This window comes from Triticum urartu, chromosome 1A (genome assembly GCF_056163025.1).
Source record: "Triticum urartu cultivar PI428250 chromosome 1A, HENAU_Tu73, whole genome shotgun sequence".
In the NCBI taxonomy this organism is placed as follows: Eukaryota; Viridiplantae; Streptophyta; class Magnoliopsida; order Poales; family Poaceae; genus Triticum; species Triticum urartu.
Genome location: NC_141873.1, coordinates 79,379,189 through 79,451,277, shown reverse-complemented (window position 1 = coordinate 79,451,277; position 72,089 = coordinate 79,379,189).

The window sequence follows — 72,089 nt, the reverse complement described above, 5'->3', positions numbered from 1 at the left end:
CAAGGAGTTTGATGATGTGTCTCTTCCTAAGGTTATCCCTAGTCACCAATTTGCTTTTGGAGAGAAGCCAGAGAAATACATGAATTTTAGGGGGAACTCTCAATTTCCAGACCACAGGGATAAACACGGGTTGAACCCTCTAAAGTTGATAACATGATAGAGGGAGCTGGAGGAATACTTCCCCTTATTATCCAGCTGCCAAATCAGGGCATCCGGCGTGGCAGTAAAGATAATGCTTTTGGCAATTTCCTCCAACTAGAACCATTGTTCCATGAGACTATCACTAAAGTTGCTTCTAAAAGAGAGTTTTAGGCATTGACCGTCCCAAACTTCATTGGCACTTTTGTTAAGCTCATTGCGGAAAGAGTAAATAGGCCAAAATTCGACTGCTAGGGAGGATGTGCCAAACCAAGTATCTTCCCTGAACCTGGTTCTGCTCTCATCCCCTATGTTACATCTGTAGCCAAATTTCATAGCATACATAATAGATTTTAATCCTTTCCAGAATCTAGAGGTCTTAGGGTTGGGCGAAGGGACAAAAATATTAGGTTTATTTCCTAGGTATTTATGGGCAATAAGAAGCTTCTAGGGTTTCAGGTCTTCCTCATAGATTCTTTTAATCCAAGACCCTAGAAGACAGATGTTAATTTCTTGGAGGTTAGGTATGCCTAGGCCTCCAAAATCTTTTTTCATAGAGACTAGGGCCCAATTAGCAAGGTGTAGCTTCCTATTTCCCTCAAAATCATTCCACAAGCAATGAGACATCTGAGAATTGATGAGGTTCATTGCCCATCTAGGGAACTTGAAGAAGGAGAGGAGATACACTGGAATGCTAGCCAAACAAGCTTGTATGAGGATCAATCTACCTATGTAAGAGAGAAGTTTGCCCTTCACCCAACAATCCTTTTAATGATTTTATCTAGAAGGGTTGGATATCCTCTCTCCTCAGTTTATCATAGTGGAGAGGGATACCTAGGTACTTAATGGGGAAGTTACCTTTATTACAGACTAGAATAGAGAGGAAGTCAGCTAACTCCTAATCATCCATGTTGATAGGGATGAGTTCACTTTTAGAGTAGTTGATTCTCATGCCTGAGACCTGTTCAGACAAGGTTAGAACAGTTTTTAGATTGCTAGCATGTGTGGAGTCATTGTCTAAGAAAAGGATGGTATCATCTACATATTGAAGGCAGATGATGCCACCATGGCAGACCTCAGGACAGAGCCCTGCAGTCAGACTATGATCAGCAGCTTTGCTCAGCATTTTAGTAAGAACGACCACTACTAAATTAAACAAAAGCGGGGAGATGGGGTTACCTTGCCTAAGGCCTTTACCAGCAAGGAAAAAATCACTTTCAGAGTTATTTAACTTGACCCCAACAGACCCCCCATGAGTAAGTTGCTGGAGCTAACTCTCCTCTATGAAAGGCTTGGAAAAGATCTAAGAGATCATTTTTCACCAAGTCCCAAAAATGCTGGTAAAACAAGAAAGGAATCCCATCAGGACCAGGAGCCCCATCAGGATAAGAGCTAAAAATGGCTTCCTTCACCTCTGTCTCTGAAAAAGGGGCTTCTAGCAGCTCATTTTCAGCAGGAGAGACTTTTTCAGAAGCAGAGAAAAAATTGTTTTTTAGAGAGAACCCAGAAGGGTTTTCTTTCTTAAACAGGTCTTTGTAGAAATCACTAGCCACTTTCAGCATCTCATCTACCTTAGTAACAGGGCCATTAGGGCCATCAAGGGAGTGAATGAGGGTTTTCCTCCTCCTCTGGTTAGCTACTGCATGGAAGTAAGCAGTATTTCTATCACCCTCCGTAATGTTCCTATCTCTAGACCTTTGTTTGGCTTTGATTTCTTCTTGAAGCCAAATTTTCTTGAGCTCTTCATGGACAAAGTTTAATCTATTAGTCTCAGCCTCACAGAGGTCAGTGGTTTCTGCCTTAATTAATATCTAGAGAATCAAACTCAAGGAGGAGAAGCCTTTTGTATCTTCTAAGATTAGCTTCCTCATTGGAGTTCCACCCTTTGGTAGTTCTTCTAAATCTCCTGATTTTTATCTACCAATTTTCTAGGGGGCAGCTGCTCCTAGTAGGCTCATTCCAGATTTTCCTGACTAGCTCAGTAAAATCTTCTCTAAGCAACCACCACTTTTCAAATTTAAAAATATTGCTCTTTGGAGTTTGGTTAAGACCAGAATCCCAGAGCAAAGGAGTGTGGTCACTACCACATCTAGGCAGAGCTCTACAACTAGAAAGGGGGAAGAAACTATCTAATTTTGTGTCACCAAAAATTCTGTCAATGGTGGACATAATCCTGGAGCAGCACTTCCAACATATCTAGCAGAACTGTGGGTTTTCCTTCTGACAGGGCAATTCTCAACTTTATGGGTAACCATTTTACAGATAAAACAACTCTTGGGCTTGACACATTTATCGAAATGATGCCCTGGTTCCCCACAGTTGTAGCAGATCACTTCAGAGTATGCCATAAGGCCCGAAGCAGGGGCAGGAGCAGTTTTCTGGATGTCCTATCTCTTTTTTTTGCTGATTCTTGCCTTGAGATTTCCCACTGATCTGAGAGTCAGAACCACCAGCAGATTGATCTTGGGAAATTACAAGAGTCTGCCTAGATTGTGCCCCCATTTGGGGTGGAGGTGGGCCGTAACACTGCCCAACCGGCGCTCCCCCCCATTGTGATAGGGGAAATTCATCGGAGTTCCAGGTTCCTTCTCATCCTCCAGCCAGATGTTGTCTCTCAGGAAGTAGAAATAACCACCAGACAACTCAATTGAAGTAGATTGCAAGCCTAATTTCAATCTTCTGCAGGTTTGGGGGAGAGGTAAGGTAGGGGATCCACCTGCTCCGGCTCCGGTGGTGTACTGGTGGGCAGGAGTCCAGTCAAGCATTCCCATCTCGCAGCACGGCATGGATCTCCTGAATTCACTTCTCCTTTCGCCCATCGAACAAACGCAATAGGCGGCTCACTGGGGTGGGGCATCCTGTGCTTCTCTGAGAAATCTCCTTCGAAGTAGATCCGCAGGGCTAGATTCAGCAGCTCCCAATCCACATGATACTTGCACATCCGAGAATACCTGCGCGAGTGAGAGAACGGATTCGGTCCCTCCTCGGCTTCCTCCCTTGCAGCTTCCTCCTCTGCTTCCCTCCATTCGCGCGTGCACTGGGTCCAGGAGAGAGCGTCGTCGCGGATCCGCATCGCCCTCTCCCTCCATCTCCTCCCTCGAGTCTCCCGTAGCACCGCCGGCGTGACAGAGTCGAGCGGCTGGAGCATCCGCGGGAAGGCTTTGTAGACATGTGGGAGATGCATCTTGTACATCTACCTGTCTTCCAGCCATTCCCCCGTGGATATGGCCAGCGACTCCATGGGGCGCGCGAGCGGACTTGCTGAGGGGGGCAGGCGCGCCCGGAGTCAGGAGGCAAGGGGTGGTGGCGAGATCTATTTGCCAATTACTCCCTCCTTTTTGGTTTATAGGGCTCAATTCAAAAATCTCACCAACCAAGGTAGATGATGAATGGTGGAATACTTTTTGTAGTTTGCAAAATCACCTAATTAATGCACTTGTTTTCCTCAAAAAATTATGTTTATCAATGCATAAATTGCAATGCATGTATGCATAAAGTACATGCATTGGTCAATTTTCTCTTAATACTTGCATGCAATGATTTAACGCACCTTGGAATCTGAACATGTGATGGAAAACAACCAAATTGAGCCTTATAAAATGGGAAAACTAAAATTTTGAGATAAGCCCTATAAACCGAAAAGCAGGGAGTATGTGAACTAAACAGTCAACATATAAAATAATTTAAATATATATAATATAGTTAGAAGGGAAACATAAGTTGGACTTGGCGTTCCTATTCTTATATAGAAAAATAGAACATACCTCTGCGTTTTCTTCAAAAAAAATACATAAATTGGGCTGCCAAAAATAAAACCTTGGATGGGAGGTCCATAGGCCGGTCGATACATGACGGCCCTAAGAAAATACAAACAGGCCTATGGACCTCCCATCCGAGGCCGTGGGCTGCGCATGTTAAAATGAAAGCCTAGACGGGGCAGCCCAAAACCACATCCAATGCTTGCCAAAACTTCGTCCCTCGTTTTCTCTGTGTTTCGCACACTCGACATTGTGTGGGCATTTTGACTGTGCATCATATGAAGATGTGCTATGCATGAATGTTGATCAGCATGATGTTAACTGGCTGGTAGTTCCATTTTCGACCATGAATAAAACTTCCAACATGATGTTAGCCCTGTTTGAAAAGGCCGTGTTAATATAAATGCTCTGCCTCTGAAAGTTGCAGTTTCTTATCTGAAACTGAACTTGCAGTTTCTTATCTGAGAATCACATTGTCTGCACTTTTATACTCCTATGAAACTTAATTTTTTTAAGTGCTAAAAATAGATTTCTAGAATTCATAAAATACTTTATATGCTCAATACTTCAAATCTGAAATTCAAAAGACATTCATATCTGAAAGTACTCTCAAAATACACAACATAAAACACAATTCACAACCTGCAAATACTGACAACCCTAAGCTCCTCCTGATAATTCACAACCTGCCCGACTATTGGGCTGGGGGGGGGGGGGCAGCCCCCTCCTATTCCTCGGCGGCAAACAGCCGCCCCGTGAGACGATGTGAACGGCGAGGGAGACGATGGTGGGGAAGCGTCGTCGGGCCAACTGCTTTTCTCCTCTTGCTGTTGGGTTCGGTCGACGAAGACTCCACCGGCTCGCTCTAGCAGGGCACCCTCACAAACGACACCCTGTAGATGCTCGATCCTTCAATCTCTTGTGGATGCTCCATCTGGGATCGATACTCCCATCACTGCTTACTCACGATTGGATTCGGTGAATCTGTTTGCTCCATGGCCCAGAGGAGCAGCTCTATGTACTTCGGCGCGACTCCCTCCGGGAGTATCGCCCCCTTTTCTCTCTGTTGTAGATATTTGGCCATGGATGTCGCCGTCGCCTCTAGTTGGTCCTTGTTGTCAAACGAAGACTGTATCCAACATCCTAGCTAGCTTCACAGGGTCGCCGTCTGCGATCCTCACATATCGGTTGTACTCCTCCATCGATCTACTTCTCCAAAGCACCTTCACTCGCCAGCGGTGGTTTTTGAATGGAAGAGGAGAGGAGCAGCGCTGGTTTGGATTAGAACGGGAGAGGAGCGATGCTGGTTTTGGACTGGAACAGGAGAGGAGGGTTGGTGGTTTTGAAATGGAAGAGGAGAGGAGCGGCGCTGCATTTAGATTGGAACAGGAGAGGAGCATTGGTGGTTTAAGAGGAGAAGAGCAGAAGAGCGGCACTGGTCTTGGAAGTATTTTTTTGTTGTTTCACGTATTTTGGGTCAAAGTTTGACCACGTACTGTATTTGACAAGCAAAATGTGAATGCATGTCACCAAAAATTGTATCATTTGGTTCGTATCTGAATGTACTTTCAAATTATACTCCCTCCATTTTTGTATACAAGGCCACAAATTCATATTACAGGTACCAAGGTAAAAATCAATGCTATGTTTAAGTCAATGTTGCAAGCTAGCTTGTCACCGTGATTGTCGTGTTATTAATGTGGTTTTTCTCTCCCAAGCACAACAAGCCAACCCTCTTACTCCTCATTGGTTGATTAATGTTGGGAATGCAAGCTAACCTTCTCACTCCCGCATGCACACAAGGTATATTAATGTCCTCGGGTGCTAGTTCGAGGCAAACGCCATCAATTTTTCCTCGATTAATGTTAGTGGCCTTGTATAGTTGCAAATTGTAATTTTGATAGTGGCCTTGTATACAACGTATAACATATATTTTATGTGCGAAAATCATGGTCAATTATGACCCAGAATAAAAGGGAGACTAGTTAATGTGGGGTCGCTTTCTTAATTGAAGGGTAAATTTATTTTGATCCAGTCAGAGCACGCTGGCCCTCTCGTCCAATCCTAAATCGCTGCCGCACGCTCCTCTCCCTCTTCTCCATTATAAAACCACCTCCTCTCCTCTCCATCATCTCCATTCCAAAACCACTGTCTCGCCTCTCCCTCTTCTCTATTGTAAGACCACCGTCTCTCCTCCGTTTTCTAGACGCTTTGCTCCATGGCGCGGGCACAATCCATGGATACAAAATTAGTATACTGTATACTATTTAAAAGTCGAGGGTGGGGCTTTTCCTGCGCGGTAGGCGGCGGGGCAGTTCCGCCTAGTCGGTTCGATAGAGAAGCGAGAAGACAAGGGAGTAGGCTGCTGCAAACGTAGGGCTGTGTGATTTGACAGCGAGTTACTGTTGGACAGGTGGGGCCCCGTGATTTGACTTGCCATTATCATTTTAACTGAGGCGCTACGACCGGTGTGAGTCTCCCAGATTCCTGACCACCTCCATACAGGTGCCTCTCCCAATGCTCCACCATGTAGTAGAGGCTGGCTCTTGCATGAGAGCCCACTTCTCCACTTTTTCCTTGCCTCTCGTTCCTTCACATATGCAAAAATGCCATGTAAAGCGCACTATTGTAGTTACTTTTACTTGCTCCTACAGATGCTTAAGCTTGCCACATAGGCATAAAGTCTGATGTGGCAAGTTGATCAAGAAGAGAGAGACTAGTTTGGTGAACCAAGGAAGAAACGGTGCTAAGCGCGTGTACCTAGGTGAAAAGACAATTTTGAGTCTATAGCTAATTAAATGAAGCAAACTTAGCAACACCATTTCATTGGAAGAGGTCACTCCTTGGCAAATGCAATAAATACACGCTCTTAGCACCGTTTCTTCCTTGATTACGAAGAAAGAGATAGAGAGGAGTAACAAAAATACACTTATAGCCAACCTTGTTGTAGTATGAGTGACTAAGTGATGACTATGTATGACATGCCAACATCAGATAGCTTAACACACCGTGTTAAATCTCCAAGGGTGTGACCGCGCGAGCGACGTGATGGTCGTGGTAGGCGCGACCATGATACGGGCTGCTGGCAGCCCTTGGATCTGAGATCAAACGGTCGCATGCTAAGTTGCTGAAAATTTGCAGAATAACCCTCCAGGATAGGATATTCACCCATAGGTCTAGAATCACGCCATGCAACCGTTCGATCTCAGATCCAAGGGCTCTCGGAAGCCCGTATCATGGGAGAATGGAAAGCCACTACCCTGCCGTTCGCATGCTGGCAGTTCGCTCCTACTCGTCCCCGCACATCCTTCAATACTATGGCGGTTTGCTCCTAGTCGTCCCGTCCATTCACATTACGGCAGTTCCACTAATCCTAACCCTCCTCCCAAATCCATGGTGTCCCAAATCTCCACGGTCGGCGGTGAGTACAAGGTTAGAACCATCACCGGTGATGAGTTCGACGTCATCTACACCCGTTCTTCCGCGACGGTGAAAGGATGCCTTTCTCGCTTCAGACGCATGTTCAAAAACTCAGATGATGAGTGGGTCGCTGGGCTAGATGTTGAGTACACCACAGTCCTGGGACGAGAGATGGATCAAAAGGACGAAGAGAGGAAGAAGCCCGCCGTGATCTAGGTTTGCATACATAACATTCGCTTGGTCCACCACATATGCCATACTGACGTTGAGTGACAGGATTTTAAGAACTTCCTCAAGGACAAAACAGTGAAATTCGTTACTGTAGACTTTGGTAACGACAAAGAAGTCCTCCGTCGGATAGGCCTCGTTGTAGGCAACACCTTCGACCTCCAGAAGAATCGGCTAGTGTCCTCTTGTCAGCCTTCAATGCTGACCCTGGCAGGAGCCATGGTTCATCCTTCGTACGGTAAACTGGAGAAACCTCATTACACGTTTCATCGTCATGCATGGCAGCGGAATATACAAGATATAGACCACATCCACTATGATGCAATGGATGGCTACCTTTGCTTCAATATCTACAAGGATTGGATGAAGAGCAACACCCAAGTGTGCGGTTCAAGCAAAGAAGTATCAGCCAAGAGGAAGAGGTGTTGGGGAACGTTGCAGAAATCAAAAATTTTCCTACGGTTTCACCAAGATCCATCTATGAGTTCATCTAGAAACAAGTGATTGGATTGCATCTACATACCTTTGTAGATCACGCGCGGAAGCGTTCAAAGAACGGGGATGAGGAAGGCGTACTCGACGTGATCCAAATCACCGGAGATCCTAGCGCCGAATGGACGGCACCTCCGTGTTCAACACACGTACGGTCAGCGTGACGTCTCCTCCTACTTGATCCAGCAAGGGGGGAGGAGAGGTTGATGAAGATCCAGCAGCACGACGGCGTGGTGGTGGACGCAGGGCGTCACAGCAGCAGGGCTTCGCCATATACTGCAAGAGAGAGAGGTGTAGCAGGGGAGAGGGAGGCGCCAAGACTCAAGGTATTGCTGCACCCTCCCTAACCCCCCTTTATATAGGCTCCCCTAGGGGGGGCGCCGGCCCTAGGAGATGGGATCTCCTAGGGGGGGGCGGCGGCCAAGGGTGGAGTAGCCCCCGAGGCAAGGTGGGGCGCCCCCCCACCCCTAGGATTCCAACCCTAAGCGCATGGGGTGGGCCTAGGGGAGCGGACCAGCCCACTATGGGCTGGTTCCCCTCCCCACTTTGGACCATGGGGCCCTCCGGGATGGGTGGCCCCACCCGGTGGACCCCCGGGACCCATCTGGTGGTCCCGATACAATACCGGTGACCCCGAAACTCTCCCGATGGCCGAAACTGCACTTCCTATATATAATTCTTCACCTCCGGACCATTCCGGAACTCCTCGTGACGTCCAGGATCTCATCCGGGACTCCTAACAACTTTCGGGTTACTGCATATTCATATCTCTACAACCCTAGCGTCACCGAACCTTAAGTGTGTAGACCCTACGGGTTCGGGAGACATGTAGACATGACCGAGACGGCTCTCCGGTCAATAACCAACAGCGGGATCTGGATACCCATGTTGGCTCCCACATGCTCCTCGATGATCTCATCGGATGACCATGATGTCGAGGATTCAAGCAACCCCGTATACAATTCCCTTTGTCAATCGATACATTACTTGCCCAAGATTCGATCGTCGGTATCCCAATACCTCGTTCAATCTCATTACCAGCAAGTCACTTTACTCATACCGTAATGCATGATCCCGTGACCAGACACTTGGTCACTTTGAGCTCATTATGATGATGCATTACCGAGTGGGCCCAGAGATACCTCTCCGTTATACGGAGTGACAAATCCCAGTCTTGATCCGTGTCAACCCAACAGACACTTTCAAAGATACCCGTAGTATACCTTTATAGTCACCCAGTTACGTTGTGACGTTTGGTATACCCAGAGCACTCCTATGGTATCCGGGAGTTACACGATCTCATGGTCTAAGGAAAAGATACTTGACATTGGAAAAACTCTAGCAAACAAACTATACGATCTTGTGCTATGTTTAGGATTGGGTCTTGTCCATCACATCATTCTCGTAATGATGTGATCCCGTTATCAATGACATCTCCATGTCCATAGTCAGGAAACCATGACTATCTGTTGATCAACGAGCTAGTCAACTAGAGGCTTACAAGGGACATGTTGGTGTCTGTGTATTCACACATGTATTACGATTTCTAGATAACACAATTATAGCATGAATAAAAGACAATTATCATGAACAAGGAAATATAATAATAATCCTTTTATTATTGCCTCTAGGGCATATTTCCAACAGTCTCCCACTTGCACTAGAGTCAATAATCTAGTTACATTGTGATGAATCAAACACCCATGGAATGCTGGTGTTGATCATGTTTTGCTCTAGGGAGAGGTTTAGTAAATGGATCTGCTACATTCAGGTCCGTATGCACTTTACAAATATCTATGTCTCCATCTTGAACATTTTCACGAATGGAGTTGAAGCGACGCTTGATGTGCCTGGTCTTCTTGTGAAACCTGGGCTCCTTGGCAAGTGCAATAGCTCCAGTGTTGTCACAGAAGAGTTTGATTGGCCCCGACGCATTGGGTATGACTCCTAGGTCGGTGATGAACTCCTTCACCCAAATTGCTTCATGCGCTGCCTCCGAGGCTGCCATGTACTCCGCTTCACATGTAGATCCCGCCACGACGCTCTGCTTGCAACTACACCAGCTTACTGCCCCACCATTCAAAATATACACGTATCCGGTTTGTGACTTACAGTAATCCAGATCTGTGTCGAAGCTAGCGTCGACGTAACCCTTTACGACGAGCTCTTCGTCACCTCCACAAACGAGAAACATTTCCTTAGTCCTTTTTAGGTACTTCAGGATATTCTTGACCGCTGTCCAGTGTTCCTTGCCGGGATTACGTTGGTACCTTCCTACCAAACTTACGGCAAGGTTTACATCAGGTCTGGTACACAGCATGGCATACATAATAGAACCTATGGCTGAGGCATAGGGGATGACACTCATCTCTTCTATATCTTCTGCCGTGGTCGGACATTGAGCTGAGCTCAATTTCACACCTTGCAACACAGGCAAGAACCCCTTCTTAGACTGATCCATATTGAACTTCTTCAATATCTTATCAAGGTATGTGCTTTGTGAAAGACCTATGAGGCGTCTTGATCTATCTCTATAGATCTTGATGCCTAATATATAAGCAGCTTCTCCAAGGTCCTTCATTGAAAAACTCTTATTCAAGTAGGCCTTAATGCTGTCCAAAAGCTCTATATCATTTCCCATCAAAAGTATGTCATCTACATATAATATGAGAAATGCTACAGAGCTCCCACTCACTTTGTTGTAAACGCAGGCTTCTCCATAAGTCTGCATAAACCCAAACGCTTTGATCATCTCATCAAAGCGAATGTTCCAACTCCGAGATGCTTGCACCAGCCCATAAATCGAGCATTGGAGCTTGCACACCTTGTCAGCATTCTTAGGATCGACAAAACCTTCCGGCTGCATCATATACAGTTCTTCCTTAAGATAACCGTTAAGGAATGCCGTTTTGACGTCCATTTGCCATATCTCATAATCATAGTATGCGGCAATTGCTAACATGATTCGTACGGACTTCAGCTTTGCTACGGGAGAGAATGTCTCATCATAGTCAACCCCTTGAACTTGTTGATAACCCTTAGCGACAAGCCTAGCTTTATAGATGGTCACATTACCATCCGCGTCTGTCTTCTTCTTAAAGATCCATTTATTTTCTATGGCTCGCCGATCATCGGGCAAGTCAGTCAAAGTCCATACTTCGTTTTCGTACATGGATCCTATCTCGGATTTCATGGCTTCCAGCCATTTGTCGGAATCCGGGCCCGCCATCGCTTCTTCATAGTTCGAAGGTTCACCGTTGTCTAACAACATGATTTCCAAGACAGGGTTGTCGTACCACTCTGGTGCAGAACGTGTCCTTGTGGACCTTCGAAGTTCAGTAGGAGCTTGATCAGAAGTATCTTGATCATCATCATTAACTTCCTCTCTAATTGGTGCAGGCGCCACAGGAACATTTTCCTGAGTTGCGCCACTTTCCGGTTCAAGAGGCAATACTTCATCAAGTTCCACTTTCCTCCCACTTACTTCTTTCGAGAGAAACTCCTTCTCTAGAAAGGATCCATTCTTGGCAACAAAGATCTTGCCTTCGGATCTGAGGTAGAAGGTATACCCAATAGTTTCTTTAGGGTATCCTATGAAGACGCATTTTTCCGACTTGGGTTCGAGCTTTTCAGGTTGAAGTTTCTTGACATAAGCATTGCATCCCCAAACTTTTAGAAATGACAGCTTAGGCTTCTTCCCAAACCATAATTCATACGGTGTCGTCTCAACGGATTTCGACGGAGCCCTATTTAAAGTGAATGCGGCGGTCTCTAAAGCATAGCCCCAAAAAGATAGCGGTAAATCGGTAAGAGACATCATAGATCGCACCATATCTAATAGAGTGCGATTATGACATTCGGACACACCATTATGCTGAGGTGTTCCAGGCGGCGTGAGTTGTGAAACTATTCCACATTTTCTTAAGTGTGTACCAAATTCGTGACTCAAGTATTCTCCTCCACGATCTGATCACAAAAACTTGATTTTTTTGTCACGTTGATTCTCAACCTCACTCTGAAATTCCTTGAACTTTTCAAAGGTTTCATACTTGTGTTTCATTAAGTAGATATACCCATATCTACTCAAGTCAGCAGTGAGGGTGAGAACATAACGATAGCCACCACGAGCCTCAACACTCATTGGACCGCACACATCAGTATGTATGATTTCCAATAGGTTGGTTGCTCGCTCCATTGTTCCTGAGAACGGAGTCTTGGTCATCTTACCCATGAGGCATGGTTCGCACGTGTCAAATGATTCGTAATCAAGAGACTATAAAAGTCCATCTGCATGGAGCTTCTTCATGCGTTTGACACCTATGTGACCAAGGCGGCAGTGCCACAAGTATGTGGGACCATCATTATCAACCTTACATCTTTTGGTACTCACACTATGAATATGTGTAGCATTACGCTCGAGATTCATTAAGAATAAACCATTCACCATAGGAGCATGACCATAAAACATATCTCTCATATAAATAGAACAACCATTATTCTCGGATTTAAATGAGTAGCCATCTCGTATTAAACGAGATCCTGATACAATGTTCATGCTCAAAGCTGGTACTAAATAATAATTATTGAGGTTTAAAACTAATCCCGTGGGTAAATGTAGAGGTAGCATGCCGAACCATTCCCGACGCGCAACGGCACCTCATTCTTCGCCAGTCTCCGTTTATTCCGCAGCTCCTGCTTTGAGTTACAAATGTGAGCAACCGCACCGGTATCAAATACCTAGGAGCTACTACGAGTACTGGTAAGGTACACATCAATTACGTGTATATCACATATACCTTTCGTTTTGCCGGCCTTCTTGTCCGCTAAGTATTTGGGGCAGTTCCCCTTCCAGTGACCACTTCCCTTGCAATAAAAACACTCAGTCTCGGGCTTGGGTCCATTCTTTGGCTTCTACCCGGCAGCTTGCTTACCGGGCGCGGCAACTCCCTTGTCGTCCTTCTTGAAGTTCTTCTTACCCTTTCCTTTCTTGACCTTAGTGGTTTTATTCACCATCAACACTTGATGGTCCTTTTTGACTTCTACCTCTGCTGATTTCAGCATTGCAAATACTTCAGGAATGGTCTTTTCCATCCCCTGCATATTGAAGTTCATCACAAAGCTCTTGTAGCTTGGTGGAAGCGACTGGAGGATTCTGTCAATGACCGTGTCATCTGGGAGATTAACTCCTAGCTGAGTCAAGCGGTTATGTAACCCAGACATAGTGAGTATGTGCTCACTGACAGAACTATTTTCCTCCCTCTTACAGCTGAAGAACTTGTCGGAGACTTCATATCTCTCGACCCGGGCATGAGCTTGGAAAACCATTTTCAGCTCTTCGAACATCTCATATGCTCCGTGTCGCTCAAAACGCTTTTGGAGCCCCGGTTCTAAGTTGTAAAGCATACCGCAGTGAACGAGGGAGTAATCATCAGCACGTGTCTGCCAAGCGTTCATAACGTCTTGGCTCTGTGGGACGGGTGCATCACCTAGCGGTGCTAGTAGGACATAATCTTTCTTGGTAGCTATGAGGATGATCCTCAGGTTCTGGACCCAGTCCGTATAGTTGCTGCCATCGTCTTTCAGCTTGGTTTTCTCTAGGAACGCGTTGAAGTTGAGGACAACGTTGGCCATTTGATCTACAAGACATATTATAAAGATTTTAGACTAAGTTCATGATAATTAAGTTCATCTAATCAAATTATATAATGAACTCCCACTTAGATAGACATCCCTCCAGTCATCTAAGTATAACATGATCCGAGTTAACTAGGTCGTGTCCGATCATCATGTGAGACGGACTAGTCAACATCGGTGAACATCTTCATGTTGATCGTATCTTCTATACGACTCATGCTCGACCTTTCGGTCTTCTGTGTTCCAAGGCCATGTCTGTACATGCTAGGCTCGTCAAGTCAACCTAAGTGTTTGCATGTGTAAATCTGTCTTACACCCGTTGTATGTGAACGTTGGAATCTATCACACCCGATCATCACGTGGTGCTTCGAAACAACGAACTGTCGCAACGGTGCACAATTAGGGGGGACACTTTCTTGAAATTATTATGAGGGATCATCTTATTTACTACCGCCGTTCTAAGTAAACAAGATGCAAAAACATGATAAACATCACATGCAATCAAATAATAATAGTGACATGATATGGCCAATATCACATAGCTCCTTTGATCTCCATCTTGGGGCTCCATGATCATCTTGTCACCGGCATGACACCATGATCTCCATCATCATGATCTCCACCATCGTGTCTCCATGAAGTTGCTCGCCAACTATTACTTCTACTACTATGGCTAACGCGTTTAGCAATAAAGTAAAGTAATTTACATGGCGTTTCTCAATGACACGCAGGTCATACAAAAAAATAAAGACAACTCCTATGGCTCCTGCCGGTTGTCATACTCATCGACATGCAAGTCGTGATTCCTATTACAAGAACATGATCTCATACATCACATATATATCATTCGTCACAACTTTGGCCATAAATCACTTGCTGCAAAAACAAGTTAGACGTCCTCTAATTGTTGTTGCAAGTTTTTACGTGGCTGCAAAAGGGTTCTAGCAAGAACGTTTTCTTACCTACGTAATAGCCACAACGTGATTTGTCAACTTCTATTTACCCTTCATAAGGACCCTTTTCATCGAATCCGCTCCAACTAAAGTGGGAGAGACAGACACCCGCTAGCCACCTTATGCAACTAGTGCATGTCAGTCGCCGGAACCAGTCTCACGTAAGCGTACGTGTAAGGTAGGTCCGGGCCGCTTCATCCTACAATACCGCTGAAGCAAGATAAGACTAGTAGTGGCAAGAAAGTTGACAACATCTACGCCCACAACAAATTGTGTTCTACTTGTGCAAGGAGAACTACGCATAGACCTAGCTCATGATGCCACTGTTTGGGAACGTTGCAGAAAACAAAAAATTTCCTATGGTTTCACCAAGATCCATCTATGAGTTCATCTAGCAACGAGTGATTGGATTGCATCTACATACCTTTGTAGATCACGCGCGGAAGCGTTCAAAGAACGGGGATGAGGAAGACGTACTCGACGTGATCCAAATCACCGGAAATCCTAGCGCTGAACGGACGGCACCTCCGTGTTCAACACACGTACGGTCAGCGTGACGTCTCCTCCTACTTGATCCAGCAAGGGGGGAGGAGAGGTTGATGAAGATCCAGCAGCACGACGGCGTGGTGGTGGATGCAGGGCGTCACAGCAGCAGGGCTTCGCCGTATACTACGAGAGAGAGAGGTGTAGCAGGGGTGAGGGAGGCGCCAAGACTCAAGTTACTGCTGCCCCCTCCCTCCCCCCTTTATATAGGATCCCCTAGGGGGGGCGCCGGCCCTAGGAGATGGGATCTCCTAGGGGGGCCGGCGGCCAAGGGTGGAGTAGCCCCCAAGGCAAGGTGGGGCGCCCCCCACCCCTAGGGTTCCAACCCTAGGCGCATGGGGTGGGCCTAGGGGGGCGCACCAGCCCACTATGGGCTGGATCCCCTCCCCAATTTGGCTCATGGGGCCCTCCAGGATGGGTGGCCCCACCCGGTGGACCCCCGGGACCCTTCCGGTGGTCCCGGTACAATACCGGTGACCCCGAAACTCTCCCGATGGCCGAAACTGCACTTCCTATATATAATTCTTCACCTCCGGACCATTCCGGAACTCCTCGTGACGTCCAGGATCTCATCCGGGACTCCGAACAACTTTCGGGTTACTGCATATTCATATCTCTACAACCCTAGCGTCACCGAACCTTAAGTGTGTAGACCCTACGGGTTCGGGAGACATGTAGACATGACCGAGACGGCTCTCTGGTCAATAACCAACAGCGGGATCTGGATACCCATGTTGGCTCCCACATGCTCCTCGATGATCTCATTTGATGAACCACGATGTCGAGGATTCAAGCAACCCCGTATACAATTCCCTTTGTCAATCGGTACGTTACTTGCCCGAGATTCGATCGTCGGTATCCCAATACCTCGTTCAATCTCGTTACCGGCAAGTCACTTTACTCGTACCGTAATGCATGATCCCGTGACCAGACACTTCGTCACTTTGATCTCATTATGAAGATGCATTACCGAGTGGGCCCAGAGATACCTCTCCGTCATACGGAGTGACAAATCCCAGTCTTGATCCGTGTCAACCCAACAGACACTTTCGGAGATACCCGTAGTATACCTTTATAGTCACCTAGTTACGTTGTGACGTTTGGTATACCCAGAGCACTCCTACGGTATCCGGGAGTTACACGATCTCATGGTCTAAGGAAAAGATACTTGACATTGGAAAAACTCTAGCAGACGAACTATACGATCTTGTGCTAGGTTTAGGATTGGGTCTTGTCCATCACATCATTCTCCTAATGATGTGATCCCATTATCAATGACATCCCCATGTCCATGGTCAGGAAACCATGACTATCTGTTGATCAACGAGCTAGTCAACTAGAGGCTTACTAGGGGCATGTTGGTGTCTGTGTATTCACACATGTATTACGATTTCCGGATAACACAACTATAGCATGAATAAAAGACAATTATCATGAACAAGGAAATATAATAATAATCCTTTTATTATTGCCTCTAGGGCATATTTCCAACAAGAGGGACAAGGACGAAGTCGAGGACATGGACGAGGACTCCGAGTAAGGTGGCAGTGTCGTTGCTCATGGTGGTTCTAATGCAGTGTCTACCGGAATAGTTGCAAAGTTTAATTTCAGGTGTGCTTAATTTAATTTGAGGGGTGTGTTGTGCTGAGCCCCCAGCAGAACTATGTTATGTTTCTTCTCGTTACTTTAACTCTTCAGTACGTACATACTAGTATTTCTTACATTTCATCTTTTAGTTGGTATAGTAATACCACTCATTTCTTCACATTATATACGTACAATATATATGGCCAACATCATATAGCCAGCAGTTGTCAAAGAATTTCAGGGTGCTTAGTTTTGTCATAGAATTCCAGGATGCTTAGAGGGTGCTTGGATCCAAGGGACTTATTTTAGTCTGACTAAAAATAGTCTCTTTAGGAGGCTAAAGTTCCAAGCACCCCTGACTAAAGAGGGGCTAAAACTAGTCTTGAGACTAAATTTTTTTAGTCAGGGATACCCCTACTAAAATGTGGATTAGTCCTGTCTCTACTCATTTAATTCCTCTCCTTTAACATAGGCGAGTTTTGGATTGAAGGGTTTGGAGGATAATAAATGCTCATTAACTAGATTTTAGCCTTTTTAGTATTTTGATCCAAGCATGGCTGAGGCTAGCATGTTTTAGTCCCACTACTTTTAGTCATGTGACTAAAACGTATCCAAGCACCCTCTTAGTTTTATTTGAGGGGTGGGTTGTGTTGGACACCATTATTGTGACTAGCCTTTTTAATAGTACTATATGCATAATTTGGCGACGAGCGCTCTCTATATGTACCACCTTTTTTTTAATTTCAAGTTTTGCTCCATGGGGCAATCCATCGATAGTACTGCTGTACAAAAGTATACATTTTTTAAAAGGCTAGAGGGCGGGGTAGTCTAGCTTGGTCGGTTTCACGAGAGGCGAGGGCCTTTGTGATTTGATGGCTCATTACTGCTGGAAGGCGGGGTCTTGTGATTTGATTGCTCGTATAAATGCGCCGAAGACCTGATCGAGGAGGAGCAAAGAACCGTGCGGTATACCAAAGTTTTCCACTGGAGTAGTACTGCGACGGAGGAGCACGAAACACGGCAGCCCAGTGCCATATGGCGATAAAAAATGATCTAATTTGCTAGTCAACTCATTGCTAGCATTGTTCTATTCATTCCCTCAAAAAAACATTGTTCGATTCATGCCTCGCAGAGAACGTGCCACGTGCGGCCAAACACCAGAAGCAAAAGATGAAACACAGGAGCAAAAGAAGAAGGAAGATTATCACCCCAAATGATCTAATTCGCCGCGGAGTCGTGACTGCTTCTTCATTGCCTCCACGACCACCATCTCCTTGCGCATCTCCTCCGCCATCTTCATCATTGTGCCCATGACGCGGCATTTCTCGACGCGAGCCTTCATCATCTGTTCCACGGCCATATTACGTACCTTGACAGCAGTCGGGTGCTCGATGCGGAGCTTCGCCAACTCTTCCTTCTGTTCCATGGCGAGGGCCTGTAGAATCTTCATCGAGGAACTACTATTCTCATGCAGCTTCTTCCAGCCGGCGTTCTTCTCCTTCAACAGGTCGATCTCATGGCAGAGCTTCGCATTGTCCTCCCGAAGTCGCAGGATTTCGCCGGTCGCCTTCTTCTCCGAGGCAATGCTCTTCTTCAGCAGCATCACCAAGCAGGCGGTCAACTCCCCCTGTTGATTGAGCTCAGCGGGCATGTCGTCGAGGCTCTCCTTCAGCAACTCCATCAAGCCTTGGATGAACTCCTTCTGCTTATTGAGCAGACCGGGCATGCCACCGAGGGATAACGACTCCAGCTCCGCCGGCTCGGCATGTTCGCTTCCGCGGCTAGGGCGCTGTAACGCCCTCGATGCGGCAATATCTCCTACGTGTCGAAGCACGACTTAGAGGCATAACTGCATTGAAAGCAATGTCGCAAGTAAGGTAATCTTCACAACAACCCATGTAAATAGATAATAGGGGAAAAGGTACATAGTTGGCTTACACTCGCCACGTCACACAAATACATGAATAACATTACAATCATCCAATACACTCATGGTCCGACTATGGTACCAAAATAAAAGATCAACCCCAACATGCGACACGGTCCCTGATTGCCCCAACTGGGCACCACTACTGATCATCTCGGAAAGACACATAGTAACGATGAGAGTCTTCGTCGAACTCCCACTTGAGCTCAAGCGCATCGTCTGGAGCGGTATCATCGGTCCCTGCATCTGGTTTTGGAAGTAATCTGTGAGTCACGGGGACTCAGCAATCTCGCACCCTCGCGATCAAGACTATTTAAGCTTATAGGAAAGGCAAGGTAATATGTGGAGCTGCAGCAAGCGACTAGCATTTATGGTGGCTAACCTGTTCGCAAAAGAGAGCGAGAAGAGAAGGCAAAGCACGAACGAAGAACTATGATCAAGAAGTGATCCTAGAACAACCTACGTCAAGCATTACTCCAACACCGTGTTCAATTCCCGGACTCCGCCGAGAAGAGACCATCATGGGTACACACGCGGTTGATTCATTTTAAATTAAGTTAAGTTTCAAGTTATCTACAACCAGACATTAACAAATTCCCATTTGCCCATATCCACGGGCACGACTTTCGAAAGTTCAAAAACCTGCAAGGGTGTCCCAACTTAGCCCATCACAAGCTCTCACGGTCAACGAAGGATATTCCTTCTCCCGAGACATTCCGATCAGACTCGGCATCCCGGTTTTACAAGACATCCAAGACAATGGTAAAACTAAACCAGCAACACCACCCAGATGTGCCGACAAATACCGATAGGAGCTGCACATATCTCATTCTCAGGGCACACCGGATGAGCAAGATGTCGGGTAGGCCAGCCCAGAGTTGCCCCTGGTAGCCCTGGACATCGCTCAGTTGGACCAACACTTAGAGAAGCACAGGCCTGGGGGGGTTAAAATAAAGATGACCCTTGAGTCCGCGAAACCCAAGGGAAAAAGGCTAGGTGGCGAATGGTAAAACCAATGTTGGGCATTTCTGGAAGAGTTTTATTCAAGGCGAACTGTCAAGGGGTTCCCATTATAACCCAACCGCGTAAGGAACGCAAAATCCGGGAACATAACACCGATATGACGGAAACTAGGGCGGCAAGAGTGGAACAAAACACTAGCCCAAAGGCCGAGCCTTCCACCCTTTACCAAGTATATAGGTGCATTAAGATAACCATATAATATAGTGATATCCCAACAATAAACAATCTTCCAACAAGGAATGATCTCCAATCTTCACCTGCAACTAGCAACGCTATAAGAGGGGCTGGGCAAAGCGGTAACATAGCCAATCAACTGTTTGCTAGGACATGGTGGGCTAGAGGTTTGACATGGCAATTTGGGAGGCATTATATGCAATTTGTAGGCATCGTAGCATAGGCATAGCAAAAGAGCGAGCATCTTGCAAGCAAAGATAGAAGTGATCTCGAGGGTATGATCATCTTGCCTGCGAAGTTGTCAAAGTTGACTTGATCCTCGTAAGCAAACTCAACGGGCTCCTCGTTCGCGAACTCGTCTCCCGGCTCTACCCAAACAAGACAAAGAAGCAAAAGGGACACAATCAACCGCGTGCAATGCTCAAACAACATGATGCGAACATGGTATGCTATGCGGGATGCGGTATGTGATGCATATGCAAGATTTGACAACGAATGATTGAACCTGGCCTCAACATGGAAATCCAAGAGTGCCACTGGAAAGGTGAGGTGATTTCGGTTGAAATCGATATAAAGAACACCGGAATCGGATGCACGGTTTGGAAATGGCAAGCAAAACAAATATGCCACCGGTCTGCGATAAACAGCAAGTAGCCATCTAATAGCATCAAGATAATTATGCTACAGCACTCAAACATGACAACAAAATTCATGGCAGGGATCCACTCATGATGCTTTACAAAATATGAACACTGAGCTACGGCCATTTCATCCATTAACAGGTTCAAACAAGCATGGCAAAAGTGCAAATGATAACAGGTTTCAGACTTAGTGAAATTAACACAAGTCTGGAATTTAACATCAGGTAGCACACTTTGGAGCATAAAAACTACATGCTACAGGAACTTAACATGTCAAATCAAGGCATTACATGAAGCTACTCAAAGCACTTAACAAAAAGTCCCTTAGTGACCTTGAGCCAAAAGGGATCAGAAAATAGAATTGCAAGCATGTGAACATGGCAAAAACATAATCAGATCTCAGACTTAGTGAAAAACTGGAGCATGCAAAACAGTTAACGAGTAGGCATGTTTACGAGCTCGATGCACTCACTACAGAGCATGGCATGAAAAACTAAGCATACACCCATCAAGAATACATGGCATAGAAGCTAGACATGGCAAGAACAACCACATAGCATGCACGGATCAATAGCAACTTCCTTGGCAAAATCGCTAACAAGACAACAATCTACCAGGATTCATGAAATAGCAAAAGTAGAGCTCGACTGAATCAAGCTAGGATGCTCCATAAATGCAAACAAAGACATGTATGGATAGAGAACCACAATGTTAACAAATCATCCTTACTGATCATCCTCAAAAGAGGCACGGACCACTAGGAAACAACATGAACATATGGCATAATGATAAAATCAGGACAAGGACTTAGAGAAATTCTAAGTCCCTGAAAACAACATTACCGATTGCACTACTTTGCAAGCTTGTGCTAGTCACCACACATATCACAAAAAATACATGGTAAGCACCTCTGTAAAGATGGCATGGCATATAACAAAACTCCTGTAGAGCTCAGGAGCATATCATGCACACATTAAACACGGCAAAAATGACAAATATCTATTTGATGAAACATATCTGACAATTTTATCACATAGCCCTCTTCCAACAGCATTTCGGGCATCAATATGAGCTCAAATGAAAATGATGCAATGAGATGAAATGGTGTACTCTCTGGGACGAACATTTTGATATGCAACACGCGCAAATCGGAGCTACATATGCAAAGTTACGACATGCCAAAGATTGCAAAAAAAATAGTGGTGAAAGGGCAAGATTAGGTCAACCCTCAATTTCCAGATCGGATCGGGCGCGTTTCTGGAGACTCGCTGGGATCCCTATAGACGGCGGCGGCGGGCGAGGAAGAAGTGGCCGGAGCGGGGAGGTGGCCGGACGTCCACCGGCGATGAGGTGGACGGCGGAGGCGGGGCTCGGCCGCGGCGGATGACGGTGAGGCGAGGCGGCCGGCGGCCGGGCGCGATGGGGCGGTGAGGTCGCCGGAGCTTGGCGTCCCGGAGAGGTCGCCGGCGCGGGCTCACGGCGGCCTGAGACGAAGCAGGCGGCGGTGCGAGGCGAAGGCGGGCGGCGGGAGGCGATGGGCCGCGGGGGCCGGGCGTCGGCTCAGCGGGCCGCGCGGTCAGCGGGGGCGGCAGCGACAGGTGTCAAGCGGCGGTTGGCGGCGGGGATTTGTCCGGCGCGGCTCCGGACATGTCCGGCGGCGCGCGAGGTGGAATACTAGGGTTTCGGGGAAGAAGACCCGTGATTTCGAAAGGGGATCTATTTATAGGCATAGAGGGAGCTAGGAAGCTCCAAATGGAGTGCGGTTTTCGGCCACGCGATCATGATCAAACGCTCTAGATTATGGGAGAGGTTTTGGTGGGTTTTGGGCCAAATTGTAAGGGTGTTGGGCTGCAACACAAACGAGGCCTTCTCGGTCCCTCGGCTAACCGTTGGAGTGTCAAACGAAGTCCAAATGGTACGATACTTGACAGGCGGTCTACCGGTAGTAAACCAAGGCTGCTTGGCAAGTCTCGGTCCAATCCGGAAATGTTTAACCCCCACACACGGAAAAAAAGGTAGAAAGGGGCACTGGAGGAGATAGGAGCGCCGAAATGCAAAATGGAAAACGGGGAAAATGCTCGAATGCATGAGACGAACACGTATGCAAATGCAATGCACATGATGACATGATATGAGATGCATGACAAAGGCAACAACACACGGAGACAAAAACCTGAATCCGAGGAAATAAAATAACTTAGCGCCGGAAACGGCAAAAGTTGGGATGCATATAAGGTAAATTACATCCGGGGTGTTACAACACTCCACCACTACGAAAGGATCTCGTCCCGAGATCTAGGACTGGAAAAACGCCGGGTACTCAGAACGGAGGTGATCCTCGCGTTCCCAGGTGGCTTCACGGTCGGAATGGTGTGACCACTTGATTTTTAGGAATTTGATTGACTTATTGCGAGTCCTGCGTTCAGTCTCTTCAATATTAGCAACTGGGTTCTCACGATAAGAAAGGTCTTCTTGGAGATCAATGTCTTCGAAGTTGACGGTACGGTCAGGGGTCTTGAAGCAGTTGCGGAGCTGAGAGACATGGAACACGTCGTGCACATTAGCAAAGTTTGAAGGAAGCTCGAGTTGATAGGCGAGATCGCCTCTCTTGCTGACGATCTTGAAAGGACCCATGTATCTAGGGGCAAGCTTCCCTTTGATACCGAAGCGACGAGTACCTTTCATTGGAGAGATGCGGAGGTAAACATGGTCTCCGCTCTCGAAAGCCAAATCATGATGCTTACTATCATAGTAGCTCTTGTGGCGCGATTGTGCTGCTTTGAGGTTATCACGAATGACTTTGCACATTTCCTCTGCCTCTGTGATCAAGTCATTTCCAAGAAGTTGACGTTCACTGGTCTCTGACAAGTTAAGAGGAGTACAACACTTCCTGCCATAGAGAATTTCAAATGGGGCCTTGCCCGAACTCGCTTGAAAGCTGTTGTTGTAGGAGAACTCGGCATATGGAAGACAATCTTCCCACTTCATGCCGAAAGAGATAACGCAAGCCCTGAGCATATTTTCAAGAATCTGATTGACACGCTCGACTTGACCGCTAGTTTGAGGATGAAAAGTTGTGTTGAAACGGATGTTGGTGCCCATGGCCTTGTGAAAAGAATCCCAAAACTTGGAGGTAAAGATGCTGCCACGGTCTGAAGAGATCAACTGTGGAATGCCATGCATAGAGACAATCCGAGAGGTATAAAGCTCCACCAATTGAGCTACAGTGATAGACTCTTTGATAGGCAGGAAATGAGCCACTTTAGTGAGTTTGTCGATGACAACGAATATAGCATCATTGCCATGCTTGGACTTTGGAAACCCAGTCACGAAGTCCGTCTCAATGTGGTCAAACTTCCATTCTGGAATGGCAAGAGGTTGGAGGAGACCAGTTGGTCGTTGGTGTTCTGCCTTCACACTTCTGCAGACATCACATTCATTCACGAACTGAGCAATTTCGCGCTTCATTCGAGTCCACCAATAAGTCTGCTTGAGGTCCTGGTACATCTTCGTACTCCCAGGGTGGATGGAGAGGAGTGAATTGTGATCCTCATTCATAATGACTTTACGAAGGTCACCTTTAGGCACAACAATGCGATCCTCGAAGAAGAGAGTATCCTTGTCATCGAGGCGATAGCACTTGTACTTGGGTTGACTCTTGGCAATCCCAATCTTCACCTTCTTCACCATAGCATCAAGAAGTTGAGCCTCACGAATCTGATCTTCCAAAGTAGGAGAGACTTGAAGGTTGGCGAGGAAACCTTGAGGAACAACTTGCACATTGAGTTTGCAGAAAGCTTCACAAAGCTCGGGTTGGTAGGGCTTGAGAATCAGACTGTTGCAGTAAGCCTTCCTACTCAATGCGTCAGCAATCACATTGGCCTTGCCTGGAGTATATTCGATGCTCGGATTATACTCTTGAATCATTTTGACCCAACGAGTATGCCTAAGGTTGAGATTAGGCTGAGTGAAGATGTACTTGAGACTCTTGTGGTCAGTGAAGATGTCCACTTTTCTTCCCAATAAGAGATATCTCCAAGTCAAAAGAGCATGCACAACTGCCGCCAACTCGAGGTCATGAGTGGGGTAGTTCTTCTCGTTGGGCTTCAACTGGTGAAAGGTATAAGCCACAACTTTCTTCTCTTGCATCAACACTGCACCAAGACCTTGAAGGGAGGCATCGTAGAAGACCTCGAACGGTTTGGATTCATCAGGAGGAGTCAGAACTGGAGCAGTGACTAATTTCTCTTTCAAAGTGTTGAAAGCGATGTCACATTCCGGAGACCAAACGTACTTCACGTGCTTCTGGGGAAGGTTGGAAAGCGGCTTCGCGATCTTTGAAAAGTTCTCAACGAACCTTCGCCAGTAGCTTGCAAGACCAAGGAAGCTGCGGAGTTGCTTCACGTTCTGAGGTGGTTCCCAATTCACAATTGCAGACACCTTCTCAGGATTCACCGCTATGCCCTTGGTAGAGATGATATGCCCAAGATAGAGAACCTCATCGAGCCAAAACTCGCACTTTGAGAACTTGGCGTAGAACCGATGTTCTCTGAGCTTATAGAGCACCAAACGCAAGTTCTTGGCATGATCTTCCTTGTTCTTCGAAAAGACCAGAATGTCATCGAGGTAGACCAAGACGAAGTCATTTGTGTAGGCGTTGAAGATGAAGTTCATCATGCGAGGAGCGTTGACGAGGCCAAAACACATGACAGTGTATTCATATGAACCATAGCTTGTTCTGAACACCGTCTTGGGAATATCTTGCTCACGGATTCGAATCTGGTGATAGCCCATACAAAGATCAAGCTTGGAGAATACTTGAGCACCTTTGAGTTGTTCGAACAGCTCATTGATGTTGGGAAGTGGGTACTTGTTCTTTATAGTCTTCTTGTTCAATGGACGGTAGTCAACACAAAGTCGGTCGGTTCCATCGTTTTTCTTCACAAAAAGTACTCCACAACCCCATGGAGAAGAACTAGGTCGGATGAGACCCATTCGCTCTTGAATATCGAGTTGCTTCTTTAGCTCCTTCAGCTCTTCAGGTCCAAGCTTGTAAGGACGTTTGCAAACAGGTTCCGTGCTAGGCTCAAGATCGATAACGAATTCAACTGGCCAGTGCGGAGGCATTCCTGGAAGCTCTTCTGGAAAGACGTCTTGATATTCGCGAACGACTGGAATTTGAGAGATGGCATCCAGTTCACCCTTCTCATTGAGAGAAAACAAACGGATGGTATCATCACGAGCGGCAAAGACAATTACATCCTCAGACGAATGAGTCAATTGAATCTGCCTGGCAGCACAATCAAGCTGAGCCTTGTGCTTAGAAAGCTAATCCATACTAAGAATAAGATCAATATCTGAGTTACCAAGGAACATTGGAGAAGAAAGAAACTTGTAATCGCCCAACGTGATAGTAACATCCGGAGCCATCATTTTGGTGTTCATGAACAAACCCGGAGAAGAAACCGCTATCGGCTTAGGCAAATCAACAGTATCCACATCATACATGGATGCAAAAGGCTTCGATAAAAATGACAAAGATGCACCAGTATAAAAAGAACTCTTGCGGGAATGTCATTAACAGGAAGGTTACCCATAATCACATCTCGCGAGTCCTCTGCCTGAGCTGCGTTCAACAAGTTGACCTTAGGAGACTTAGGGTTATGCTTGACCACAGCTGTACTTGAAAGTGCGTTATATCGACTAGAGGGGGGTGAATAGGCGATTTTTATGAAAGTCTTCAGAACATGGGAGTTTTGAAGACAAACGATAAAATTAAACCTATTACCATGCAGCGGAAGGTAGGCTACACTAGACAAACCATAGTCAACTATTCAATGAAGTGAAAGCACAAAGACTAATAGCAGCCAGGTAGTAAGGATCAGGTAGGAAGATATTGTGAAGCCAAACAGGACACGCAGTCACTCAGTGAAGACAAATGATAGAGCAAACATACAATGACTTCACAAGGAGTAACAGTAAGTAAAGTGAAGTGAAGATGAAACCAGTGACTCGTTGAAGACAATGATTTGTTGGACCAGTTCCAGTTGCTGTGACAACTGTACGTCTGGTTGGAGCGGCTAGGTATTTAAACCTTAGGACACACAGTCCCGGACACCCAGTCCTGAACACGCACCTCAGGACACCCACTCCTCACCGTATTCTCCTTGAGCTAAGATCACATAGACCTCGCCCAATCACTCTGGTAAGTCTTCAAGGTAGACTCACAAACCTTCACAGACTTCATTCACCGGCAATCCACAATGTCTCTTGGATGCTCAGAACGCGACGCCTAACCGGCTGGAGGATGCACAGTCCTCAAGTGTAATAAGTCTTCAGATCACACAGACAAGAAGACTTAAGTGATGCCCAATTCTCTCTGGCTCTGGTGGTTAGGGCTTTATCTTCGCAGGGAATTCTCTCTCAAAGGCTTTGAGGTGGGTTGCTCTCAAACGACAAAAGCCGTACTTTCAATCTGAGCAGCCAACCATTTATGGTTGAAGGGGGTGGGCTATTTATAGCCACTTGGCAACCCGACCTGATTTGTACGAAATGACCCTGGGTCACTAAGGAACTGACACGTGTCCCAATGGTCAGATTTCAAACTCACACGGCAACTTTACTTGGGCTACAAGCAAAGCTGACTTGTCCGACTCTGGACAAGATTCGCTCTCATAGTCTTCACTCGAAGACATAGGTTTTTGGTTTAGGCATCACTTCAGTCATTCTGACTGGTTCTCTCGGACCCCACTTAACAGTACGGTGGTTCCTATGACACAACACAAAAGAAAAAGAACTACGAAGGATCTAAGTCTTCGAGCTTCATAGGCTTCATATCGTGTCTTCTCTTGTCATAGTCTTCAATGTGAATATCTTCATATACCACCTTTGACTTCAATGTCTTCATAAAATTTTAGGGGTCATCTCTGGTAGTAAAACCAAATCAATGAGGGACTTCTACCTGTGTTATCCTGTAATTCTCACAAACACATTAGTCCCTCAACTAGGTTTGTCGTCAATACTCCAAAACCAACTAGGGGTGACACTAGATGCACTTACAATCTCCCCCTTTTTGGTGATTGATGACAAACTAGTTGAAGTTTTCAACGGGGAATATAATCTGTGAAACTGTAAATGATAGGGAATTGTCTTCATAAGTTGCAAGGGCTCCCCCTGAAGATGTGCATATAAGTTAATTTGCTTTTGGAATGCAAATGCACATGGCAGGTGGTACTTGTGAAGATCCGCTTCAACTTATGATGACAATCCACTATGCATGTGAAGGTATATGAAGATAATGCCATGCATAATGGAAAATGGACGTCTGCAGAATGAGCTAAGTGCGGAATTTATCGTCGCACATGCGGAATTTATCTTCGCAAAACAAGGTGGCAAATAAGTAGCAGACGACCATCTGGTTTAAGTGTTACAACTCATAAGAGCCAAATGTAGCAAAAAAATGAGAGTTGTAAGAACGAAGCAAAATATAAGGCACCCGCCCATATGAACCCGCTTGAAGACTATCAATCTCATATGCTTCTCCCCCTTTTGTCAGTAATGACCAAAAAGGTTTGAAGACATAGAGCCTCTACTCGTTCCCATGAGGAGTAGGTGAAGTAGCAGGGTTGTTGGTGTTGTTTGGCGGTGCAGAAGAGCTTGGAGGTGCTGAAGGATATGGCGGTGAAGTAGCATCGTCTTCTTCCTCATTAATTTTGGCAATGACTGTGGCAGCAGAGGAAGAGAACTCAGAGTCTTCAAGGGATGGAGTTCCCAGCAGCACAGCCCTTCGAGGAGGTGTGGAGTCAAACTTGAATCTCTCAGTGAAGCCATCCTCTTGAAGATCAGCTTCAGAAAGCATCATCGTTAGCCCTTTCCATGTGCGGCGACAAGTTTCATGGGCAACGGACGCATTCTTGGTGGCAAGATTTCGAGTGCGATTAACATCCACCAAGAGGCTTTTCATCTGACGCTTCAGCCAGTCATGATGCCTATCTTGTTTCTGATGTAGAGCCACAAGAAGCTCTCGGTCGTTGAGAACACGAGTGCGCTTCTTGGGTCTTGAAGCAGTGGCACTGTCAGTGGCTTCAGTTGAAGCAGGGTGTGGTGCACGTGTAGTGCCAGCCAAAGGATACACCCGAGAAACTGCTTCAACGCCTTCAACGTTCTGTGTAAAACTCTGATGTTCTGCATTCTGAAGACTTAGAGGTTGCTTGGCAGGCTCAGAATATATGGCTTCAGGAGACATGTCTATGTCAGGCAAGAAGATCCGATGGTTGCGGGCTGAGGGCTGATAAGAGATGGCGGAGTGTACCTTGATCAGCCGCATGACCCAAGGGGCGTAGAACTTCAAACCAAACAGATCCATGCCTGATGCAGCAAGTTGGCGTATGAAGAAGTCCTGTGCATTGAAGCATTTGCCATTAAGTATATAGAAGACCAAAGTCTTCATTGCACCCTGAAGCTTGGCATTTGAAGAGTGCCCTTTGATAGGCCAGAGAGTCCGCCTGATGATGTGATAGATGGTTCTGGGCAGGTACTCAAGGTCTTCAACGAAGAACTCTGTGGGATACGTAGCATCTTGAGGCAATGGCTTCATCATGCTGAGCATTTGACTCATATCAGGTTCTGGCCGCTGAAAGATGCTCTCAATGCTTCAGCATGCAGTTGACAGCCTTGCTCGAAAAGATCGCCAGGAGTGGGCAAACCAGTGAGCTCAATGATGTCAAATGCATTGGCTTCATGATGGACGTTGCCAGTCATCCACTCCAGGACCCAAGTCTTTGGATCTCTGCTGTATCCTTTGATGTGAAGGGTGGACCAGCAATAGACCCACTTGCATCAGACCCACTTGCTTGAAGCAATCCAATGCTTCTTCTAGACAGGGCAGACCAGCAATAGCTTCAACGTCAAGGCGCTTGTGTGGGAAGATGTGACCTTGGTTGTAAAGAATGCAAGAGTAATAGCTTCGCTGAGGATAGCTCCAGAACCGATCAGATGATATCCGTTCCCTTGAGTAGGGGTTCCTGGAGCTATTGAAGAACGTGTTGTCTGCCCTGAAGCCATTGATGTTGAGGAGCCAGGTGCTGATGCAGGACCTGGAAACCTTAGCAGTCTTGGGATTGGCTTCTGGACCTGAGGCCTGTGCTCAACATGATAATTGAATTGGGGACCGGCAGCAGACTCGGGAATAGAAGTGGCGGGTTCAGTGGCTTCGCTGTCTTCTGAAGCTTTTGCTGGGGAGGGCTCCACATTAGCTTCGTTGTTGGTTGTGGCAGCCTCAAGATTTTCATCCTCCACTTGACTAGCTGGAGGGTCGGTCACAGGCACGTTCTCCTGGAGAACTGCTTCTTGGTGGAGCAAGGGAATGGGATCTTGCGGTACTTCTTCTGCGGCTGATGCAGCCGGAATGTCTTCAGCATAGACTTGAGGCCTTGGACCTTTGCGAAGCCTGCGGAACGCAGACGACGCCTGTGGAGTTGGAGTGGGCTGGGCCTCATAGTCTTCTTCCTCTTGAGGGCGATCCGCCCATGAAGCATCCTGTGCAATTGGCGTCAGTGGACGACCAATGCTGATGAGTTTGCTGTTTTCTAACTGAGGAAGGGCTGCATCATCTTCTACATTGTCATGATGACCAATGTCTTCAGTAGCGATGGGATCAGCTGCTGGAATGTCTTCAGCTTCAGGAGCCTCTGTGGAAGCAGGCTCATGAACTGTCAGTTGACGTTCTGTGTCAGGATGAACCATAGAAATGGGTTCAACTATCAAGGGCTCTGTGGGAGCATCCCGAGCTTTCTTGGTCTTTCTCTTTTTCTTGCTGGGGGCAGTAGGAGAGGCTTCAGAGTGTTTCCTCTTCCTGGCTTCAGCCTCAACAGTTCTTGTCTGCTTGAGCTCTGAAGCTGTTGACCAGCTCTTTGGCTTCGAGCCAGTCATTCTTGTTGGGAAGACAATCGGAACTACTTCTTGCCTTGGTGCATCAGATTCAGCCATAGCAAGCTTCTTCTTTTTCTTTGCGGCCATCCTGGGGTCGATGCCAGGACGCCCAAGTGCTTTGTGCTTCTCAGCCTCATTATAGGCTTGCACACATCTGTCAGCCAGAGTCTTCATGCGCTCACGCGAACCCTGAGCTTCTGCACGCTTCTTCACAAAGGCTTCCTTGAGCTCGTGCATCATTGTCTTGAAGTTCTTCACTTCTTGCACGCTGACCTTGGCCATATGCTTCTTGAATTGAGCCTTTTCATAGTCAATCTTCTGCTTCAGTTCAACAATGCGCTGGGCAATAGCAAGTTCTGAAGCAATGGTGCCTTGGAAGGCGACACTGAGGCCAATAGGTAGCTGCAGATCTTCAAAGCTGATGTTTGGCGTGTCAAACCACTCGTCAATGAAGTTGTGGATGATGGTGACATCAAAGAGAGGCAGATCATTGAACATTTCTGCTTCTTCTTTGCTCTTGATGAGCTGCTCAAGAGCGTCATCTGCAAGATCTTCATCACTTGACAGATCAATGTCTTCATTGCGCAGGATGGCAGCAGCTGTTAGCTCTTTGCCAGTGTGAGACAGAGGCATCTTGGCCTTCTGGGGCTTGGAGACGCGTGATAAATCTTCAGACTGCACACTGTCTTCAGTAGGTGCAGTTGCCAATGGCTTCGCCCTTGAGATTTTCGGTGAAGAGGCAGGCTTTGAAGCTTTAGGCTTCTTCATCTTCTTTGGCTTCAGCACTGTAGGAGCTTCTTCTGATTCAGAGTCAGCTGGAGGCTCATTCACTGCGGTCCCTTGAACTAAGATGCGGGTGATGAGGCCTTCAAGGTTGGCATAAGGACCGATGACATTGGGTTCTGCTTCTTGTGTGCCATCTGCCCTTGGTGCTGAGGGACCAGGGTTGAAGTCTAACCCAAATTTCTTCTTGTTTTGCTTCGCTGAGTTTTGGGCAAACTGGAAGTTGCACTTGAACAGATTGTCGTCACGACACCAGAGTAGTGACGACGGATGTGCATCATCAGGCTGTGGCCCACGAACCATGCATGGATAGAAGCTTTGGGCAATAGCTTCATCTCTGGACCTGGGTAGAAGATTCTTGTATAAGATGTCTCCCCACAGTCTTTTGATGGCACTTTTCTCAGCATACTCTTAGGTTGTGAAGCGGTATTTGAACCATTGTTCTGCCCAATAGCGTCGAATCCATTGGATTCGGGTCTTGCGCTGACTATAATCCTCTTCAGGATCTGTCTTATACATTTCTGCGAGTTCATCAGGAAGATCTTTGGATGTTCCGCCACGACGTTGTCTGCCCCCCTTCCTTGCTGCTTTCTCTGAAGCCATAAACTTTAACTTGAAAGGCTTCAAGACGTTCAACGGCTTCAAAGGCTTTCTCTTGCTGGACCAACAGGAACTGGCTTCGGGAGAATTTATGTGATGCTGTAAGAATTCTGCAAACGAATGCAGACTATGAGAACCAAAGGATTCTCCCACGGACATGTACCTGTGACACCATTAAGGTTCAAGAGAAGGGGAAGAGGTCATATGCATTCTCAGAAGATTTTGAAGATAAATCAGTTTAGAAGACATTGACCTCATCGTGCTGTAAAAAGGGATTTTTATTTACCACACTGAGAACTGCTAGACGGAGTGGGAGATGAGGCTGAGCAGTTCACTCTTCTGTGCCCTAACTTGGCGACGGAGGACACCTATGGCGACGGCGGAGAGGACAATGTCCGCGGTCGGCGTGAAGACGGCGTCGGAGAGGTTGCGGCAGCGAAGCGCTTCGTCGCCGGCGTCGTCGAGAGCTAGCGGTGGCGCTAGGGTTCGTGCGAGGGTGGAAGAAGAGATAATGACCACAGTGAGTGTGTATTTATAGGCACAGGGGTGGCACTGTGCTATTACAGAGGTGCCCCTGGCGATTCGCATCTGAGGAACACGTGGCCAGTATGCGGAATTTTGGGGTTGTTCCACGTCCCACGCACGCCTGGATTGTCGGGTGGTCGTTCCTGCTTCTCCGGATTTCATGTGGAGGAATGAGCATTGAAAACGGACTTAATGGTTGTCTCTGTATCTTCTGCTGACAAGGACGCAGAGAAGACATTCAACAGTTTCAATAGAATGCATATGACTTGGAGAGATAGAGTTTGAGATAGAAAGCATAGAGAAGTCGGGGTCCGATCACATTCACTTAGTTCAAAAGATTCAACACGAAGACATAGCTATAAGTGAATGCTGTAGAGGACAGAACACTAGCATATATATATATATATATATATATAATCAACATAGTGAAGATAATCATGAAAATATGTTGAGTTTGAAGCCAAACCAAATGTGAAGACATTGCAAGGTAATGCCATGAGTGAAACACTTCAAAATAGAATGTTTGGTGGTGGCGTTACCCACCGTATAGGAAGTATTAGACCCAGACACGGCGCACAATTATCGTGGCGCTCCGAAGTCAAATTCCACATTAATGTATTCACACTTAGAATGTATGTCTTCATTGATTGAAGATATACTTTACTTCATGTGTTGCACATCTAAGTCATCAATATGCATAAGGGTTAGGATGTGTGCCTGATCACAGGACATTTGAGGATTCCAGGATATTTAGCTCACACCGTAACTTGCAAAACCTCTTCTCATCCAAGGGCTTGGTGAAGATATCTGCCAATTGCTCTTCAGTGTTGACGTGTATGATATCAATGTCTTCCTTCACAACATGATCTCTGAGAAAGTGATGACGAATTTCAATGTGCTTTGTCTTCAAGTGCTGAACTGGGTTGTTGGCAATCTTGATGGCGCTTTCGTTGTCGCAGTAAAGTGGCACTTGCTTCAGATGAATGCCGTAGTCCTTGAGTGTTTGCTTCATCCACAGAAGCTGAGCGCAGCAAGATCCAGCAGCAATGTATTCAGATTCAGCAGTGGAGAGAGATACATAGTTCTGCTTCTTTGAAGACCAACATACAAGTGATCGTCCCAGAAAGTGACATGTGCCTGATGTAGACTTGCGATCAACTTTGTCACCAGCATAATCAGCATCCGAGAATAAAACCAGATCAAACTCTAAGCCCTTTGGATACCATAATCCTAGAGTTGGGGTGTAAGCCAAATATCGAAGAATTCGCTTCACAGCTAAGTGATGCGACTCCTTTGGTGCCGCTTGAAATCGAGCATACATGAAAACACTAAGCATAATATCTGGCCTAGATGCACATAGATAAAGTAAAGAACCAATCATGGAGCGGTATACCTTTTGATCGAACTCTTTACCATTGTCGTCAGGACCCAGATGATGTTTGGCTGCCATTGGTGTTGTGAAGCCTTTGCAGTCTTGCATACCGAACTTCTTCAGGCAATCTTTGAGATACTTCTCTTGAGATATGAAGATGCCATTGCGTTGTTGTCGTATTTGAAGACCAAGGAAGAACTTCAGCTCCCTCATCATGGACATCTGATATTGCTCTTGCATCATATATCCAAACTCTTCATTGTACTTCTGATTGGTGCAGCCGAAGATAATGTCATCCACATATATTTGGCACACAAACAATTCACCATCATATGTCTTCGTGAAAAGTGTGGGATCTAGGGAACCAGGTATGAAGCCTTTGCTCTTCAGGAAGTATTTGAGTGTCATACCAGGCCCTAGGGGCTTGTTTGAGGCCATACAGTGCCTTTTTGAGCTTGTATACCATGTTAGGATGTTTTGGATTTTCAAAGCCAGGCGGTTGTGCAACATACACTTCTTCTTCAATCTTGCCATTGAGAAAGGCACTCTTCACATCCATTTGATATAGAAGTATGTTATGATGATTTGCATAGGCCAGCAGTATGCGTATGGCTTCAAGTCTAGCCACAGGAGCAAATGTTTCATCGAAGTCAATGCCTTCCACTTGAGTATATCCTTGAGCAACGAGACGAGCTTTGTTTCTGACAACTTGACCATGCTCATCTTGCTTGTTGCGGTATATCCATTTGGTGCCTATTATATTGTGCTTCCGTGGATCAGGACGCTTAACGAGTTCCCATACATTATTCAGCTCAAACTGTTGAAGCTCTTCTTGCATAGCTTGAATCCATTCAGGTTCCATGAAGGCTTCTTCAACTTTCTTGGGTTCTGATATTGAGACGAATGCGAAGTGCCCACAGAAATTTGCTAGCTGAGTTGCCCTTGAACGAGTGAGTGGACCAGGTGCATTGATGCTATCAATTATTCTTTCAATCTGCACTTCATTGGCAACGCGAGGATGTACAGGGCGAAGACTCTGCTCTTGCTATTCATTGTCGTTGTTGGAAGGAATGTCTTCAGGCTGAGCATTGTCTTCATGTTGATCAGGTGCTGAAATGATAAGTTCTTTTTCAGGATGAGCTTCAGAAGGTATAATTTCTCCAGTTCCCATTAGCTTGATTGATTCACTGGATGGAACTTCATCTAGCACACTTGGCAGCTGCTCTCTTTGTGAACCGTTGGTCTCATCGAACCGCACATCCACTGTTTCAACCACTTTGTAAAGAAAGAGATTGAAGACTCTGTAGGAGTGCGAATCCTTTCCATATCCAAGCATAAAACCCTCATGTGCTTTTGGTGCAAATTTTGAGGTGTGATGTGGGTCCTTGATCCAGCACCTTGCGCCAAATACTCTGAAGTAACTGACATTTGGCTTTTTGCTAGTAAGGAGCTCATAAGATGTCTTGTTCAGTAGCTTGTGAAGATAAACACGATTGATTGTATGGCATGCAATATAAATGGCCTCGGGCCAGAATATTCTTGGGGTCTTGTATTCATCTAGCATCGTTCTGGCCATCTCAATTAGTGTTCTGTTCTTGCGTTCGACGACGCCATTCTGCTGTGGCGTGTACGGAGCTGAGAATTCATGTGTGATGCCCAAGGTATCAAGATAAGTATCAAGGCCAGTGTTCTTGAATTCAGTGCCATTGTCACTTCTGATGTGCTTTATCTTGGCGCCAAAATTGTTCATAGCTCGATTGGCGAAGCATCTGAAGACATCCTGCGCTTCATTCTTGTAACGGATTATGTGCACCCAAGTATATCTAGAATAATCATCAACAATAACGAAGCCATAGAGGCAAGCAGTAGTAGTTAGAGTTGAGTAATGAGTGGGACCGAAAAGATCCATGTGAAGCAGTTCGAAGGGTTGAGTAGTAGTCATGATTGTCTTCGAGGGATGTTTGGCCCTTGTCATCTTCCCTGCTTCACAAGCACCGCATAAGTGGTCTTTCTTGAACTTGACGCCCTCGATGCCTATGACATGCTTCTTCTTCGCAAGGGTGTGGAGGTTCCTCATGCCAGCATGTCCAAGCCTTCGATGCCAGAGCCAGCATTCTGAAGCCTTTGCTAGAAGACATACTGCAAGCTGTGGCCCTGCTGAGAAATCTACCACGTACAAATCGTCTTTTTGATACCCTTCAAACACTAGAGACTTGTCAGATTCCATTAGTACAAGGCAACGATATTTTCCAAACATTACGATCATGTTCAAATCGCAAAGCATTGAGACAGACATTAAGTTGAAGCCAAGGGATTCAACAAGCATGACTTTATCCATGTGTTGATCCCTTGAGATTGCAACTCTACCTAGACCCAATACCTTAATTATACCAGTGTTAGCAAATGTGATGTGGCTCTTTTCGGATGGACATAAGGTTGAGTCCATAAGAATACTTTTTTTGCCAGTCATGTGATTTGTATACCCACTATCAATAATCCATTCTGAAGACGCTGGTGTCGTACCCTACAGTGTAGTTAGGGGGATAGGCTTCACCAAGAGCATTGTGAAGCAAAAACATTTGACGAACCAGTGGGTTATGAAAGCTTAGATCCAAGTTAGGACTAATAGGGAGAGTAGCAAGCGATTCAGGTATGAAGTGCATAGTAAGACCATTTGGGCATTTGATCTTGCACCCTACAAGATGTTTAAGGTCCCCAGCAATAGCGTCAGACAATTTTGGTTTTTTGCTGGAGACCTTTCCCTGCAAAAGAGAGTTAAGCTTTCTTAGCCACCCACTTCTTCAAGGGTGGCTTAGAAGCAATGAGTCTAAGTGCAGCATCTGAGAATTTTGGCTTTGAAGCCCTAGCAAATAGTCTTGCAGGCGGACAATAGTACTCATAAGAATAAGCAGAATAGTTCTTGGTCTTATGAACATGGCGGTTTGATGAACCGCTCCCATATTCATATGCCTGAGTATGGTTTCCATGCAAAACATTTGCGTTAGTGCGACTCAGGTGAGTCTTCTGTCTGTATGAAGCCTTTGGACCGTGTGAAGCCTTTGGTCTGAGGTTTGTCTTCTTCACGTGAGGTGTCATGAAGACATTCACAGGAAGATTTTCCAGACACCTTTTCGGAACCCAGATCTTCTTCATAGGCGGTCCATTCCTGCAGTTAGTACCAATGTACCTTGCAAACACTTCACCATTCCGATTCTTAAACAGTATATAGTTTGCATCAAAGGATTCATCAATGATAATGGGGTTAGCACAAGTGAAGCCAGTTAGATTGGATGGATCTGCTGAAGGTTCCTTTGCAGCAACCCACATGGTTTTGGGGTACTGCTCAGGTTTCCAGTAAGAGCCACCTGCATTCATTTTCCATACGAACCCAACACCCTCTTTCCTAGGGTTTCGGTTCAGAATCTGTTTTTTGAGGACATCACATAGTGTCTGATGCCCTTGAAGACTTTTGTACATCCCTGTTTCAAGCAATGTCTTCAACCTAGCATTCTCATCAGCAATAGCGGTGGTATCCTCAGCAGAGGGGTTAGTTACCACATCAATAGTTGAAGATATTGCAACAGCAGTAGCAGTAGAACATTCAGCAACATAAGTAACATTATCACGCTCAATGCATTTAAGACATGGTGGTTCAAATCCTTCCTGAGCGGGACTGATCTGTTTGGCGCGAAGTGACTCGTTTTCCATTTGAAGATCTTCATGAACCACTCTCAATTTCTCAAGATCCTGCTTCCTTTGAAGATAATCATAGGAAAGCTTTTCATGAGTTGTTGAGAGAGTTTCATGACGACTTTCAAGTTCCTGATACTTAACGTGAAGATTTTTTATGTCTTCAATTAAGGATTCCGATCGAGTCATTTCAGCACCTAACAGATCATCGCTTCTATCTAATAGTTTTTGAATATGTTCCATAGCTTTCTGTTGTTCAGTTGCAATTTTAGCAAGTGTTTTGTAGCTAGGTTTTGAACCACAATCAGAGTCATCGTCACTAGATGTTTGATAGTGAGTAGTGAGTGTGTTTACCTTGGCACCGCGTCCCTGAAGCAGTAGGTAGAAGCGGAGTAGTCCTTGTCATTTGCATCGGTGTCGGTGATGAAGTCATTGTCTTCAGTGTTGAAGATGGCCTTGGCAACGTATGTTGTAGCCAGACTTGCGACGCCTGAGTCGGATTCCTCCTCAGACTCCACCTCCACCTCCTCAGAAGCAGACTCCTCCTATGAATCCATTTCCTTGCCAACAAACGCACGTGCCTTGCCAGATGAGCTCTTCCTATGTGATGAAGACTTTGAGGAAGACTTGGAAGAAGACTTTGAGTATTTCTTCTTCTTCTTCTTGTCGTCAGAGTCATATTCCTTGCTCTTCTTCTTCTTCTTTTTGTTCTCATTGTCCCACTATGGACACTCAGAGATGAAGTGGCCAAGTTTCTTGCACTTGTGACATGTTTTCCTCTTGTAGTCATGAGCAGGAGCTTCATCATTCCTTGAACTTGATTGGGAAGACTTTCTGAAGCCTTTCTTCTTGGTGAATTTTTGGAACTTCTTGACAAGCATAGCAAGTTCCCTTCCAATGTCTTCAGGATCATCAGAACTGCTGTGAGATTCTTCTTCAGATGAGGAGACAGCTTTTGCCTTCAAGGCACGAGTTCGCCCATAGTTTGGACCGTAGATATCTCTTTTCTCCGAAAGCTAAAACTCATGTGTGTTGAGCCTCTCAAGTATGTCAGACGGATCAAGTGTCTTGAAATCAGGACGTTCTTGAATCATCAGGGCCAGGATGTCAAATGAACTATCAAGTGATCTTAGCAGCGTCTTTACGACTTCGTGTTTGGTAATCTCAGTGGCGCCGAGGGCTTGAAGCTCATTTGTGATGTCAGTGAGTCGGTCAAATGTGTGCTAGACATTCTCATTGTCATTTCGCTTGAAGCGGTTGAAGAGGTTGCGAAGGACACTGATTCTCTGATCTCTCTAGGTTGAGATGCCTTCATTGACCTTGGAGAGCCAGTCCCAGACCAGCTTGGATGTCTTCAAAGCACTCACACGGCCATACTGTCCTTTGGTCAGATGACCACAGATGATATTCTTGGCAGTAGAGTCCAATTGAACGAATTTCTTGACATCAGCAGCAGTGTCACCTTCTCCAGCCTTAGGAACGCCGTTCTCGACGACATACCATAGGTCGACGTCAATGGCTTCAAGATGCATATGCATCTTATTCTTCCAGTAGGGATATTCAGATCCATCGAAGACGGGGCACGCAGCGGAGACTTTAATTATCCCTGCAGTCGACATAGCTAGAACTCCAGGTGGTTAAACCGAATCACACAGAACAAGGGAGCACCTTGCTCTGATACCAATTGAAAGTGTGTTATATCGACTAGAGGGGGGGTGAATAGGCGATTTTTATGAAAGTCTTCAGAACATGGGAGTTTTGAAGACAAACGATAAAAATAGACCTATTACCATGCAGCGGAAGGTAGACTACACTAGGCAAACCATAGTCAAGTATTCAATAAAGTGAAAGCACAAAGACTAATAGCACCTAGGTAGAAAGGATCAGATAGGAAGATATTGTGAAGCCAAACAGAACACGCAGTCACTCTGTGAAGACAAATGATAGAGCAAACATACAATGACGTCACAAGGAGTAACAGTAAGTAACGTGAAGTGAAGATGAAACCAGTGACTCGTTGAAGACAATGATATGTTGAACCAGTTCCAGTTGCTGTGACAACTGTACGTCTGCTTGGAGCGGCTAGGTATTTAAACCTTAGGACACACAGTCCCGGACACCCAGTCCTGAACACGCAGCTCAGAACACCCAGTCCTCACCGTATTCTCCTTGAGCTAAGGTCACATAGACCTCGCCCAATCACTCTGGTAAGTCTTCAAGGTAGACTCCCAAACCTTCACAGACTTTGTTCACGGGCAATCCACAATGTCTCTTGGAAGCTCAGAACGCGACGCCTAACCGGCTGGAGGATGCACATTCCTCAAGTGTAATAAGTCTTCAAATCACACAGACAAGAACACATCAAGAAGTGATCCTATGACAACCTACGTCAAGCCAAAGCTCCAACCTAAGTCTTCTTGTCTGTGTGATTTGAAGACTTATTACACTTGAGGAATGTGCATCCTCCAGCCGGTTAGGCATCGCGTTCTGAGCTTCCAAGAGACATTGTGGATTGCCCGTGAACGAAGTCTGTGAAGGTTTGTGAGTCTACCTTGAAGACTTACCAGAGTGATTGGGCGAGGTCTATGTGACCTTTGCTCAAGGAGAATACGGTGAGGACTGGGTGTTCTGAGCTGCGTGTTCAGGACTGGGTATCCGGGACTATGTGTCCTAAGGTTTAAATACCTAGCCGCTCCAACCAGACGTACAGTTGTCACAGCAACTTGAACTGGTTCAACGTATCATTGTCTTCAACGAGTCACTGGTTTCATCTTCACTTCACGTTACTTACTGTTACTCCTTGTGAAGTCATTGTATGTTTGCTCTATCATTTGTCTTCACTGAGTGACTGTGTGTTATATTTGGCTTCACAATATCTTCCTATCTAATCCTTACTACCTAGCTGCTATTAGTCTTTGTGCTTTCACTTTATTGAATACTTGACTATGGTTTGGCTAGTGTAGTCTACCTTCCGCTGCATGGTAATAGGTCTATTTTTATCGTTTGTCTTCAAAACTCCCATGTTCTGAAGACTTTCATAAAAATCGCCTATTCACCCCCCCTCTAGTCGATATAACGCACTTTCAATTGGTATCAGAGCAAGGTGCTCCCTTGTTCTGTGTGATTCGGTTTAACCACCTGGAGTTTTATCTATGTCGACTGCAGGGATAATTAAAGTCTCTGTTGCATGCCCCGTCTTCGATGGAACTGAATATCCCTACTGGAAGAATAAGATGCGTATGCATCTTGAAGCCATTGACGTCAACCTATGGTATGTCGTCGAGAACGGCGTTCCTAAGGCTGGAGAAGGTGTCACTGCTGCTGATGTCAAGAAATTCGTTCAATTGGACTCTACTGCCAAGAATATCATCTGTGGTCATCTGACCAAAGGGCAGTATGGCCGTGTGAGTGCTTTGAAGACATCCAAGCTGGTCTGGGACTGGCTCTCCAAGGTCAATGAAGGCATCTCAACCCAGAGAGATCAGAGAATCAGTGTCCTTCGCAACCTCTTCAACTGCTTCAAGCGAAATGACAATGAGAATGTCTAGCACACATTTGACCGACTCACTGACATCACAAATGAGCTTCAAGCCCTCGGCGCCACTGAGATTACCAAACACGAAGTCGTCAAGACGCTGCTGAGATCACTTGATAGTTCGTTTGACATCCTGGTCCTGATGATTCAAGAACGTCCGGATTTCAAGACACTTGATCCGTCTGACATACTTGAGAGGCTCAACACACATGAGTTTCAGCTTTTGGAGAAAAGAGATATCTACGGTCCAAACTATGGGCGAACTCGTGCCTTGAAGGCAAAAGCCGTCTCCTCATCTGAAGAAGAATATGACAGCAGTTCTGATGATCCTGAAGACATTGGAAGGGAACTTGCTATGCTTGTCAAGAAGTTCCAAAAATTCACCAAGAAGAAAGGCTTCAGAAAGTCTTCCCGATCAAGTTCAAGGAATGATGAAGCTCTTGCTCATGACTACAAGAGGAAAACATGTCACAAGTGCAAGAAACTTGGCCACTTCATCTCTGAGTGTCCACAGTGGGACAATGAGAACAAAAAGAAGAAGAAGAGCAAGGAATATGACTCTGACGACAAGAAGAAGAAGAAGAAGAAATACTCAAAGTCTTCTTCCAAGTCTTCCTCAAAGTCTTCATCACATAACAAGAGCTCATCTGGCAAGGCACGTGCGTTTGTTGGCAAGGAAATGGATTCAGAGGAGGAGTCTGCTTCTGAGGAGGCGGAGGTGGAGTCTGAGGAGGAATCCGACTCAGGCGGCGCAAGTCTGGCTACAGCATACGTTGCCAAGTCCATCTTCAACACTGAAGACAATGACTTCATCACCCACACCGATGCAAATGACAAGGACTACTCCGCTTCTACCTACTTCTTCATGGCACGCGGTGCCAAGGTAAACACACGCACTACTCACTATCAAAAATCTAGTGACGATGACTCTGATTGTGGTTCAAAACCTAGCTACAAAACACTTGCTAAAATTGCAACTGAACAACAGAAAGCTATGGAACATATTCAAAAACTGTTAGATAGAAGCGATGATCTGTTAGGTGCTGAAATGACTCGATCAGAATCCTTAATTGAAGACATAAAAAATCTTCACGTTAAGTATCAGGAACTTGAAAGTTGTCATGAAACTCTCTCAACAACTCATGAAAAGCTTTCCTGTGATTATCTTCAAAGGAAGTAGGATCGTGAGAAATTGAGAGCGGTTCATGAAGATCTTCAAACGGAAAACGAGTCACTTCACGCCAAACAGATGAGTCCCGCTCAGGAAGGATTTGAACCACCATGTCTTAAATGCATTGAGCGTGATAATGTTACTTCTGTTGCTGAATGTTCTACTGCTACTGCTGTTGCAATATCTTCAACTATTGATGTGGTAACTAACCCCTCTGCTGAGGATACCACCGCTATTGCTGATGAGAATGCTAGGTTGAAGACATTGCTTGAAACAGGGATGTACAAAAGTCTTCAAGGGCATCAGACACTATGTGATGTCCTTAAAAAGCAGATTCTGAACTGAAACCCTAGGAAAGAGGGTGTTGGGTTCGTATGGAAAATGAATGCAGATGGCTCTTACTGGAAACCTGAGCAGTACCCCAAAACCATGTGGGTTGCTGCAAAGGAACCTTCAGCAGATCCATCCAATCTAACTGGCTTCACTTGTGCTAACCCCATTATCGTTGATGAATCCTTTGATGCGAACTATATACTGTTTAAGAATCAGAATGGTGAAGTGTTTGCCAGGTACATTGGTACTAACTGCAGGAATGGACCACCTATGAAGAAGATCTGGGTTCTGAAAAGGTGTCTGGAAAATCTTCCTGTGAATGTCTTCATGACACCTCATGTGAAGAAGACAAACCTCAGACCAAAGGCTTCATACGGTCCAAAGGCTTCATACAGACAGAAGACTCACCTGAGTCGCACTAACGCAAATGTTTTGCAGGGAAACCATACTCAGGCATATGAATATGGGAGCGGTTCATCAAACCGCCATGTTCATAAGACCAAGAACTATTCTGCTTATTCTTATGAGTACTATTGTCCGCCTGCAAGACTGTTTGCTAGGGCTTCAAAGCCAAAATTCTCAGATGCTGCACTTAGACTCATTGCTTCTAAGCCACCCTTGAAGATGTGGGTGGCTAAGAAAGCTTAACTCTCTTTTGCAGGGAAAGGTCTCCAACAGAAAACCAAAATCGTCTGACGCTATTGCTGGGGACCTTAAACATCTTGTAGGGCGCAAGATCAAATGCCCAAATGGTCTTACTATGCACTTCGTACCTGAATCGCTTGCTACTCTCCCTATTAGTCCTAACTTGGATCTAAGCTTTCATAGCCCACTGGTTCGTCAAATGTTTTTGCTTCACAATGCTCTTGGTGAAGCCTATCCCCCTAACTGCACTGTAGGGTACGACACCAGCGTCTTCAGAATGGATTATTGACAGTGGGTGTACAAATCACATGACTGGCAAAAGAAGTCTTCTTATGGACTCAACCTTACGTCCATCCGACAAGAGCCACATCACATTTGCTAACACTGGTAAAAGTAAGGTATTGGGTCTAGGTAGAGTTGCAATCTCAAGGGATCAACACGTGGATAAAGTCATGCTTGTTGAATCCCTTGGCTTCAACTTAATGTCTGTCTCAATGCTTTGCGATTTGAACATGATCGTAATGTTTGGAAAATATCGTTGCCTTGTACTAATGGAATCTGACAAGTCTCTAGTGTTTGAAGGGTATCGAAAAGACGATTTGTACGTGGTAGATTTCTCAGCAGGGCCACAGCTTGCAGTATGTCTTCTAGCAAAGGCTTCAGAATTCTGGCTCTGGCATCGGAGGCTTGGACATGCTGGCATGAGGAACCTCCACACCCGTGCGAAGAAGAAGCATGTCATAGGCATCGAGGGCGTCAAGTTCAAGAAAGACCACTTATGCCGTGCCTGTGAAGCAGGGAAGATGACGAGGGCCAAACATCCCTCGAAGACAATCATGACTACTACTCAACCCTTCGAACTGCTTCACATGGATCTTTTCGGTCCCACTCATTACTCAACTCTAACTACTACTGCTTGCCTCTATGGCTTCGTTATTGTTGATGATTATTCTAGATATACTTGGGTGCACATAATCCTTTACAAGACTGAAGTGCAGGATGTCTTCAGACGCTTCGCCAATCGAGCTATGAACAATTTTGGCGCCAAGATAAAGCACATCAGAAGTGACAATGGCACTGAATTCAAGAACACTGGCCTTGATACATATCTTGATACCTTGGGCATCACACATGAATTCTCAGCCCCGTACACGCCACAGCAGAATGGCGTCGTCGAACGCAAGAACAGAACACTAATTGAAATGGCCAGAATGATTCTAGATGAATACAAGACCCCAAGAAAATTCTGGCCCGAAGCCATTGATACTGCATGCCATACAATCAATCGTGTTTATCTTCACAAGCTACTGAACAAGACATCTTATGAGCTCCTTAGTGGCAAGAAGCCAAATGTCAGTTACTTCAGAGTATTTGGCGCAAGGTGCTGGATCAAGGACCCACATCACACCTCAAAGTTTGCACCAAAAGCACATGAGGGTTTTATGCTTGGATATGGAAAGGATTCGCACTCCTACAGAGTCTTCAATCTCTTTCATTACAAAGTGGTTGAAACAGTGGATGTGCGGTTCGATGAGACCAACGGTTCACAAAGAGGGCAGCTGCCAAGTGTGCTAGATGAAGTTCCATCCAGTGAATCAATCAAGCTAATGAGAACTGGAGAAATTATACCTTCTGAAGCTCATCCTGAAGAAGAACTTATCATTTCAGCACCTGATCAACATGAAGACAATGCTCAGCCTGAAGACATTTCGTCCAACAACGACAATGAACAGCAAGAGCAGAGTCTTCGCCCTGTACATCCTCGCGTTGCCAATGAAGTGCAGATTGAAAGAATAATTGATAGCATCAATGCACCTGGTCCACTCACTCGTTCAAGGGCAACTTAGCTAGCAAATTTCTGCGGGCACTTCGCATTCGTCTCAATATCAGAACCCAAGAAAGTTGAAGAAGCCTTCATGGAACCTGAATGGATTCAAGCTATGCAAGAAGAGCTTCAACAGTTTGAGCTGAATAATGTATGGGAACTGGTTAAGCGTCCTGATCCACGGAAGCACAATATAATAGGCACCAAATAGATATATCGCAACAAGCAAGATGAGCATGGTCAAGTTGGAAACAAAGCTCGTCTTGTTGCTCAAGGATATACTCAAGTGGAAGGCATTGACTTCGATGAAACATTTTCTCCTGTGGCTAGACTTGAAGCCATACGCGTACTGCTGGCCTATGCAAATCATCATAACATACTTCTATATCAAATGGATGTGAAGAGTGCCTTTCTCAATGGCGAGATTGAAGAAGAAGTGTATGTTGCACAACCACCTGGCTTTGAAAATCCAAAACATCCTGACATGGTGTACAAGCTCAACAAGGCACTGTATGGCCTCAAACAAGCCCCTCGGGCCTGGTATGACACACTCAAGTACTTCCTGAAGAGCAAAGTCTTCATACCTGGTTCCCTAGATCCCACTCTTTTCACGAAGACATATGATGGTGAACTATTTGTGTGCCAAATATATGTGGATGACATTATCTTCGGCTGCACCAATCAGAAGTACAGTGAAGAGTTTGGATATATGATGCGAGAGCAATATCAGATGTCCATGATGGGGGAGCTGAAGTTCTTCCTTGGTCTTCAAATACGACAACAACGCAATGGCATCTTCATATCTCAAGAGAAGTATCTCAAAGATTGCCTGAAGAAGTTCGGTATGCAAGACTGCAAAGGCTTCACAACACCAATGGCAGCCAAACATCATCTGGGTCCTGACGACAATGGTAAAGAGTTCGATCAAAAGGTATACCGCTCCATGATTGGTTCTTTACTTTATCTATGTGCATCTAGGCCAGATATTATGCTTAGTGTTTTCATGTATGCTCGATTTCAAGCGGCACCAAAGGAGTCGCATCACTTAGCTGTGAAGCGAATTCTTCGATATTTGGCTGACACCCCAACTCTAGGATTATGGTATCCAAAGGGCTTAGAGTTTGATCTGGTTGGATTCTCGGATGCTGATTATGCTGGTGACAAAGTTGATCGCAAGTCTACATCAGGCACATGTCACTTTCTGGGACGATCACTTGTATGTTGGTCTTCAAAGAAGCAGAACTATGTATCTCTCTCCACTGCTGAATCTGAATACATTGCTGCTGGATCTTGCTGCGCTCAGCTTCTGTGGATGAAGCAAACACTCAAGGACTATGGCATTCATCTGAAGCAAGTGCCACTTTACTGCGACAACGAAAGCGCCATCAAGATTGCCAACAACCCAGTTCAGCACTCAAAGACAAAGCACATTGAAATTCGTCATCACTTTCTCAGAGATCATGTTGTGAAGGAAGACATTGATATCATACACGTCAACATTGAAGAGCAATTGGCAGATATCTTCACCAAGCCCTTGGATGAGAAGAGGTTTTGCAAGTTACGGTGTGAGCTAAATATCCTGGAATCCTCAAATGTCCTGTGATCAGGCACACATCCTAACCCTTATGCATATTGATGACTTAGATGTGCAACACACGAAGTAAAGTATATCTTCAATCAATGAAGACATACATTCTAAGTGTGAATACATTAATGTGGAATTTGACTTTGGAGCGCCACGATAATTGTGCGCCGTGTCTGGGTCTAATACTTCCTATATGGTGGGTAACGCCACCACCAAACGTTCTATTTTGATGTGTTTCACTCATGGCATTACCTTGCAATGTCTTCACATTTGGTTTGGCTTCGATCTCAACATATTTTCATGATTATCTTCACTATGTTGATTATAGATATATATATATATATATATATATATATGCTAGTATTCTATCCTCTACAGCATTCACTTATAGCTATGTCTTCGTGTTGAATCTTTTGAACCAAGTGAATGTGATTGGACCCTAACCTCTCTATGCTTTCTATCTCAAACTCTATCTCTCCAAGTCATATGCATTCTATTGAAACTGTCGAATGTCTTCTCTGCGTCCTTGACAGCAGAAGATACAGAGACAACCATTAAGTCCGTTTTCAATGCTCATTCCTCCACATGAATTCCGGAGAAGTAGGAACGACCACCCGACAATCCAGGCGTGCGTGGGACGTGGAACAAACCCCGAAATTCCGCATAATGGCCACGTGTTCCCCAAATGCGAATCGCCAGGGGCACCTATGTAATAGCATAGTGCCGCCCATGGGCCTATAAATACACACTCACAGTGGTCATTATCTCTTCTTCCACCCTCGCATGAACCCTAGCGCCACCGCTAGCTCTCGACGACGCCGGCGACGAAGCGCTTCGCTGCCGCAACCTCTCCGACGCCGTCTTCATGCCGACCGCGGACATCGTCCTCTCTGCCATCGCCGTAGGTGTCCTCCGTCGCCAAGTTAGGGCACGGAGGATCGAACTACTCTGCCTCATCTCCCACTTCATCCAGCAGTTCTCAGTGTGGTAAATAAAACTCCTTTTTTTTCAGCATCGTTGATCCTATTGATCTGTCACTTTCTACCACAAGCAGTTTCTGTTCACACAAGCTAGATCTCTCTCATACTGCATCTCATAAACATGCCTAGTATATTCACTTGTGCTTCACAAAGTAGTTAGATTCCTCACTTGTACTGATCTGTGGATTCGTACAAATCTGGAACCAACTTCTTATCTATGAGTGAATGTCTTCGCACGATGAGGTCAATGTCTTCTAAACTGATTTATCTTCAAAATCTTCTGAGAATGCATATGACCTCTTCCCCTTCCCTCACACCTTAATGCTGTCACAGGTACATGTCCGTGGGAGAATCCTTTGGTTCTCATAGTCTGCATTCATTTGAGGAATTCTTACAGCATCACATAAATTCTCCCGAAGCCAGTTCCTGTTGGTCCAGCAAACGAAAACCTTTGAAGCCTTTGAATGTCTCGAAGCCTTTCAAGTTAAAGTTTATGGCTTCAGAGAAAGCAGCAAGGAAGGTTGGCAGAAAGCGTCATGGTGAGACCTCCAGAGATCTGCCAGATGAACTCTCAGAAATGTACAAGACAGATCCTGAAGAGGATTACAGTCAGCGCAAGACCCGAATCCAATGGATTCGAACATATTGGGCAGAACAATGGTTCAAATACAGATTTGTGACCCGGGAGTATACTGAGAAAAGCGCCATCAAGAGACTGTGGGGAGACATCCTATTCAAGAATCTTCTACTCAGGTCCAGATATGAAGCCATTGCTCAAGGCTTCTATCCATGCATGGTCCGTGGACCACAGCCTGCTGATGCACACTCGTCGTCATTGCTATGGTGTCATGACGACAATCTGTTCAAGCGTAACTTCTAGTTTGCTCAGAACTCAGCGAAGCAGAACAAGAAGACTTTTGGGTTAGACTTCAACCCTGGTCCCTCATATCCAAGGGCAGATGGCACACGACATGAAGAACCCAATGTCATCGGCCCTTTCGCCAACCTTGAAGGCCTCATCACCTACATCTTGGTTCAAGGGACTGCAGTGAATGAGCCTACAGCTGACACTGAGTCTGATGACACGCCTGCAGTGCCGAAGCCAAAGCAGTTGAAGAAGCCAAAAGCTTCAAAGCCGGCCCATTCACCAAAAATCTCAAGGGCGAAGCCATTGGCAACTACACCTCCTGAAGACAGTGTGCAGTCTGAAGACTTATCACGCGTCTCAAGGCCCAGAAGGCCAAGATGCCTCTGTTTCACACTGGCAAAGTGCTAACAGCTGCTGCCATTCTGCACAACGACGACATTGATCTGTCAAGTGATGAAGATCTTGCAGATGACGCTCTTGAGCAACTCATCAAGAGCAAAGAAGAAGCAGAAATCTTCAATGATCTGCCTCTCTTTGATGTCACCATCATCCACAACTTCATTGACGAGTGGTTTGACACGCCAAACATCAGCTTTGAAGATCTGCAGCTACCCATTGGCCTCAGTGTCGCCTTCCAAGGCGCCATTGCTTCAGAACTTGCTATTGCCCAGCGCGTTGTTGAGCTGAAGCAGAAGATTGACTATGAAAAGGCTCAGTTCAAGAAGCATATGGCCAAGCTCAGCATGCATGAAGTGAAGAACTTCAAGACAATGATTCACGAGCTCAAGGAAGCCTTTTTGAAGAAGTGTGCAGAAGCTCAGGGTTCGCGTGAGCGCATGAAGACTCTGGCTGACAGATGTGTGCAAGCCTATAATGAGGCTGAGAAGCGCAAGGCACTTGGGCGTCCTGGCATCGACCCCAGGATGGCCGCAAATAAGAAGAAGAAGCCTGCTATGGCTGAATCTGATGCACCAAGGCAAGAAACAGTTCCGATTGTCTTCCCAACAAGAATGACTGGCTCGAAGCCAAAGAGCCGGTGAACAGCTTCAGAGCTCAAGAAGACAAGAACTGCTGAGGCTGAAGCCAGGAAGAGGAAACACTCTGAAGACTCTCCTACTGCCCCCACCAAGAAAAGGCGAAAAACCAAGAAAGCTCGGGCTGCTCCCACAGAGCCCTTGATAGTTGAACCCATTTCTATGGTTCATCCTGACGCAGAACGTCAACTGACGGTTCATGAGCCTACTTCCACAGAGGCTCCTGAAGCTGAAGACATTCCAGCAGCAGATCCCATCGCTGCTGAAGACATTGGTCATCATGACAATGTAGAAGATGATGCAGTCCTTCCTCAGTTAGAAAACAGCGAACTCATCAACATTGGTCGTCCACTGACGCCAATTGCACAGGATGCTTCATGGGCGGATCGCCCACAAGAGGAAGAAGACTATGAGGCCCAGCCCACTCCAACTGCACAGGTCCAAGGCCTCAAGTCTATGCTGAAGACATTCCGGCTGCATCAGCCGCAGAAGAAGAAGTACCACAAGATCCCACTCCCCTACTCCACCAAGAAACAGTTCTCCAGGAGAACGTGCCTGTGACCGACCCTCTAGCTAGTCAAGTGGAGGATGAAAATCATGAGGCTGCCACAACCAACAACGAAGCTAATGTGGAGCCCTCCCCAGCAAAAGCTTCAGAAGACAGGGAAGCCACTAATCCCGCCACTTCTGTTCCTGAGTCTGCTGCCGGTCCCCAATTCAACTATCATGTTGAGCACAGGCCTCAGGTCCAGAAGCCAATCCCAAGACTGCCAAGGTTTCCAGGTCCTGCATCAGCACCTGGCTCCTTCAACATCAATGGCTTCAGGGCAGACAACACGTTCTTCAATAGCTCCAGGAACCCCTACTCAAGGGAACGGATATCATCTGATCGGTTCTGGAGCTTTCCTCAGCGAAGCTATTACTCTTGCATTCTTTAGAACCAAGGTCGCATCTTCCCACACAAGCGCCTTGACGTTGAAGCTATAGCTGGTCTGCCCTGTCTAGAAGAAGCGTTGGATTGCTTCAAGCAAGTGGGTCTGATGCAATTTGTTACTGCTGAAGAGAATTGGAATGAAGAGCTGCTGCTACAATTCTATGCCACACTTCACATCAAAGGATACAGCAGAGATCCGAAGACTTGGGTCCTGTAGTGGATGACTGGCAACGTTCATCATGAAGCCAATGCATTTGACATCATTGAGCTCACTGGCTTGCCCACTCCTGGCGATCTCTTCGAGCAAGGCTGTCAGCTGCATACTGAAGCTATTGAGAGCATCTTTCAGCGGCCAGAACCTACTATGAGTCAAATGCTCAGCATGATGAAGCCATTGCCCCAAGATGCTGCGTATCCCACAGAGTTCTTCGTTGAAGACCTTGAGTACCTCCCCAGAACCATCTATCACATCATCAGGTGAACTCTCTGGCCTATCAAAGGGCACTCTCCAAATGCCAAGCTTCAGGGTGCAATGAAGACTTTGGTCTTCTATATACTTCATGGCAAATGCTTCAATGCACAGGACTTCTTCATACGCCAACTTGCTGCATCAGGCATTGATCTGTTTGGTTTGAAGTTCTACGCCCCTTGGGTCATGCGGCTGATCAAGCTACACTTCGCCATCTCTTATCAGCCCTCAGCCTGCAACCATCGGATCTTCTTGCCTGACGTGGACATGTCTACTGAAGCCATCTATTCTGAGCCTGCCAAGCAACCTCTAAGTCTTCAGAATGCAGAACATCAGAGTTTTACACAGAACGTTGAAGGTGTTGAAGCAGTTTCTCGGGTGTATCCTTTGGCTGGCACTACACGTGCACCACACCCTGCTTCCACTGAAGCCACTGACAGTGCCACTGCTCCAAGACCCAAGAAGCGCACTCGTGTTCTCAACGACCGAGAGCTTCTTGTGGCTCTACATCAGAAACAAGATAGGCATCATGACTGGCTGAAGCGTGAGATGAAAAGCCTCTTGGTGGATGTTAATCGCACTCGAAATCTTGCCACCAAGAATGCTTTCATTGCCCTTGAAACCTGTCGCCGCACATGGAAAGGGCTAACGATGATGCTTTCTGAAGCTGATCTTCAAGAGGATGGCTTCACTGAGAGATTCAAGTTTGACTCCACACCTCCTCGAAGGGCTATGCTGCTAGGAACTCCATCCCTTGAAGACTCTGAGTTCTCTTCCTCTGCTGCCACAGTCACTGCAGGAATTATTGAGGAAGAAGACGATGCTACTTCACCACCACCTCCTTCAGCACCTCCAAGCTCTTCTGCACCGCCAAACAACACCAACAACCCTGCTACTTCACCTACTCCTCATGGGAACGAGTAGAGGCTCTATGTCTTCAAACCTTTTTGGTCATTACTAACAAAAGGGGGAGAAGCATATGAGATTGATAGTCTTCAAGCGGGTTCATATGGGCGGGTGCCTTATATTTTGCTTCGTACTTACAACTCACGTTTTTTTGCTACATTTGGTTCTTATGAGTTGTAACACTTAAACTAGATCGTCGTCTGCTACTTATTTGCCACCTTGTTTTGCGAAGATAAATTCCGCATGTGCGACGATAAATTCCGCACTTAGCTCATTCTACAGACGTCCATTTTCCATTATGCATGGCATTATCTTCATATAATTTCACATGCATAGTGGATTGTCATCATAAGTTGAAGTGGATCTCCACAAGTACCACCTGCCATGTGCATTTGTAGTCCAAAAGCAAATTAACTTATATGCTCATCGTCAGGGGGAGCCCTTGCAACTTATGAAGACAATTCCTTATCCTTTACAGTTTCACAGATTATATTCCCCGTTGAAAACTTCAACTAGTTTGTCATCAATCACCAAAAAGGGGGAGATTGTAAGTGCATCTAGTGCCACCCCTAGTTGGTTTTGGAGTATTGAAGACAAACCTAGTTGAGGGACTAATGTGTTTGTGAGAATTTGAGGATAACACAGGTAGAAGTCCCTCATGACTCGGTTTTACTACCAGAGATGACCCCTAAAAATGTATGAAGACATTGAAGTCAAAGGTGGTATATGAAGATATTCACATTGAAGACTATGACAAGAGAAGACACGATATGAAGCCTATGGAGCTCGAAGACTTAGATCTTCCGTAGTTCTTTTTCTTTTGTGTTGAGTCATAGGAACCACCGTACTGTTAAGTGGGGTCCAAGAGAACCAGTCAGAATGACTGAAGTGATGCCTAAACCAAAAACCTATGTCTTCGAGTGAAGACAATGAGAGCGGATCTTGTCCAGAGTCGGACAAGTCAGCTTTGCTTGTAGCCCAAGTAAAGTTGCCGTGTGAGTTTGAAATCTGACCGTTGGAACACGTGTCAGTTCCTTAGTGACCCAGGGTCATTTCGGACAAATCAGGTCGGGTTGCCAAGTGTCTATAAATAGCCCACCCCCTACAACCATAAACGGTTGGCTGCTTAGATTGAAAGCACGGCTTTTGTCGTTTGAGAGCAACCCACCTCGAAGCCTTTGAGAGAGAATTCCTTGCGAGGATAAAGACCTAACCACCAGAGCCAGAGAGAATTGGGCATCACTTAAGTCTTCTTGTATGTGTGATTTGAAGACTTATTACACTTGAGGACTGTGCATCCTCCAGCCGGTTAGGCGTCGCGTTCTGAGCTTCCAAGAGACATTGTGGATTGCCAGTGAACGAAGTCTGTGAAGGTTTGGGAGTCTACCTTGAAGACTTACCAGAGTGATTGGGCGAGGTCTATGTGACTTTAGCTCAAGGAGAATACGGTGAGGACTGGGTGTTCTGAGCTGCGTGTTCAGGACTGGGTGTCCGGGACTGTGTGTCCTAAGGTTTAAATACCTAGCCGCTCCAACCAGACGTACAGTTGTCACAGCAACTGGAACTGGTTCAACATATCATTATCTTCAACGAGTCACTGGTTTCATCTTCACTTCACGTTACTTACTGTTACTCCTTGTGAAGTCATTGTATGTTTGCTCTATCATTTGTCTTCACTGAGTGACTGCATGTTCTGTTTGGCTTCACAATATCTTCCTATCCGATCCTTACTACCTAGCTGCTATTAGTCTTTGTGCTTTCACTTTATTGAATACTTGACTATGGTTTGCCTAGTGTAGTCTACCTTCCGCTGCATGGTAATAGGTCTATTTTTATTGTTTGTCTTTAGAACTCCCATGTTCTGAAGACTTTCATAAAAATCGCCTATTCACCCCCCCTCTAGTCGATATAACGCACTTTCAACATTAACAAATTCCCATCTACCCATAACCGCGGGCACGGCTTTCGAAAGTTCAAACCCCTGCAGGGGTGTCCCAACTTAGCCCATCACAAGCTCTCACGGTCAACGAAGGATATTCCTTCTCCCGAGACATTCCGATCAGACTCGGCATCCCGGTTTTACAAGACATCCTCGATAATGGTAAAACTAAACCAGCAACACCACCCCGATGTGCCGACAAATCCCGATAGGAGCTGCACATATCTCATTCTCAGGGCACACCAGATGAGCAAGACGTCGGGTAGGCCAGCCCAGAGTTGCCCCTGGTAGCCCCGGACATCGCTCAGTTGGACCAACACTTAGAGAAGCACTGGCTCGGGGGGGGTTAAAATAAAGATGACCCTTGAGTCCGCGAAACCCAAGGGAAAAAGGCTAGGTGGCGAATGGTAAAACCAATGTTGGGCATTGCTGGAAGAGTTTTATTCAAGGCGAACTGTCAAGGGGTTCCCATCATAACCCAGCCGCGTAAGGAACGCAAAATCCGGGAACATAACACCGATATGACGGAAACTAGGGTGGCAAGAGTGGAACAAAACACTAGGCAAAAGGCCAAGCCTTCCACCCTTTACCAAGTATATAGGTGCATTAGGATAACAAGATAATATAGTGATATCCCAACAATAAACAATGTTCCAACAAGGAACGATCTCCAATCTTCACCTGCAACTAGCAATGCTATAAGAGGGGCTAAGCAAAGCGGTAACATAGCCAATCAACGGTTTGCTAGGACATGGTGGGTTAGAGGCTTGACATGGCAATTTGGGAGGCATGATAAGCAAGCGGTAGGCATCGTAGCATAGGCATAGCAAAAGAGCGAGCATCTAGCAAGCAAAGATAGAAGTGATCTCGAGGGTATGATCATCTTGCCTGCAAAGTTGTCAGAGTTGACTTGATCCTCGTAAGCAAACTCAACGGGCTCCTCGTTAGTGAACTCGTCTCCCGGCTCTACCCAAACAAGACAAACAAGCAAAAGGAACACAATCAAAACGTGCAATGCCCAAACAAACATGATGCAAACATGGTATGCTATGCGGGATGCGGTATGTGATGCATATGCAAGATTTGACAAGGAATGATTGAACCTGGCCTAAACATGGAAATCCAGGAGTGCCACTGGAAAGGTGAGGTGATTTCAGTTGAAATCGATATAAAGATCACCGGAATCGGATGCACAGTTTAGAAATGGCAAGCGAAACAAATATGGCACCGGTCTGCGATATTCAGCAAGTAGCCATTTAAATGCATAAAGATAATTATGCTACAACACTCAAACATGACAATGAAATACATGGCAGGGATCCACTCATAATGCTTGACAAAATATGAACACTGAGCTACGGCTAATTCATCCCTTAACAGGTTCAAACAAGCATGGGAAAAGTGCAAATGATAACAGGTTTCAGACTTAGTGAAGTTAACACAAGTCTGGAATTTAACATCAGGAAGCACACTTTGGAGCATAAAAACTACATGCTACAGGAACTTAACATGTCAAATCAAGGCATTACATGAAGCTACTCAAAGCACTTAACAAAAGTCCCTTAGTGACCTTGAGCCAAAAGGGATCAGAAAATACAATTGCAAGCATGTGATCATGGCAAAAACATAATCAAATTACAAACTTAGTGAAAAACTAGAGCATGCAAAACAGTTAACGCGTAGGCATGTTCACGAGCTCGATGCACTCACTACAGAGCATGGCATGACAAACTAAGCATACACCCATCAATAATACATGGCATAGAAGCTAGACGTGGCAAGAACAACAACATAGCATGCACGGATCAATAGCAACATCCTTGGCAAAATCGCTAACAAGTCAACAATCTGCCAGTATTCACGAAATAGCAAAAGTAGAGCTCGATTTACTCAAGCTAGGGTGCTCCATAAATGCAAACAAAGACATGGATGGATAGAGCACCACAATGTTAACAAATCATCCTTACTGATCATCCTCAAAAGAGGAACGGATCACTAGGAAACAACATGAACATATGGCATAATGACAAAATCAGGACAAGGACTTAAAGAAATTCTAAGTCCTTGAAAACAGCATTACCGATTGCACTACTTTGCAAGCTTGTGCTAGTCACCACACATATCACAAAAAATACATGGTAAGCACCTCTGTAAAGATGGCATGGCATATAACAAAACTCATGTAGAGCTTAGGAATGACAAATATCTATTTGATGAAACAGATCTGACAATTTAATCACATAGCCCTCTTCCAACAGCATTTCGGGCATCAAGATGAGCTCATATTGATGTACTCCCTGAGATGAACATTTTGATATGCTACACACGCAAATCGGAGCTACTGATGCAAAGTTACGACATGCCAAAGATTGAAAGAAAATAGTGGTGAAAGGGCAAGATTAGGTCAAACCTCAATTTCTAGATCGGATCGGGCGCGTTTCCCGAGACGGCGGCAGATCTCGCCGGAGACTCGCCGGGATCCCTGTAGACGGCGGCGGCGGGCGAGGAAGAAGTGGCCAGAGCGGGGAGGTGGCTGGACGTCCACCGGCGACGAGGTAGATGGCGGAGGCGGGGCTCGGCCGCGGCGGATGACGGCGAGGCGAGGCGGCCGGCGGCCGGGCGTGACGGGGCGGCGAGGTCGCCGGCGCGGGCTCGCGGCGTCCTGAGACGAAGCAGGCGGCGGCGGGAGGCGATGGGCCGCGGGGGCCATGCGTGGGCTCAGCGGGCCGTGCGGTCAGCGGGGGCAGCGGCGACAGGTGTCAGGCGGCGGTTGGCGGCGGGGATTTGTCCGGCGCAGCTCGAGACATGTCCGGCGGCGCGTTAGGTGGAAAACTAGGGGTTCGGGGAAGAAGACCCATGATTTCGGAAGGGGATCTATTTATAGGCATAGAGGGAGCTAGGAAGCTCCAAATGGAGTGTGGTTTTTGGCCACGCGATTGTGATCGAACACTCTAGATGATGGGAGAGGTTTTGGTGGGTTTTGGGCCAAATTTGAAGGGTGTTGGGCTGCAACACAAACGAGGCCTTCTCGGTCCCTCGGCTAACCGTTGGAGTGTCAAACGAAGTCCAAATGGTACGAAAGGTGACGGGCGGTCTACCGGTAGTAAACCATGGCCGATTGGCAAGTCTCGGTCCAATCTGGAAATGTTTAACCCCCACACACGGAAAAAAAGGTAGAAAGGGGCACCGGAGGAGATAGGAGCGCCGGAATGCAAAACGGACAACGGGGAAAATGCTCAGATGCATGAGACGAACATGTATGCAAATGCAATGCACATGATGACATGATATGAGATGCATGACAAAGGCAACAACACACAGAGACAAAAACCCGAACCCAAGGAAATAAAATAACTTAGCACCGGAAACGGCAAAAGTTGGGATGCATATAAGGTAAATTACATCCAGGGTGTTACAGGCGCTCCTGGGAGCCATCGCCTGCCCGTGAGAGATCTTTCAAGGTCTCTGTGTGGCGGCGAGCCCTCTCTTTTTTCCGCAGCCTTGGTTGCCGCTCCCTTGTTACGAGTAGTTCTCGATCTACAGCTCTTCTCACCGGCCATGGCAACGACAGACGAAGAAGAATCACTCATGAGGAGGAAAGGTAGAGTGATTTTCGGTTAGGTAGTTCCCCTTTTTATAACCTAAGTACTAGCACTAGTACTAATACCTGCATAGTGGGAACACGTTCAGGTTTAGTACGTACTACTAGTAGGTGTGAGCAGGCTTTCGAATGTGATGGGAACAAGGTAAAGATTAATTGATGGTTTTGGTTTCGAGTCCCGAAACGGCTCCCGACGAGTTTAGCGGAACATAAATTTCAAGTACTACACTGCTCAAATGCGTAAATGTTATGTTACTGTCAAAAATTGGCACACAATACGAAGGAGACCAATGGAAGTACTACTAGCAACCCACGAATTAACTACTCGCATGCGTGCAGTGGAGTAATAATGTCTTTCTTCCGCCCTCATGTCCACTCAATTTGCATGCGCTGTATTAATTGACCATCAATGAAGTGAACGACTTTACACACGTCAAATTATCACATGGGGTGGATCTTGGTAAAAAATTGCGTCCGCCCGTGTACCCGCGTGTGCGTGTGAGGAATGAGTGCGTGCATGGCATGTGTGCACATCTTCGCTTCGTGCATGTACCGCCAGTATGGCTCAGGGAGGACGAGTACATTCTTATGGAACCAGCAACACGTCACTATGATCAATCCACGCAAGGAGGTCGCGACAACGCCTACACATGTGCCACGTGGCTTCGTGAACTGTAAGAGAGACACTGTGTAGCATGCCATTGGTATTCTAATTTACGTGTTTTGCACATACTCGAAGTACTAGTAAGGTACACGTGCATTGCGAGCATCAGATTTTGCAACCAAATTATGAATAAATACCACACTATAGCATGTAAGCTCTGAGTCATATATGCCTGATGTATCCCTTCGTTTAATTCTTATAGTTCATATCATTCAAATTCAATTAGTTTTTATAAAAAAGCTAAGAACGCGGGAATAGGAAAAAACATGGGATTATAGTGGAATGTTGTCTTGAATCGTACAGGATTGTACGAGTGTTTGATTGTGCATAGAAAAAACTCAGAATTCTTTCAAACAGGTTTGAGTGGATGGGATGTTTCCTATGAAATCTAGTGCAAATGAATCATATGGAAAAAATCCTATGGTTTACAATCCTACGAATCAAACAACCAAGATAGGAAAAATTCCTAATGATTAGAATCCTTTGAATCAAAGAAGCCCTTAATCTATTTTATGTTTCATGGAATTGTGCGTTGTAAAGCATAAAGTAAAAACAAATAATGGCAATTCAACTAGAAAAAAGTTTGGGCGGTTATGATACGGAAGATTCTAGAACAAAAGAGAACCACTGTTGTTTTGAGGTTTGTGCATTATGCTTAAGTTCAACCATGGAGTCTACTAGATTGTACATGTGGAAAAATCTGGTGGGGAGCTATAAGATGGTGCGAGGGGCCGAGTGGAGGGAGACTATGAAGGAATGCACAAGTGCGAGATCGATATTTAGAGAGAGGGGGCGAACACGTGCGCTGATGCGCGCAGTGGCGGAGCCATGAAAGATAAATGAGCTAGGGGCCAAGCATTGCTAATCCTTTACTAGGAGGGTCAATTCATGAACTTAAACCATTTTTAGCAGCAATTGTCTAATGATCATATTCATATTAGCCTTGATATATAGTGATGTTAGGGGGGAGGGTGGCAGGGCCCTTACTGCCCCCTGTCTTCGCCATTGTGCACACGTCTGAGAGATGAAGCGGAAGGCATGGATGATGAGAGGGGGACGTTGGATACATAATTAATGTGGGTGTATTAGCTATGTATGTTAATCCTATATAGAGAGGTATAGATTGATCGATGTGGACGTGGGAAAGAGGGTGAGACCTCACTGGATATATCGATGTATCGGTTTGTGTGGAAAACTATGAAAGACCTAGCTATATACACACATACATAGAGGAACATCGATCGTTGCACATGCACGCGTGAGAGATAAATAATGCCTGATATGATGGAGAGGGGGATGTGTGTTGGTGTGTGCCTTCATGGGAGACCGACATGAAGAAAAAGATTGCATGCGTGCGATGGATAATGTCGACTGGTAGTGTGTGTGCATGCATGCACGAGAGAAAGTTAGTGGTACAATTACAAAGATAAGACTACTGTGTGGGTGTAAAAGAATAGCTGAATAGGTGAGGTCACAATCAATGTAAAGTTGAATTCAAATATTTGAATAAGAGATCCTGATGTTTGAAACCCATGCATGCATGAATATAATGGAGATCTGCGTGGTGTGGTTTGGAAATGAGCATGATGTAATGTATACACATTGAACAAGGTCAGACTAATTTGAATTTGACATACCGATGGCAGACATCATTTGGCCACGTCGCATCCGTGCATCGACACACTATTCTAATTGGAGATGATGGGCGGCTTTTGCATCACATATCTATATCTATACCCCTATATATACATTATATTATATATATATATATATATTTTTATATTGTGTGCAGGTAACTTTAACTTTGAAAGATGGTCGTTGGATGAGGCGAATCCGATGGTCCAAAGATGGCAAATTTGAGCACTACTGGCCATTGGATATCATCTAGATTCCACCAGATTTCGCCACATGTATAATCTAGAAGACTCCATGGTTGAACTTAAGCATAATGCACAAACATCAAAACACACGCACTTCTTATTTGTTCTAGAATCTTCCGTACCAGAATTGCCCAAATGCTTTTCTACATGATTTGCCATTATTTGTTTTTAATTTATGTCTTACGACGCACAATTCCATGAATCTTAAAATAGATTAGCTTTCTTATAAAAACTATATGATCTTGAATGAAATGAACTATAAGAATTAAACGAACATCTACATCATGCATATATGACTCAAAGCTTGCATGCTATAATGTGGTATTTATTCATAATTTGGTTGCCAAATCTCATGCGTGCAATGCACGTGTACCTTACTCTAGTCTAAATGGTGTTTGTGTGTGTGTTGTGCATGTTGAGGTGCAAATTGTCTTTTTTGGGTACACGTTAATCTTGTTCTTCCGAAATTTCAAGCCGCGCCTTGTTATGTCGAAAATTCAAGCTAGCGTCTCTGTCTATCGTGCTGCGAAACTCCCGCCTCTTCAACCCGTGCCTTGTTAGCCCGAAATATTTAAGATATATCTTTGTCTCGTTGTGCTTCGACAACTCCCTCCATCTCAACCCGCGCCTTGCTATATTACGAAATTACAACACGCGCGAAAACTCCCACCCCATGGTACCCCTGAACAGAAAGAACTGCCTCAAATCGGTGGGGGTACTTTTGTAACCTACCCCACATTTCGGACAAGCGCGTCTCTAAGCCATAGTTCCCCACTGCCATCCCATCCGCCCACCCATTCGTACACCGAGGCCGCGAAAACCCGCGACGAAACCCCACACCCTGCTCCGTCCGCCACCCAGCCGGAGCCTCTTCCCCGACGACGTCGTCCACAACAACACCTCGACGTCCCTCATCCACCGTACCGGATGAGGATCCGTCGTCGATCTCATCGTCCCGCTGGTTCAGCCACCCTGTCCTCCACCTCCAAGGAGCTGCCTTGACGTTCCCCTCGTGTTTTGCGCCACCTCCATTCCCACACCGCCGTCTTCACCTGCACCACCGGAAGAGCATCATCATCACTGTTTCCTCGGATGAAGCTGCGGCCTAATCGGCGCCACCAAAGAGGTTGTACACTAATCACTGCATTTTCTTCATGATTCGATCTCTCGGTGTTGCCGGCGCTCGGTCCCGAGCCGACACGACGCGGCTCCATCCACGGCGGCGTTGCCGGCCACTTCCTCCACGGAGTCGCTCCCTCGGTGGCGACGTCCACATCAGTAGGACCTGCTACTGCTTTAGCTCTCGCTCGCGCTGTTGCTCTGCTCTTGCTCTCGGTCCCCTGCCTGGCCTACTCTTGCTATTGGTCTTGCTCGCACTGCTGCTCTTGCTCTTGCTCTTGCTTGCGATGCTGCTCCAATTTAGCTACACTTCACTCCGATGCCGCCGGGGTGAAGGAAGAACCAGCGGTAGCGGGGAGGGGGGCTCGCCGGAGAGGTACCCCACTATCTATCTTAGGGTTCAGGATGGGGGCGGTGGTCGCCGGCGGTGGGGGGGGCGTTGGCGGGGCGGTGGCATGGGGATCGCTGGAGAAAAAGCTCGACACGGGGGGGGGGGCTAGAGGGATGGCCGGAGCGGCGGCGGACCGACAGTGGGGAGTGTTTTCAGCGCGGGCGGGGCAGCGCACCGCCGGCCGCGGGCGGCGGGGGGCTGCTGTTTGGCCGGCTCAGGGGGGTGGAGGTTGAAGATGAACGCATGACCTTAATTTCGTATCCAACGGCTGCAAAATCGACTGACCAGAGATGAAAAAGTCAGTCGACCAATGTGTAGCCTCACCTTGCTAGTGCGTTCAGTTTCGACAGCAAAATTCAGTTTCGACAGCAAAATTCAGTTTCGACAGTTAAGTTCAGTTTCGACAGTTAAGTTCAGTTTCGAAAGTTAAATTTAGTTTTGACAGTTAAGTTCAGAGATGAGCGGCTGATGTATTTTACATATAGCACTTTGTGTTTATGTATTTTACATCATGTATTGGAGATGCTATTAGAATTCCACTCAGGTTAACGTTGTTCGTTGTCTCTCTTGTCCTGCTTCAGCCTCGGCATCGTACAACTCACCGGAGCTGCTCCAACGACAAAACCCTCCATGATAGAGGAGCAGTACCTTGGGATCCATCTCCAAACGCCTAGGATCTTCTTCCCCTCCTCCGACAGCCAAGTCAGCCGGAGAATCCTCACCGGCCAACCCAATCACGCTGAGATCGACATGGCTTCGCCAAAGAGGTTGTACACTCGTTGCATCTCTTTTTTACTCTACATGTTATATATATTGTCCACTAAGCACTCGTAGTAATGGGAAATAGGATTATTTTATCCTACTATATGACAAGCAGTGAGGTACCAGGCAACTTAGCTATCCGTGATGGACTCTCTTGAATGCCATCATTATTTATCTCTGCGTGTTTGAGCTGTGCATTTGTCGATGGGCCTGGGAGTTGAGCTAGTATGGTAGTGGCATGGGTCCAAAGTAATAGAAGTAGCACAAAAACATGTTTTTTAGTGTAGGATTTTCCTTGCTCAAGCCTGCCTACTAGAATCGCCAGTGCTTGAAAGGAAAAGTGAATGAAAAAACATCAGAATTGGAAAGTTTCCTATGGTACTACTTTTCATGAATTTGGTGCAAAGGAATGGAGCAAAGGAAAACTTTAGGATTTGTTCCTTTAGTGTCTCCTTGAAAGAAAAACCGTAGGAATTCTAATTTCCACTTCTCCTCCTTTTCATATTCCTATTCATCAAGCACAAGACTAAGAGATAGTAGCATAATAGCATTATAACCATACATTTTCTTGTGGTTTGACTTAATCTCACCATGCTTTTTTGCATCCTGTGATCTTCCAATTGTTGTGAATCAAACATCCAGATTGGCAGAAATCATGTGTTTTTAAATTCTCTGTTTTGCACGTGCATTCCTATCCTATTCCTGTCTATTTCCTATTCCTGCATTGTTAGAATCCTCAAATTCAAACAATCCCTTACTCAGGAACGGATCACTAGGAAACAACATGAACATATGGCATAATGACAAAATCAGGACAAGGACTTAAAGAAATTCTAAGTCCTTGAAAACAGCATTACCGATTGCACTACTTTGCAAGCTTGTGCTAGTCACCACACATATCACAAAAAATACATGGTAAGCACCTCTGTAAAGATGGCATGGCATATAACAAAACTCATGTAGAGCTTAGGAATGACAAATATCTATTTGATGAAACAGATCTGACAATTTAATCACATAGCCCTCTTCCAACAGCATTTCGGGCATCAAGATGAGCTCATATTGATGTACTCCCTGAGATGAACATTTTGATATGCTACACACGCAAATCGGAGCTACTGATGCAAAGTTACGACATGCCAAAGATTGAAAGAAAATAGTGGTGAAAGGGCAAGATTAGGTCAAACCTCAATTTCTAGATCGGATCGGGCGCGTTTCCCGAGACGGCGGCAGATCTCGCCGGAGACTCGCCGAGATCCCTGTAGACGGCGGCGGCGGGCGAGGAAGAAGTGGCCAGAGCGGGGAGGTGGCTGGACGTCCACCGGCGACGAGGTAGATGGCGGAGGCGGGGCTCGGCCGCGGCGGATGACGGCGAGGCGAGGCGGCCGGCGGCCGGGCGTGACGGGGCGGCGAGGTCGCCGGCGCGGGCTCGCGGCGTCCTGAGACGAAGCAGGCGGCGGCGGGAGGCGATGGGCCGCGGGGGCCATGCGTGGGCTCAGCGGGCCGTGCGGTCAGCGGGGGCAGCGGCGACAGGTGTCAGGCGGCGGTTGGCGGCGGGGATTTGTCCGGCGCAGCTCGAGACATGTCCGGCGGCGCGTTAGGTGGAAAACTAGGGGTTCGGGGAAGAAGACCCATGATTTCGGAAGGGGATCTATTTATAGGCATAGAGGGAGCTAGGAAGCTCCAAATGGAGTGTGGTTTTTGGCCACGCGATTGTGATCGAACACTCTAGATGATGGGAGAGGTTTTGGTGGGTTTTGGGCCAAATTTGAAGGGTGTTGGGCTGCAACACAAACGAGGCCTTCTCGGTCCCTCGGCTAACCGTTGGAGTGTCAAACGAAGTCCAAATGGTACGAAAGGTGACGGGCGGTCTACCGGTAGTAAACCATGGCCGATTGGCAAGTCTCGGTCCAATCTGGAAATGTTTAACCCCCACACACGGAAAAAAAGGTAGAAAGGGGCACCGGAGGAGATAGGAGCGCCGGAATGCAAAACGGACAACGGGGAAAATGCTCAGATGCATGAGACGAACATGTATGCAAATGCAATGCACATGATGACATGATATGAGATGCATGACAAAGGCAACAACACACAGAGACAAAAACCCGAACCCAAGGAAATAAAATAACTTAGCACCGGAAACGGCAAAAGTTGGGATGCATATAAGGTAAATTACATCCAGGGTGTTACAGGCGCTCCTGGGAGCCATCGCCTGCCCGTGAGAGATCTTTCAAGGTCTCTGTGTGGCGGCGAGCCCTCTCTTTTTTCCGCAGCCTTGGTTTCCGCTCCCTTGTTACGAGTAGTTCTCGATCTACAGCTCTTCTCACCGGCCATGGCAACGACAGACGAAGAAGAATCACTCATGAGGAGGAAAGGTAGAGTGATTTTCGGTTAGGTAGTTCCCCTTTTTATAACCTAAGTACTAGCACTAGTACTAATACCTGCATAGTGGGAACACGTTCAGGTTTAGTACGTACTACTAGTAGGTGTGAGCAGGCTTTCGAATGTGATGGGAACAAGGTAAAGATTAATTGATGGTTTTGGTTTCGAGTCCCGAAACGGCTCCCGACGAGTTTAGCGGAACATAAATTTCAAGTACTACACTGCTCAAATGCGTAAATGTTATGTTACTGTCAAAAATTGGCACACAATACGAAGGAGACCAATGGAAGTACTACTAGCAACCCACGAATTAACTACTCGCATGCGTGCAGTGGAGTAATAATGTCTTTCTTCCGCCCTCATGTCCACTCAATTTGCATGCGCTGTATTAATTGACCATCAATGAAGTGAACGACTTTACACACGTCAAATTATCACATGGGGTGGATCTTGGTAAAAAATTGCGTCCGCCCGTGTACCCGCGTGTGCGTGTGAGGAATGAGTGCGTGCATGGCATGTGTGCACATCTTCGCTTCGTGCATGTACCGCCAGTATGGCTCAGGGAGGACGAGTACATTCTTATGGAACCAGCAACACGTCACTGTGATCAATCCACGCAAGGAGGTCGCGACAACGCCTACACATGTGCCACGTGGCTTCGTGAACTGTAAGAGAGACACTGTGTAGCATGCCATTGGTATTCTAATTTACGTGTTTTGCACATACTCGAAGTACTAGTAAGGTACACGTGCATTGCGAGCATCAGATTTTGCAACCAAATTATGAATAAATACCACACTATAGCATGTAAGCTCTGAGTCATATATGCCTGATGTATCCCTTCGTTTAATTCTTATAGTTCATATCATTCAAATTCAATTAGTTTTTATAAAAAAGCTAAGAACGCGGGAATAGGAAAAAACATGGGATTATAGTGGAATGTTGTCTTGAATCGTACAGGATTGTACGAGTGTTTGATTGTGCATAGAAAAAACTCAGAATTCTTTCAAACAGGTTTGAGTGGATGGGATGTTTCCTATGAAATCTAGTGCAAATGAATCATATGGAAAAAATCCTATGGTTTACAATCCTACGAATCAAACAACCAAGATAGGAAAAATTCCTAATGATTAGAATCCTTTGAATCAAAGAAGCCCTTAATCTATTTTATGTTTCATGGAATTGTGCGTTGTAAAGCATAAAGTAAAAACAAATAATGGCAATTCAACTAGAAAAAAGTTTGGGCGGTTATGATACGGAAGATTCTAGAACAAAAGAGAACCACTGTTGTTTTGAGGTTTGTGCATTATGCTTAAGTTCAACCATGGAGTCTACTAGATTGTACATGTGGAAAAATCTGGTGGGGAGCTATAAGATGGTGCGAGGGGCCGAGTGGAGGGAGACTATGAAGGAATGCACAAGTGCGAGATCGATATTTAGAGAGAGGGGGCGAACACGTGCGCTGATGCGCGCAGTGGCGGAGCCATGAAAGATAAATGAGCTAGGGGCCAAGCATTGCTAATCCTTTACTAGGAGGGTCAATTCATGAACTTAAACCATTTTTAGCAGCAATTGTCTAATGATCATATTCATATTAGCCTTGATATATAGTGATGTTAGGGGGGAGGGTGGCAGGGCCCTTACTGCCCCCTGTCTTCGCCATTGTGCACACGTCTGAGAGATGAAGCGGAAGGCATGGATGATGAGAGGGGGACGTTGGATACATAATTAATGTGGGTGTATTAGCTATATATGTTAATCCTATATAGAGAGGTATAGATTGATCGATGTGGACGTGGGAAAGAGGGTGAGACCTCACTGGATATATCGATGTATCGGTTTGTGTGGAAAACTATGAAAGACCTAGCTATATACACACATACATAGAGGAACATCGATCGTTGCACATGCACGCGTGAGAGATAAAGAATGCCTGATATGATGGAGAGGGGGATGTGTGTTGGTGTGTGCCTTCATGGGAGACCGACATGAAGAAAAAGATTGCATGCGTGCGATGGATAATGTCGACTGGTAGTGTGTGTGCATGCATGCACGAGAGAAAGTTAGTGGTACAATTACAAAGATAAGACTACTGTGTGGGTGTAAAAGAATAGCTGAATAGGTGAGGTCACAATCAATGTAAAGTTGAATTCAAATATTTGAATAAGAGATCCTGATGTTTGAAACCCATGCATGCATGAATATAATGGAGATCTGCGTGGTGTGGTTTGGAAATGAGCATGATGTAATGTATACACATTGAACAAGGTCAGACTAATTTGAATTTGACATACCGATGGCAGACATCATTTGGCCACGTCGCATCCGTGCATCGACACACTATTCTAATTGGAGATGATGGGCGGCTTTTGCATCACATATCTATATCTATACCCCTATATATACATTATATTATATATATATATATTTTTATATTGTGTGCAGGTAACTTTAACTTTGAAAGATGGTCGTTGGATGAGGCGAATCCGATGGTCCAAAGATGGCAAATTTGAGCACTACTGGCCATTGGATATCATCTAGATTCCACCAGATTTCGCCACATGTATAATCTAGAAGACTCCATGGTTGAACTTAAGCATAATGCACAAACATCAAAACACACGCACTTCTTATTTGTTCTAGAATCTTCCGTACCAGAATTGCCCAAATGCTTTTCTACATGATTTGCCATTATTTGTTTTTAATTTATGTCTTACGACGCACAATTCCATGAATCTTAAAATAGATTAGCTTTCTTATAAAAACTATATGATCTTGAATGAAATGAACTATAAGAATTAAACGAACATCTACATCATGCATATATGACTCAAAGCTTGCATGCTATAATGTGGTATTTATTCATAATTTGGTTGCCAAATCTCATGCGTGCAATGCACGTGTACCTTACTCTAGTCTAAATGGTGTTTGTGTGTGTGTTGTGCATGTTGAGGTGCAAATTGTCTTTTTTGGGTACACGTTAATCTTGTTCTTCCGAAATTTCAAGCCGCGCCTTGTTATGTCGAAAATTCAAGCTAGCGTCTCTGTCTATCGTGCTGCGAAACTCCCGCCTCTTCAACCCGTGCCTTGTTAGCCCAAAATATTTAAGATATATCTTTGTCTCGTTGTGCTCCGACAACTCCCTCCATCTCAACCCGCGCCTTGCTATATTACGAAATTACAACACGCGCGAAAACTCCCACCCCATGGTACCCCTGAACAGAAAGAACTGCCTCAAATCGGTGGGGGTACTTTTGTAACCTACCCCACATTTCGGACAAGCGCGTCTCTAAGCCATAGTTCCCCACTGCCATCCCATCCGCCCACCCATTCGTACACCGAGGCCGCGAAAACCCGCGACGAAACCCCACACCCTGCTCCGTCCGCCACCCAGCCGGAGCCTCTTCCCCGACGACGTCGTCCACAACAACACCTCGACGTCCCTCATCCACCGTACCGGATGAGGATCCGTCGTCGATCTCATCGTCCCGCTGGTTCAGCCACCCTGTCCTCCACCTCCAAGGAGCTGCCTTGACGTTCCCCTCGTGTTTTGCGCCACCTCCATTCCCACACCGCCGTCTTCACCTGCACCACCGGAAGAGCATCATCATCACTGTTTCCTCGGATGAAGCTGCGGCCTAATCGGCGCCACCAAAGAGGTTGTACACTAATCACTGCATTTTCTTCATGATTCGATCTCTCGGTGTTGCCGGCGCTCGGTCCCGAGCCGACACGACGCGGCTCCATCCACGGCGGCGTTGCCGGCCACTTCCTCCACGGAGTCGCTCCCTCGGTGGCGACGTCCACATCAGTAGGACCTGCTACTGCTTTAGCTCTCGCTCGCGCTGTTGCTCTGCTCTTGCTCTCGGTCCCCTGCCTGGCCTACTCTTGCTATTGGTCTTGCTCGCACTGCTGCTCTTGCTCTTGCTCTTGCTTGCGATGCTGCTCCAATTTAGCTACACTTCACTCCGATGCCGCCGGGGTGAAGGAAGAACCAGCGGTAGCGGGGAGGGGGGCTCGCCGGAGAGGTACCCCACTATCTATCTTAGGGTTCAGGATGGGGGCGGTGGTCGCCGGCGGTGGGGGGGGGCGTTGGCGGGGCGGTGGCATGGGGATCGCTGGAGAAAAAGCTCGACACGGGGGGGGGGGGGGGCTAGAGGGATGGCCGGAGCGGCGGCGGACCGACAGTGGGGAGTGTTTTCAGCGCGGGCGGGGCAGCGCACCGCCGGCCGCGGGCGGCGGGGGGCTGCTGTTTGGCCGGCTCAGGGGGGTGGAGGTTGAAGATGAACGCATGCCCTTAATTTCGTATCCAACGGCTGCAAAATCGACTGACCAGAGATGAAAAAGTCAGTCGACCAATGTGTAGCCTCACCTTGCTAGTGCGTTCAGTTTCGACAGCAAAATTCAGTTTCGACAGCAAAATTCAGTTTCGACAGTTAAGTTCAGTTTCGACAGTTAAGTTCAGTTTCGAAAGTTAAATTTAGTTTTGACAGTTAAGTTCAGAGATGAGCGGCTGATGTATTTTACATATAGCACTTTGTGTTTATGTATTTTACATCATGTATTGGAGATGCTATTAGAATTCCACTCAGGTTAACGTTGTTCGTTGTCTCTCTTGTCCTGCTTCAGCCTCGGCATCGTACAACTCACCGGAGCTGCTCCAACGACAAAACCCTCCATGATAGAGGAGCAGTACCTTGGGATCCATCTCCAAACGCCTAGGATCTTCTTCCCCTCCTCCGACAGCCAAGTCAGCCGGAGAATCCTCACCGGCCAACCCAATCACGCTGAGATCGACATGGCTTCGCCAAAGAGGTTGTACACTCGTTGCATCTCTTTTTTACTCTACATGTTATATATATTGTCCACTAAGCACTCGTAGTAATGGGAAATAGGATTATTTTATCCTACTATATGACAAGCAGTGAGGTACCAGGCAACTTAGCTATCCGTGATGGACTCTCTTGAATGCCATCATTATTTATCTCTGCGTGTTTGAGCTGTGCATTTATCGATGGGCCTGGGAGTTGAGCTAGTATGGTAGTGGCATGGGTCCAAAGTAATAGAAGTAGCACAAAAACATGTTTTTTAGTGTAGGATTTTCCTTGCTCAAGCCTGCCTACTAGAATCGCCAGTGCTTGAAAGGAAAAGTGAATGAAAAAACATCAGAATTGGAAAGTTTCCTATGGTACTACTTTTCATGAATTTGGTGCAAAGGAATGGAGCAAAGGAAAACTTTAGGATTTGTTCCTTTAGTGTCTCCTTGAAAGAAAAACCGTAGGAATTCTAATTTCCACTTCTCCTCCTTTTCATATTCCTATTCATCAAGCACAAGACTAAGAGATAGTAGCATAATAGCATTATAACCATACATTTTCTTGTGGTTTGACTTAATCTCACCATGCTTTTTTGCATCCTGTGATCTTCCAATTGTTGTGAATCAAACATCCAGATTGGCAGAAATCATGTGTTTTTAAATTCTCTGTTTTGCACGTGCATTCCTATCCTATTCCTGTCTATTTCCTATTCCTGCATTGTTAGAATCCTCAAATTCAAACAATCCCTTACTCAATTACTTCTGTTAAAGATATGTGTCAAAGAAAACCTTGTGTGGTTTGTCCTGCTCCTGCGGCGCTGTGTTCCACCCCAGCTCAGCTGCTCCAATGACGGAAGGGTTCACCACAACAGGGATCCGCTCTCCAGACTGTCTTCCACCGCCTCAGATCTTCTTCCCCGCCGCCGGCAGCTACGGCAACTGCATTACCATCATCAACTGAGCAGATGACCTTGAGGACTACACGGGTCCGCAAGAGAGGTCGCACTCTTCCGTGTCTGCTTACGTTATGCGTCGCTTAATATGATGACATGCTACATTATCATCGTGTTCACCTATTAGACTCTGAGTCAGGTCCAAACTAATGCTGAAACTTGAGTTTTTAAATTGCTGTGGGGTACATATTGGGGCAGCAATCATTACTATATGTCTACTATCTGGTTAATCTCCGGTGTCTACTATGAGTTTCATGTTGGGTGCAAACAAATATTAAAGGAGCCATTATCTGTATTTTTTAACTAAAGCTATTATCTGCCTGCTATCATTGGTTTTGGGTCTATCCACAGTTTGTTACCATTACTCTGGATTTGTGCATGCACTCCTTACATAATCTCACTATGTTTTATTCCTATGCATGCCAGTTATTGTACACAATGGAACTGATCATGTAGAGCAAAAGAGACGAGCCTTGCGTGGTAGTAAAATTTCATGCATACGTCGTTCCATGGTGGGCGCAAAGGCAGCCCCCCTCCACCCATTTCGGATCGTAATCAAGAGGAAGATAACTGTTATGAGGGGGATTCAGAAGGAGAAGACCACTCCTATTTACCCCATGAGGTCTTCGCTCTAACTTGGCATGCTGATGTTGGTAATATCATGCATTTGGTGCCTTGCATTGCTTACTGTATACATTAAAGATGTCATCTGCTTAGTTTAGACATGCTTTGTGTCAATGCCATCTATTTAGTTTCTTTATCGTATATGTGAATCATGCAATGCCATCTTCTCTAGCCAAGCATCATATATGTGAATTTTGCAATGCCACCTTGGTTAGCCAGTCATCTTATATGTGAATTATATCATGCCATCATTTTTTATTACGTGTTAAATTTGTCAACAATTTTAGTACATTCAATTACTCTTCCTATGCATCAGCCATTTGGCACGGTCATGGAAAAATATGGAGTGGAAACAAGGTCTCTAGAGCAGACAATGCTATCTGACGAAGCGCATGTCTTGCTGTTTACCGATAGCTCCTCAGAGGAGGATTCAGAGATAGATGACCAGTCATATTCCCCCCCCCCTGAGGTGCATACCTAACATGGTAGGGTTATGTTGCTCATATCGTGCGTATGGTATCTTGCATTGCTATGTCATTTGCTTAGTTTAGACATGCTTTGTGTGAATGCCACCTGTTTAGTGTCTAATTACCATATATGTGAATTATGCTATGCCATCTTGTTGCAAGACATTATATATGTGAATTATGCAATGTTATCTTGTTGCAAGGCATTATGTATGTGAATTATGCAATGCCATGATGTTTAGGAAAGCGTCATATATGTGAATTATACCATGCCGTCCTTTTTTTGTATTTCTCATTGCTTTTGTCGACAATGTTTGTATATTCAACTGCTCTTCCTGTGCATCAACCATTTGAATTGGTGATGGAGAAATCTGGAGTGAAAACAAGGTGTTCAGAGCAGACAATGCTACCTGCTGAAGCAGATACCTTGCTGGTTACAGATAGCTCTTCAGAGGAGGATTCAGAGGTAGATGACCAGTCCTATTATCCCCCGGAGGTGTATGCTCAAACTTGGTAGGGTTATATTACTCATATAATGCATACGTTGTATTACAATGCTTAGTTTCTACATCATATACACAATATTGAATGCCATCTCCTTAGTTGACACATCATATATGCGACTGCCCTTTCCTCACTTCCTTAGTATATAAATCATATATTTGAATTATGTCATGCCATGATGTTTACATAGACAGCATGTATCTGAATTATGGCATGCCAACCCATTTTCTAAAGTCACAATATAGTTATATCATCTCATCCTGTTTACATAGTCATCATAT